Genomic DNA, 72,089 nt, shown 5'->3' with positions numbered 1-72,089 from the left:
CCTCCCGGTAGTCATGGGCTGATTCTTCTTTAGGACAGCTTCAGAAACAAGAATAAAGGCAAGAGTAACATGAATAATAAAAACCCAGAGACAGATATTGGAGTTCAAGCTCCAAGCTTAAGATCAGAAAAGCAAAGCATCCAAGCCAGTAGATTTTACCTCTACCCAGCTGAAATGGCAATGCTGTCTCCACAAATCCTCAGAGGCAAAAGGCTCTAATTCCTGTCTCCTCTTCCTTATAGTCCTTTCTCTGGCCATCCATATCACTCCTGTTTCCACCTCCCTAATGCTGGAATTAAAGGCATGTATGTGATCCTGACGGCTGGGATCGAAGGCATGAGCTCTGTTACTCTTCATTCTTCAAGGCCAGGGTGACCTTGAACTCAGAGACATCCATCTGCCTGTCTCCCTGAGTCCTGGGATTAAAGATGTGTGCCACCTCTGCCTGGCTAGCTAGTATGGCTGCTGGGATTAAAGATGTGTATCACTACTGCCTGACCTCTACAGCTTGTGACTGGCTTGCTTTCTGAATCCTCAGGCAATCTTTAATAAATCATAAATAATATATCGCTGTAGGCAAGCTATCTATGCCCAGAGGGTTTGTGGTTAGACCATAATCCTTGGACCAGAGGCCATTTCAGAGCCCTCTTCATCACCCCTAGCAAGTAGCAATGGGACTAGATGGGTTGACTGGAGATACCCAGCCAGATGGACCTTCTGAGGGCCTTTTATTATTCCTTTGAACCCTATAATAGTAACAGAAAGTAAATGTTATGAATTTTGCTAATGTGTTAAGAAAAAGTTCCCATTAATTCGAATGGGAGCAAAGCTGAGAACTGAATAGCTACTCACCTCCCATGAAAAGCAGCACAAGACCCAAGGACACCTTACTGGTAAGTGACATGCAAAATATGAAGTTGAAACATTATCATTAGTAGTAGTAGTAGTCTCATCGTCATCATAGTAGTATCTTAATATTATTATAAATTTAAAACTTAAACATTTTAAGACAGCAACAGCTAAGTGTTCAAACAACTGTGGAGTTTTCTAAAAGCACAGCTCTGTGACCACAGAGGTCTCACAACCACAGAGCCGCTCCCAGGGACAAAGCAAGAATAAAAATCTAGAAGCTTCCATGCATACTTTGAGTCCTTGAGAGCAAAGCAATCTTGTCTTTGTCAGGCTTGTTCCAAGGCACCCGTTCTGCTGACAGTGCTTTTCTGCCCTCTGGTGGCCAGTTTACAGACAGCGGCACTTGTTTCCTGGGAAGGACTCTAGCCTACAGCCTGGAGCCAGGGCTCCTTGCAACTTCTGCACCATGGGATTTTGCCTATGTTGACATAAATACTTTCTCACCTCGTTCAGATTCTACAGTCATAACCGTGAACTCCGCGAACTACCAACTGCGCAGTCTCAAGACAGGCTGAATTCACTTCTGGGTACCTCGGAAGTGTTTTCTGGAAACGCCGAAGTGCTCGGGAAACTCTAATCAGAATTTCTCTATAAAGGTGCTCTCCTTTGCCTAGTTAATCCAGAATGAGGAAAAGTCAAGTGATTTTCCTCTCTGCCACACCAGCTGTGTGGCATTCCCCACACAGCAATTCTCCAACAATGTTGAGGATCCTACAATTCAGTTCAGTCCTGACAAGATCAGCCAGGAGATGACATCAGATCCCACATGTTTGGAGAGCAGTAGTGTTTGTTTGTTTGTTTGATTGGTTGGTTGATTGGTTGATCGGTTGGTTTCTCTATGTAGCCCTGTCTGTCCTGGAACTAACTCGTAGGCCAGGCTGGCCTCAAATTCAGAGACCTGCTTCTGCCCCTGAGTGTTGGGATTAAAGGTGTGTGCCACCACCACCCAGATAGAGAACAGTCTTAGAAGGCTACCTCTATGCCAGATGCCAGTCTCAAGCTCAGGGTGTGACCGAAGCGGCTTCATGCTGCACTGATGGCACTGGAGTGGTACAAAAGGCTCATGGAATAAGTTCCATGCAGCAGGTTTGTTACTGATAAATGCACAGACAACAGAAGCCCAGAATTTGTTGTTTACAGGCTTCATAGGGCCCCTGTCTGGGAAGTCTTAGCTATGTGTACCCCTACTGGTGTCACATCTGAGAGACCTCAGAAAATAGCCTTAATTTAGTTTTATGTACAGAGACATCAGAAAATGGTGAGCTAAGCTGTGGAGAGACATCCTGTTCTGGGAGGGACTGAGCTACAGCCCAGGCTGCTCAGGCCTGCACTCCCTCACTCCCATTTTAAGCATGGCTTTCTATCACATTATACTGTCAATACTGAGACCTCTGAGCAAGGAAGGAGAACTGGGATGGTCCCAGGGAGCTTGAGAATTGTGATTAGCACAGGGAAATGAAACGAGATGAGATAGAAAACTTTGGACCTCCTTAAAGGCAATGAGAAACACTAAAGGGATATAAATGAGTATACAGTAGGTACTCAGCAGTGTTTTCTTACCATCTTTCCATCTATTGCCCTCTCAGGCTGAAGATCTCAAGGCTAGGTTTATATATACTTTATATTCACTAGTCCAGTTGGTCTCTACCTTCCAAATCTGCGACCCGTAATACACTTCCTCATGTTGTGGTGAGCCCAGTCCGTCAACCATAAAGTTATTTTGATGCTCCTTCATAACCGTAATTTTGCTATTGATATGAATTGTAATGTAAAAATCTTGCTTTCTGATGATCTTAGGCACCCTCTGTAAAAAGGTTGTTCAACCACCCCCCAGAGAGGTCATGACCCACAGATTGAGAATCACTATACTAGTCTGTGCCTATAGAGACTGGCATTCTCATCAGTGAATAAATCAATGATTTTCCCCAAGACACAGTAGTATGAAATCAACTGATCTTTTGTGTCTGGATAAGACACCAGCTGATTTTCTACACTCGGATAAGCTCTGAGAAGAATCAAGGGAAAAAAAAAAAAAAAAAAAAAAACCCAGACTCCAGTCAACTCTAGACTTCCTTCAGCTGTGGCTTAGCGTGGGAGTGTGTTTGGTGCCACCTAGTGACTGAATAATATTTTAACCATTTCTTTTTATTGCCAGGGAAGGAAGGAGGGAACTAGAGAGTACAGAAATGCTTTGCTTAGCTAATATATCCACTCAACAGGTCATCAGGGCCCTCTGTAGGTGCACCCAGGTATGTCTGTAAGTCCTGACATGACCTGCAAGATGTGAGCCCTAAGTCCCCTCACTAGAGCCCAGGAGTGATTGATCCCAAAAGAAAAAGTAAATAGAAGTGTCTTTGTCTGTGGTTCTTCAGTCCCTGGTTCATTACCCATCTATGCAAAGCTGAGACTAAGAACAAAGAACTGAGACTAAGGGACTGCTGCATTCTCAGCCCTGGGTGGAATCATTTCACCCACCCTGAGGCCCAGGGAATATCATAGAGGAAGGAGGGGAAGACAATAGAAGCTGGGGGACAGGAAAGAGCACCAGAGAATGCTGTCTACACAGGACACAGTTGCTGTCATCAGGAACACACTGTAGCTGTGACCACCCATGCACAAGGGTAGAGGGGGAACAGAATGTGCCTATATAGATTGGCATTCTTATCAGTGAATAAATGAATGATTTTCCCCAAGACACAGTAGTATGAAATCAACTGATCTTTTGTGTCTAGATAAGACAACATCTGATAGGACATTGGCAGGTATGGGAGAGGGATAAGAGAAAATCAAGAGGGAGGGAAATGTCATCACAATGCATTGTATGCAAATAGGAAACTGTCAAATTAAACCTGATCTATTGAAAAATGAGAGTCCAGAATGGAAGGCCCACCCTGAGTCCGGACTCACCTCACCCTTGTACCCCCTCCACCCTCTGCCCTCTGCCTGCTGCTTGAGGACAGACCCCACCTGCACACACTGGAAGAAGGGATAGGAAGACAACAGAATAAGAACACACTCAACAACAGAAAGACCAATATGACACCACCAGAATCTAGGGACTCCATCCCAGCAAGAACTGAAAAGCCCAACGCAGAGGATGAAGAAGAGATGGACCTTAAAAATTATCTTATGAAGATGATAGAGACCATTAAAGAGGAAACAAGAAAATCCCTTAAGTAGAAGAAAAAAAACAAGCAAAAAATTGCATGAAATGGAGGAAAAGACAAACCAAAAAATTCAAGAAATAAATAAATCTCTTAAAGAATCTAAAGAAAGCCAAGAAAAAACAACCAAACAAGTGAAGGAAACAATTCAAACAGTTCAGGGTTTGAAAGCAGAATTAGAAACAATAAGGAAAACACAGAATGAGGGATATAAAGCTGAAAATGCTGATACACATGCTGAAAATAGAAAAGCTGGGAACCTCTGAGGTAAGCATAACCAATAGAATACAAGAGATAAAAGAGAGAATCTCAAGTGTTAAAGACTCAATAGAAGATATACAGTCATCTACCAAAGAGAATCTCAAGTCCAACAAATCCCTAACACAAAATATCCAGGAAATATGGAACACCATGAAAAGACCAAACCTAAGAATAATAGGTATAGAAGAAGGTGAAGAAATTCAGCTCAAAAGTACAGAAAACATATTGAACAAAATCATAGAAGAAAACTTCCCCAACCTAAAGAAGGATATGCCTATGAAAGTATAAGAAGCTTACAGGACACCAAATAGACTGGACCACAAAAAGAAGTCCCCTCGCCACATAATAATCAAAACACCAAACTTACAGAATAAAGAAAAATATTAAGAGCAGCAAAAGAAAAAAGACAAGTAACATACAAAGGCAGACCTATCCGAATTATACCCGACTTCTCAATGGAAACTTTGAAAGCCAGAAGATCCTGGATAGATGTTCTACAAACTCTAAGGGAACATGGATGTCAGCCCAGACTACTGTATCCACCAAAGCTTTCAATCACTAGAGATGGAGAAAACAACATATTCCATGACAAAACCAGATTTAAGCAATACATATCCATAAATCCAGCCCTACAGAAATTAATGGAAGGAAAACTCCAATGTACTGAAGATAACTATGCTCAGGCAATAGATAATCCCACCTTACCAAACACCAAAAAAAAAAGTGGGGAAATCCACACACAATAACACCAACAACAATAAATCCAAAACAAACAAGAATCAACAATCAATGGTCATTAATATCCCTCAATGTCAATGGTCTTAAGTTGCCTATAAAAAGATACAGGCTAACAGAATGGATACAAAGACAGAATCCATCCTTCTGCTGCATAGAAGAAATGCATCTCAACTTCAAAGATAGACAGTACCTCAAAGTAAAGGGTTGGGAAAAGATTTTCCAATCAAATGGACCCAAGAAACAAGATGGTGTAGCAATCCTAATATCTAGCAAATTGGATTTCAAACTAAAATCAATCAGAAGAGATGAAGAAGGGCATTTCGTACTTTACAGGCAAAGTTCATCAAGATGAAGTCTCAATCCTGAACATCTATGCCCTAAATGCAAAGATACCCACATTCATAAAAGAAACATTTCTGAAGTTCAAATCACACATAAAACCTCACTCAGTTATAGTAGGAGACTTCAACACCCCGCTCTCAACACTAAATAGTACCACCAGACAGAAACTTAACAAAGAAACAAAAGAACTAACAGATGTTATGACCCAATAGGGTTTAAGAGATATTTATAGAACATTCCATCCGAACACAAAAGAATATACCTTCTTCTCAGTGCCACATGGAACCATCTCTAAAATTGACCTCATACTCAGCAACATAGCAAACCTACACAGATACAAAAAAATTGGAATAACCCCCTGTATCTTATCAGACCACCACGCTTTAAAGTTAGAATTCAACAACAACACAAATTGCAGAAACCCTAAAAACTCATGGAAATTGAATAATGCACAATTGCATCACTCTTGGGTCAAGGAAGAAATAAAATATAAATTAAAGACTTCCTAGATTTTAATGAGAATGAAGAACACAACATACCCAAACCTATGGAACACTTTGAAAGCAGTGCTAAGAGGAAAGTTCATAGAACTAAGTGCCCACATGAAGAAACTGGAAAATAATCACACTAGAGAATTAACAGCACAACTAAAAGCTCTAGAGCAAAAGGAAGCAAACTTTCGCCAGAGGAGTAAATGCCAGGAAATAATCAAACCGAGGGCTGAAATCAATAAAGTAGAAACTAGGAAAACACTAAAAAGACTCAAAGAAACAGAGTTGGTTCTTCGAGAAAGTCAACAAGATGGACAAACTTTTATCCAAACTAACCAAAAGGCAGAGAGAGAGAGCAAGCTAATTAACAAAATCAGAAATGAAAAGGGGGATATAACTAATGGACACTGAGGAAATCCAGAGACTCATCAGGACATACTTTGAAAACCTGTACTCCACAAAATTCAAAAATCTAAAGGAAATGGACAATTTTCTGGATAGATATCACTTACCAAAATTAAATCAAGAACAGATAAGCAATTTAAACAGACCTATAACCCCTAAGGAAATAAAAGCAGTCATAAAAAATCTACCAAACAAAAAAAGCGCAGGGCCAGAAGGTTTCAGTCCAGAATTCTACCAGAAATTCAAAGAAGAGCTAATATCAGTACTCCTCAAATTGTTCCACACAATAGCAGCAGAAGGGGCATTGCCAAGATCTTCCTATGAGGCTACAATTACCTTGGTACCCAAGCTACACAAAGACACAACTAAAAAAGAGAATTACAGACCAATATCCCTCGTGAACATCGATGTAAAAATATTCAACAAAATACTGGCAAATCGAATCCAAAAACACATCAGAGAAATCATCCACCATGATCAAGTAGGCTTCATTCCAGGGATGCAAGGATGGTTCAACATATGAAACTCCATCAATGTAATCCACCATATAAACAAAAAGAAAAAACCACATGATCATCTCACTAGATGCTGAAAAGCCTTTGACAAAATCCAACATTCCTTCATGATAAAGATCTTGGAGAGATCAGGAATAACAAGAACATACCTAAACGTAATAAACGCAATATACAGCAAATCAACAGCCAACATCAAACTAAATGGAGAGAAATTCAAGGTGATCCCTCTAAAATTAGGAACAAGACAATGATGTCCACTTTCTCCATATCTCTTCAATATTGTACTTGAAATTCTAGCTAGAGCAATAAGACAACAAAAGGAGATCAAGGGGATACAAATAGGAAAGGAAGAAGTCAAACTTTCACTATTTGCAGATGATATGATAGTTTACATAAGTGACCCAAAAAACTCTACCAGGGAACTACTACAGCTAATGAACACCTTCAGCAAAATGGCAGGATACAAAATTAACTCAAAAAAATCAGTAGCCCTACTATATACAGATGATAAATGCACTGAGAAAGAAGTCAGAGAAACATCAGCCTTTACAATAGCAACTAACAACATAAAATATCTTAGGGTAACACTAACCAAAAAAAAATCGAGAAAGACCTATATAGTAAGAACTTTGAGTCTTTAAAGAAAGAAATTAAAGAATATACCAGAAAATGGAAAAATCTCCCATGCTCTTGGATAGGTAAGATCAACATAGTAAAAAATGGCAATCTTGCCAAAAGCAATCTACAGATTCAATGCAATTCCCATCAAAATCCCAACACAATTCTTCACAGACCTTGACCAAACAGTACTCCACTTCATATGGAAAAACAAAAAATCCGGGATAACCAAATAAACCCTGTACAATAAAGGAACATCTGGAGGCATCACATCCCTCACTTCAAGCTCTATTATAGAGCCATAGTCCTGAAAACAACTTGGTTTGGGCACAAAAAATAGACAGATTGACCAATGGAATCGAGTTGAAAACCCTGATATTAACCTACAAACGCCTGATTTTTTACAAAGAAGCTAAAGTTATACAATGGGGGGAAAAAGCATCTTCAACAAATGGTGTTGGCATAACTGGATTCGGACATGTAGAAGATTGCAGATAGATCCTTATCTATCGCCATGCACAAAACTTAAATCCCAATGGATCAAGGACCTCAACATAAATTCAGTCACACTGAACCTCCTAGAAGAGAAGGTAGGTGGTACCCTGGAACAAATTGGTACAGGAGACTGCTTTCTGAACATAATACTGGTAGCATAAACATTGAGATCGACAATTAATAAATGGGACCTCCTGAAACTGAGAAGCTTCTGTAAGGCAAAGGACACAGTCAGCAAGACAAAACGCCAGCTCACAGAATGGCAAAAGATCTTCACCAACCCCACATCTGACAGAGGGATGATCACCATAATATACAATGAACTCAAGAAGCTAGCCACCAAAACACCAAAAAATGCAATTAAAAAGTGGAGTACAGAACCAAATACAGAATTCTCAACAGAGGAATCTAAAATGGCTGAAAGAAACTTGAGAAAGTGTTCAACATTCTTAACCATCAGAGAAATGCTGCTCAAAACCACTTTGAGATACCATCTTACTCCTGTCAGAATGGCTAAAATCAATAACACCAATGACAGTCTAAGCTGGAGAGGATGTGGAGAAAGAGGAACACTCCTCTATTGCTGGTGGGAGTGCAAACTTGTACAACCACTTTGGAAATCAGTATGGCGGTTTCTCAGGAAAATAAAAATCAGCCTACCTCAAGATCCAGCAATTCCTCTCTTGGGCATATACCCAAAGAATGCACATTCATACAATAAGGACATATGTTCAACTATGTTCATAGCAGCATTGTTTGTAATAGCCAGAACCTGGAATCAACCTAGATGCCCCTCAACTGATGAATGGGTAGAGAAAACGTGGTACATTTACACAATGGAGTATTACTCAGCAGAAAAAAACAATGTAATCTTGAAATTCTCAGGCAAATGGATGGAACTAGAAGAAACCATCCTGAGTGAGATAACCCAGTCACAAAAAGATAAACATGGTATGGACTCACTCATTTTTGATTTCTAGACATAGAGCAAAGAATTACCATTCTACAATCCACATTGCCATAGGAGCTAGCTAACAAGGAGGACCCCAAGAGAAGATTGAATAGTGCCTTGAAGAAAGGGAGTGAGATGAGAACCCCTGAACAAAGTGGAATCCCAGGGCGTGGGTGGAGAGGAAGGAGGTGGGAAGGGAAGAAGGGGAGGGGGGAGGAGAACAAGAGGCCTGAGAGAGGGGAGGAATAGAGGAGGGCAAGAAAGGAGATGCCTTGATACAGGGAGACAATACAGGTATGGAGAGAGGTCTGGCACAGAAGAAATGTCAGGGGATCCACAGGGATGGCCCCAACTAAGAATCCAAACAGTGCTAGAGAAAATCCCATTGATGTCCTTCCCTTATAATGAGATTGGTGTCTACCTTGGTTACCATTCCTAGAGCCTTCATCCAGTAGCTGTTCAAAGCAGAAACAGACACCCTCAGCTGAGCACTGACCCATACCCCTGGAATCCAATTGTGGTGAGGGAGGAGGGATGAGCAAAGAAGCCAAGACAGTGATGCAGAAACCTGCAGAAACAGTTGACCTGACCTAGTGAGAGCATGGAGACCCTAGTCATAAAGCTGCAGAAACAGCATTGGACTGAACCAAGGCCCCTGAATGTGGGTGCCAGTTAGGAGGCCAAGACAGTCTATGGGACCTCTAACAGTGGAGCCAGTCTTTAACCCTAGAGCACAAATGGACTTTGGGAGCCCATTCCCTATGGAAGGATACTATTGCAGCCCAGATACAGCAAGGAGGGCCTAGGCCCTCCCCCAAATGATATGACAGACTTTGAAGGTCCCTGGTGGAGGGCCTCACTATCCCTGGGGAGGAGTTTAGTGATGGGTTGGTGGGGGGAAAATGGGAGGATGGGGCGTTGAGGGAATGAGGAGATGGATATGTAAATATGAGTAGTAATTAAAGAATTTAAATTAAAATAAAGTAAAAAGAAAAAAGAAAAATGATAGTCTTCATAATCCCTCACAGATGTGCCTAAAGGCTTGTATCCTAAGGTTTCCAGTATCCTGTCAAGTTGACACGATCATCACACTGATCCACTGCCTGTCACAAGACATTGCTACAAGAGCTTGTGTTAAGAGACTTCATTACAAGATTGAGGGAATCCTTTTTGTTGAGAGATATAACTATATTTCTATTATAAGTCGCTTTCTGCCCTAATATGTATGTGTGCATATTATATTCAGCTATGTACATCTGTGTGTGTGAGAGAGAGACAGAAAGAAAGAGAGAGACAGAGAGATCTTCTTGCTTTGTACTAATGAACCCAGACAGAATATCCATCTGAATAAAGACTCACCAAACATGTAATTGGGGTAGATTAGAGAAAACTAGTATAATCATTTTCCCTATGAAGTTGGAGACCTTGTTTCAAGCTGATCTCTCTAGCCTTGTGATTTTACATAAATTATTTGCTTTCTAATACACTGTAGACACTTAAAATACATATGTTTCATGTTCTATTAAACATGCATGCATATACACACAACATAAGCTTCCAAATTGTATATAAGCTGTATACAACTTATATATATTTGTGCAAATAAATAACCCTATTTGCATATGTATACCTGATGTATTTGTAACTGAAGACAGTGTTAGAACTAGATGAGAACTCATGTTCACACTGTGGCTGGTGCCAGAACACATAGAACATCAAAAAGCTTTTAAAGGCACACAATGGGGCCATGCCTCCTGGGCTCAAACCCCAGAAACAACAACTTGTAAGTTATTTTCTCCATTTGCACAATGAAAACATGATAGAGACCACTGCCGCCCCCACTCCCCTTACCCTGTCCTGAAGCTCTGAGGCAGATTCAATGAGTTGATATTTGTAAGACAGAATAATAACCAGTACACATAAGCCAAAGTTTGTCATGCCTGTCCCTTTGTCTTGTCCAAGGTGCTGATGCTCCTGCACTGTCTGTCCTCCTGGAGCCAGTGGCTTTTGTCACTGGACCAAAGTTCCTCCTCTTAACTGAGGCTTAAAATGAACTTAGGCATCCTTGTGCCTTGTTCCTTCCAGTGCCAACACCTAAGAAACAGGGCTCCTTAATTGTAGTAGTGAAGCTCTTGGTCTCTTCTCGGGTCCCCAACATGCCTTGATCTAACTGTGCAGGTCACTTGATATAGCCAAAACTATACACTCTGAGTGGGCATGCCTGAAGTGTTCTCCCCAGGGACAAGGGACTATTGAATAGCTGACGAGATGGGCTGAGATTCAATGGCAATTACAAGTAAAATTGGGTGTGGTGCAATATGAAAAATTCAGTGGGATCCTAGGAACAAACTCAGAGTGGGCAGCAAGCAGGTAAATTGATGCTGAGTTGACTATGGCCAGTATGCTAGTTAATTTTCTATTGCTGTGATAAAATACCATGACCAAAAGAGACTTGGGATGAAAAAGATTTTACAGATTACAGCTTGTAGTCCATCATCCAGGGAAGTCAGAGCAGGAACTTGTGCAGCTTGCTCAGTCTGGAGCTGCAGGCATGCAAAGAATGTTCTTTATCCAGTAGGTAGCTGGCCCCTGCTGAAGAATCCATATGTCTGTGCTCCTAGTATCTCCAGGTCTCAGCATCACTGGGACCTTTTCTGGGCACAGAGGTGGCCTTACTGAGTTTCCTGAAGCCCAACATTTACTGACCTTCATGTCCTGATCCTCTAGCCCAGCTCACCCTCTCCCAGGCCTGAAGCTGACAAATCTGGTGGTTGATCATAGCACTCTAGACCCCAGCTAGCTGCTTAAGTTGTCTCTAGATACAGGCTTCTTTCTCCTTCACTTTTGGTCACAGTGGATATCATCACTGGCACAGGTACCAGTAGTGGAAAACTTGTGAGACAGCATGGTCCTAGAGAAAGGCAAGGCCCAGGTATACCTTGAACGCTACTTCATGTCCAGGCAACCAAATGCCTTTGGGTCCAGGAAGACTAGGATTTGGATAGCCAAGCCAAAGGCACCATCCAAAAGAGAATTGAAAGGACATGAGAACAGACCATGTTCTAGCCAGATGAAACCCAACAATCCAGCTGGTATGCCTTTGAAATGCGCTGTGGAATCAGATCAAGGTATACCAGAGATCAGACAAGAGACCCACAGCTCCATGACTACAAGGTTACCTGCTGTGGCATGACAGAACAAGAGTGTAGATCCAGGGACTGGCTTGGGTATGAAATGTCCCCAGAAAAGGCTGGCTTGTTGAAGACTTGGTCCCCAGGTTATGGTCCTATTGAGTGGTGATTAGATCATAGAGTGCTAACCTCACTAATGCATTATTCCATTGATAAGATCATAGCTGAATGGTCTAGAAGACTGAGGCCAGATGAAGGAAGTGATTCATTGGAAGCATGCACTCCTGATATATTTTGTTCTTACATCCTTCCCACTGGTCCATGCTTTGTAGCTGCCATGAGACAAGCAGGTTTTCTCCATCATTCCTTTCCACTACAATGATACATCAGCATTCTCACTGGCCGAAAAACAGAGGCCATTCTCTGAAACTATGAGGCAAAATTAACAGAGACTGGAGTTTCAGTTAGAAATGAGATTCTATTAGGAACTGAACTAGACTCCACTCATGCTGCATTCTCACAATGGCATTGCCTACATTTGTTCCATGCCCAGAGAATTTGTGAATTTAAAGGTGACAATCTAATTAATTATCAGACAACACAGCTATCATGTGAATTACTGGCTGCTTTTAGCCAGATTTGCAGTGTGAATATGGAACAGAAAGCAAAGCTGTAGGATTAGAAAAGCTTACAGTGTTCCCAGAGAAGAGACTTGTTTAAACATAGGCCAAGGGAAGTATAGTTCCTAAAGATACTAGTGCCCATAAAGAGAGACCACTGTTAAGTGTGGTAGTTATTTCCCGAAATCCTAGAACTTCAGAGTTTGATCCCAGTGTCTTGCAAGTTCTAAGCCATCCTGAGCTACATGCCAGAACCTTTGAAAAATCCATAAGAAGGAAAAGGGAAAATAAAGAGGGGGAGAATGAGGGAAAGTTTTGGAGAAGGGGAGGAAAAATAACACAGACCGTGAAAGCCAGCTCCCAAAATCCCAAAAGAGAGCCTCATTGTAGTGGGTTCAGGAAAAAAAAATTCTTATCTACCTAAAAAGCTTTTAGAAAAAAACAGGCTCACAAGATCTGAAAGTAACTTTCTTTATTACTGCTTCTTCAATAAAATTCTTTCTTAAAAGATCCTCTCTTTGCTCTCTGCATCACTGCTGCTGCCCGCTGCCTCTGTTCCTCGTCTTATCACCTCTGTCTCTGCTCTCTGCCCTCTACACCACTGCCCTCTGCTTCTCATTCTTTCTGCCTCATCCCCCCCTCAGCCCAACTCTGGACAACTAAATTTTACATTTTTAGGGCCCAACCACTTCTTAAAACCCAAGATATGTCATGTAGTTTCTCTCAGGCCAGAATGTCACAATGACCAGTTAGGAACCATGGCCTTGCATGTAGCTCTAAGTTGGTGAGGGTTCCCAGACAGTAAATGACATGGGAAATCAAGATTTAATAATAGCAATTATTAAATTGAGGTTGGGGAGTATGTGCAAGCTGAAGTTTCTTCAAACTTTGGCCTTGAATCAGCAAAACAAAACCTGGGAAAATGACCTCATATATTTGTCTCTAGGAGCAACCAGATATTGTCCCCAGGGGCAACCAACCTGCTTTGAATTTGGTCTGAAGTCTGTAGTTAGCTGTCTGTGCAAAAGACTGTCTTTGTGACTGGGAATCTTATGTCCACCTTCCTGGTCATCTATGGTCATCTTCCTGACCATCCACAGCTATATGTGTGCCCAACAAGTATAAAATGCAACACCAAAGGGCTGTGGGAAGAACCCCACAGCTGTTCTTATTAGGGAGGTATAGCAATGTTACCTGAGAAAGTTAGAGGAACAATCAGCCATTCATTGTCAATAGCCCTACAGGCTTTGCAAAGTGGCTCCCCAACAACATTTAGTGGGACAACTTGTTAAATACTAGTTGTTGCTGTTGTGTATTCTTTTGGTGGCCTCCAGCAGAGAAAGATGTCTTAGGGGAATCTCAAGAAATGGATTGGTACTACCCATTGTGGGTCCAAGTGTATAAAGGTAAAATTTCATTTGAAAGACTTTGTTTCTGGGAGGGGCAGCACATATCTGTAATCCCAGCATTTGTAGGACTGGGATAGGAAGCATGTGAGTCTATGAGTTCAAAGTCAGCCTAGAACTAGACTATCTCAAAACAAAGAAGAGAGAAAAAGAGAGAAGAGAAGAAGAAGAAGGGAAGGAGGAGAGAGAGAAGAAGAAACAAAGCCAAAGTCAGCCTGGGTTGCATAGTGAGACCATATCCCAGAATGAGAGTCAGGAAAGACTGACTTTGCTTATTTTGTTAAAAAAGAGTTTTGGGGTGCCACGCTTAAACAATTTCCTGCATTGATCCATGCAGACACTTGGAGGGAGTCTCAATTAAGTGCAAGGAGAGCTGCTCCTGCTTGAACTATTAGCACACCTTGGCATTGTCCATATGAGAATGGTCCTACAAGCTTTTCTTTCTTTAACAGTCATGGCATCCTGGAAGATGACCCTAAAATTTCAACAAAAGGACTAGGAAGCCAGGCATTGTGTACCAGCCTCAGAATCCCTCTGACAGGGCTAGAGGTGAAGCTGTGGGAATGATGCCAACAATGAAGTGGAGACCCCAGGAGGTACAGTTACCAGCAATGTGAAGCAACTGCCTGAGAAACCCATATGCATCCAGCACAGCCAGCTCAAGAGAGAGGCTATGTGAGCACCAGCTAACTGGGTCATGAAGGTGCTAACCTTGCAAGCAATCTTCTTCTTTTCCTCCTATTCAACTCCACTCAGCTCCAGGGCCTAGTGCTCACTCCCTGCCAGCCTTCACAGAATGAGGAAGACTGACCAAATCCTCATTTGATGCCAAATCCTCTAGATCAGCTACTGGATGGTTTGCATTAAAAACTAATACATTGCCTGATAGAAAAGACAATGGGAAGTAGCCTTGAACTCATTGATACAGGAAAAGACTTTCTGAAAAGAACAGCGTTAGTACAGGCCCTAACTTCAACAATTAATAAATGGGACCTCATGAAACTGAGAAGCTTCTGTATGGCAAATGGCACTGTCATTTGGACAAAATGTCAGTCTACAGAATGGGAGATTTTTGCCAACTATATATCTAACAGAGGGCTAGTTTCCAATTATATAAATAACTCAAAAAACTACATACCAAGAAACAAATCATCCAATTAAAAAATAAGTCACAGTACTTATCCTGTAGTAGTTCAGTACTTATCCCTAGCCTAAGTGTTGACTTTGGGTGCCCATTCCACATAGAGGGATACTCCCTGAGCCAAGACACACTGGGGTGGGCCTAGGCCCTATCCCAAAGGATACAATAGACTCTGATGACACCCTAGGAAGGCCTCCCCATCCAGGGGGAGAAGAAAGGATATGTGATAGGTAGGGTTTTAGTTGGAGAGGGATGGTAGGAGAGGAGGGGAGGGAGAGGGAACTGGGATTGACATGTAAAACAATCTTGTTTCTACTTCAAATAAAAAAATCTGCAAAAGAAAAAAATAAGGTACAGACCTAATCAGACTTCTAAAAAAGAGGAAACTCAATGGCTGAGAAACAAATAAGTCTTCACATCCTTAGTCATCAGGGAAGTTCAAATCAAAACTCTTTGGTGAGCAATTAATTTACGCTCACCAAAATGGCTAGGATCAATAATACAAGCAACAGCTCATGTTGGTGAGGATGTGGAATAAGGGGAAGACTCATCCGTTGCTGGTAGGAGTGCAAACTTTAATAACCACTATGGAAATCAATATGGCAGTTCCTCAAGAAGATGGGAATCGATATACCTCAAGATCCAGCTATGCCACTCCTGGGTATGTACACAAAGAACACTTGTTTCTACCACAAAGACACTTGCTCAACCATGTTCACCACTGCTCTATTCCTGATAGCCAGATACTGAAAAGAACTAGATTTCCTTTAACAGATGAATGGGTAGAGGAAATGTGGTACATTGACATAATGAATTATTACTCAGCCATAAGAGAAAAAAATGAAATCAAGAAATTCACAGGCCATTGGATAGAACTAGAAAAACATAATCCTTAGTGAGGTGACTCAGAACCAGAATGGGGGATACAGAGTCCCAACTGGCCATCTCTTGTCATAAAATGAAGCTTCCAGCACCAGGACTAGGTTACACTTAATTGAAATGTTGGCCAAAGGTGTCCCAAGGGAACCCCAAAATAATCCAGGATGTTGCTGAGACTATAGGTTGTTCTCTACACACTGATGGCAAGGCCCCATTGCTGAAGACAACACCTACACTACTCATTGAACATAGAAACATCAAACTGATCTCTACATAGATCCTTCACCCCTACTAGCTATGTTATTTGGTACAAGAAGGTACCCTGCATACTACCAAAGGAGAAACATAAACACCAAGTGTTGATCTACAGTGGTGTCCAGCCTACAAGATATACTAGTGCAATGGTAGCACTCCACCATTGGGGGAGTAACTAACCAATATATAATTTGACTGAAGGCAAATCATTAAGGCACTCCATGAGATGGATTCCATATCTGACACTGCTTGGGTAACCAAGAACCTGAGACTAGATAGCTGGGGGCCTAAGGTAAAACTAAATACTAGATAGATAGACAGACAGATATATAAATACATAGATAGATACAGAAATATAGATATAAAATGTAGCAATAAAATATCTCCTAATGACATTCTGCAGCACTCATAGTCAATGCCTTGCTTAGCTATCATCAGAGTAGCTTCCTCTGTAGCAGATGAGAACAAATAGAGACCCACAGTCAGACATTATGCAGAGAGAGAGAGATATTGGGACACTTTACCCTGAAGGGGATGTCTCTGGCAAATTCCTCTTCTCAGGGGTCAGGGAACCCCACTAAAGAGAAGGCAGTAAAAGTATATGAGCCAGAGGACACCAAGAAAACAAGGCCTTCTAAATCAACATCATCAAAGTATATGAAATCACAGAGACTGAGGCAGCATGCACAGGGCCTGCATGGGTCTGCACCAGTGGGGGTCCTACAGCAGAAAGGAGAAATGGACACAGGCCCCAATAACCATTTGCAAGTGAAAATTTAGTTTCTTTCAAGGATGTTTCATTGAGGGTACTCTTAAGGATAGGCTGCATGCCTAGCAATAAGTGGCCAACAGAAAATAGAATTCAACAGCAGCATCATTGGGAGCTCCTTGTCTCATATGTCATGTCAGGGTTTTTCTTTTTTATCATATATATATATATATATATATATATATATATATATATATTCTCTTTTTACCCTATGGGTCCTTTGGATATATATTATTATATATTATGATTTCCAGGTTAGTGATTTCATGGGATTCTTGAGTGTGCAAATGAGTGCATCTCTGCCTCTCTATCTGTTTCTTGTGCCTTCTCTTGGTCTCTTTCCTTTATGTTTGATTGTTTTGTCCTGTTCCTATGTGTTAGTCTTTGTTCTATATTATTGTATTTCATTTTATTACTATTCTGTAGAGGCAGAACGGGAGTGGATCTGGATGGGAGGGGAGATGGGAAGGACCTGGAAGAGTAGAGGGAGGGGAAATCATAATCAGGATATATTATGTGACAGAAACAATCCATTTTCAATAAAAGGTGAGAACAAACATACTGAGCTCACAACTTCCCCCACACAAAGCCAACATGAACTCCAAGAGCCTGAGTGTGAACAGTACCCTCTGCCGAGAAAAGTCTATATCTGCACTAAATTGTGCATCCAGTTCAGTCCACCGAGGTTCTAATTCCTTTGAAACCCAGGCCTAAGAATAACAAACAAAACAAAATTAGACACCAGGCATGTTGTCTCATGGCATCCACTTTGTATTTAAACAAAAATGTGCATTGGGCCAGGGGTGTAGTTCAGCAGGGGAGAACACTGCTCAGTGTGCTCTAGGACTTGGGTTTGATCCCAAGTTCCAGAGAAGAACAGAGCTCAAAACAAAAGGAAAGGAACAAAACATGGAAGAGAGGAGGGGCAGGGAGGGTAGGGAGAGGAGGGGAGGGGAGGGGAGAGAGTGGAGAGAAGAGGAGAGGGGAAAGAGTGGAAGGGGAAGGGAAAGGAAAGGAGGGCAGAGGAAGAGAGGGAGAGGAAAAGAGAGAAAAGGAAAGGAGAGGAGAGGAGAGGGGATGGGAAGAGACGGGCGAGGGGAGGGGAAGGGAGGGGAAGGGAGGGGAGAGGAGGGGAGGGGAGGGGAGGAGAAGGGAGGGGAAGGGAGGGGGGGAGGGGAGGAGAGGGGAGGGGAGGGGGAGGAGAGGGGAGGGGAGGGAGGCAATCTTTAAGTTAACATCATACACTCAACCCCCTCTGCCTCCATCTCTTCCATAGGTTCTCAGAGCAAACATCCAGATGAAAGGTGCGCTACTGTGTCCAGAATCTCTTCTTTACTAGTTGACTGTTCATCAGAGACAATGTCACTTGCCTTTTGTAATTCATAGCTTTTCCAAAGCACTCAGAACTCCACAACCAAATAGACAGCACAGGCAATGTCTTTTATTATACTGTACACTTATTTTTTCCCATGAAAAGAACAACTTTCAAAATACATCCAAAGCAGACAGAGATTTGCATGATACTTGGACAGTCCATGACATAGAGAAGACAGAAACAATCCTATTGACAAAGAAGTAGAGACAGTGGGGCGAGGACAGGCACCCACGACTTCACATTCACCAGCCAGGGCCAAGCACATTGCCTCTGGGCAGAGCTGTGGGTACCCAGACTTGCAAACACAGGGCAGAGAAATGTCCTTCACCTTCTCAGCACCACCCAAGATCAAGAGGGCTGGACTCAACGTCTTCTAGGATACCAAGTCTTTCTGGCATCAGCTGAAAAACTGTCTGAGATAGGGGAGCTACTAGACAAAAAGAAATATCAAAGCTATGCAGGTCAGAATCTCTATTTCTAAGCCCAATAGTTGGTCAGTTATGAGGGTCACTTTTGGAAGCTTCTGCTGCAAGTGACATGCTTTCTTCATTGTAACTTTAGCACAAGGATGTCGTTGTGCTTCATTGTTGTTTGTTTTTAAGTGCATGTGTCCTCCGATTGATTATCCAATCGAGTTCCTGATTTTATAGATAAAACCCTCTGAAACCCAAAGATGTAAAGCTCCTCTCTCAAGCCACAGCTAATCCGCTGCAGACCCTCCACTAATCAGTTCTAAATGCTGTGTTGCTTCCACCACACTGAACATCACTCTGATCACTCCCCCCTCTGTAGAAACAAAAGAAAGAAACAAATGTATGGGGTAGAAATGGTTTCTTTGGTAAGAACATGTCAGTCTTATATGACCAGATCTAGAAAATCCAGACTGGTTGATTGATTGTACGGCAGGGGACTGGCTCCTGTCTGGGCAGGAGCACCCTCTGAGAATAAAGGAAGGCAGTTTAAGGACCTTGGCTGAGCAGGATTTCTGGGGTGAGTTGGTATCCCTTTTCTCCTCCGTCTCACTGGAATCTAGAATGAAGACTGACAGGCATGGTCTAAATGACACCAATGTTCTTAAACAAATGGCTCACAGCTCATAGAAAATAATTCTCCAAAAATATGATAAAATATCAAAAGTATTAAGTGTCATATACAGTACTCAGGAGCACACTGGTCCTGGGTGGACCCCTCTAAAAAAAATAAAGTCACAATAGGGAAGTCAAGCATTACTTGTGATAAAGCATAACCCCCATCTGCTGAGTGTAAGTGGAAAGGTGGGTGCAGTGGCCTCCTAGCACCTTCATGAGAACCTCCAGGGCCTTTCTGGGTGCCCTACCCTACCTCCCCCATCAGAGCACCTGGGCTTGGAGCCAAGAACCCCTTGTCCCAGTCTCAAGACCCAACTTTTCAACAGAATGGCACCTTTGCTTTAATTTGGGGTTCATTCAGCCAGCACCCCATCTCAACTTCATCCTGGGGACAATGTCTACAGGCAGAGAGACCACATAGACGGCAATGAGAAAATGGTGGGCCAGTGCTGATCCAGGGCACCCCAACATTATGAGTGTGTGCACTCATGACAGGTAGGTGGACTTGCTTCTCAGGGACTACTTTTCAAAGTGTGACAACTGTCATCAAAGGAAAGAACAGTACCTCTCAGGGAGCCTGTGGGACCAGATGAGTAACATTCTTCTACCCTTCTCCCAACACACTGTCCTTCTGCTAAGAAACACTCCTTTCCCCTTAAGTGGAACTCTGTGTACTCTGCTTTTGGTGACAGCCCTGGGTGGGGTGAACAGGGAGTTGCCTGGTGCTCTGGAAGGTGAAGACAGGATGGGAATGGAGGGAGGGTCCACCATGGTCCCTCGGGAGCTGAGACCTTGAGCAGAGAAACTCTGTCTTCTCACCAGTGAGATGGAAGATAAGAAGCAGCCTTTCTTATGGGGTGGGGGGAGGAAATGTGAGCAAAAGTGTTTTGCTTAAATAATGATAAACTCTCTTTAAAGGTAACAAGTGTGCTATTCTTCAGAGGTGTTGAGGTTGCCCAATAAAAGGGCTCTGACTTGGCACCTATAATTCAGTGGTGTGGGAGAGGCTCCCCTTGCCCAGTGCTCCAAGACATTTGCCACTGGGGGATACCTTGAGCTGAGCCAGCCTTCTTATATGGAAGAATCAAAAGTCCCTGGATTTCCTCTAGGGAATGACTCAAGGACCCTGATTCAGCAGGGAAATCTTGGGGTCTTCAGAGTAAATCATCTCCCTATCCAGCTGGCCTCACCTGACCTCTTCTTGCACCCTCCATGGAGACATCCTAGTTTCTCCATGTGCCTCCTACAAGACCCCAATGAGCTCAGTGGCTTATTTTTTTCTTTTTCACAATAACAAGCAAAAAAAAAAAAACCCTGCAGCACGGAATTCCACTATTACAATGACAAACTATGATTTCTAGATTTCAAATAAGGACATATGAGACTCAAACCATAAACATAAATCCCAAGGAGATGCCATACATTTACCAAGCCATCCTTTCCCTCAATGAATCAAAACTAACCACCAGAGGGCACTAAGTGAACCTAGAAATTTCCTGACGCCACCAATCTGTCCTCTCCAGTCAGAATATCCTCCCTAGACATGAGGGGCTGTGCTCTGATGTGGTAGATCCCATTATGCCCTCCAAGGTGCCAACTCTAGCCAAGGAAGAAACAGACCATTTTCAGAGTCAATAAATCCCATTGCTCAAGACCCCTTCCTGTCTGCCAGGTTTCCAGAAGGAGGCTTAGTACGTGTCTGTAGACTATGAAGAACCATGGAAAACTATCACGATGCCCTCAGGCACCCACCTGGCTCCACAGGACAGAGATATGTGCTATGCCTCAATACCCAGGAAGGTCTCTGGAGCCATTCATGTGTCAGACAGAACTTGACCAGTGTGTGGCTTTGGCAAGGGTGATTCATCTAGCTGTCTCCACCACCTTTCTGGAGTATCTGACTTTGTGGACCTTCTTTACTGGTAGTCCAGCTACATTCTTCCCCTAACAGCATGGTTTGGGACTATCCAAACACCAGAAGCTACAGTAATAGTTTAGAACATTCCAAAAACCAATCTTAGATTAACCAGAAAACTTAAATCAGAGGATTTTTACTTAAAACCCCTAAAACATTACCAGTCATATTTTAGGTGCAAATAAACCCCAACTCCCACACAGAGGCTCAGGTATCTAAATGTTGACTAGGTGGAAAAGGGGTAACCTTGGCTCCCACACAGACCCCATCAAGCTTTGGTTGAGCTTTTGATATCTAGCCAAAAGCCAATCTTCTCTTGGCCTTGATTAACTGAAGGTTTCTTCTACAATCTGAAGTACAAGCAAATTCAGGAAGAGGTTCTGCCTGAGCCATGGACCTCAGCTCATGTGTGCACTGAGATTGCCTTCTAGCCAGAGTTCCAGAGGCCATGCTCCATTCCCTCCTCTCATCCTCTTCCTTGAGACTCACTAGTTCTCCACACTCACTGCCTCCATGCCTGATTAACAGAAGGCAAACAAAACCAGAGTCATAGAATCATTAGTAACCAGGAAAACAAGAGGGATGAAAAAGGTTCTTCCAGGACAGGAATCCCAAGGCGGTATCCACATGGGGGTGAAGAGGATGCCCTTGGATGGCCGATGGGTTCCTCCTCCTCGGAGCCAGGTTCAAATAGCCAGCCAGTGCCGCAACTGCAATGAAAGACAGTGGGACCAACATAATTGAAGATAGAGCCAGTGGGGTCTTGAAGAACCATGGGCCAGCTGGTTGGGACATCAAGAAGCAAAGGGGAGGCGAAACAAACATCCTCTTTCCCAGCACAGACCTCAGAACACAGTCCTTAACTGGTGCTGAGGCTGGATGCAAAGAAGCCACCCCAAAGAGGAAGCTCAGCAGGCGCCACCCTCACCCCTCAGGACCACCCTCACCTCTGGGGCCAGCAGCTGTTACTAATGCCCTGAAACTGTGCCTTCAAGATTATAAAATGCCCAACTTAGTTTGGTGACACTAACTTAGTCACCTCTGTCCCTAACGTGTCAGAGGTAGAATGCAAGCAGGAATATTCCAGCACTCAGGATCGGCACAAGGAAACAGCAGCAGCAGCAGGAGGAGGAGGCTGACTGGACACCCATCACCTTAGCCCCTAAGCTAAAGCTGGCCATCACCCAGTTTTTCCAACTGTGATCCTGCTTGGGCACCCCACAGAGAATAACCAAAACTCACCCTATCCTGTCCCACACCACCCCCAAGGTCAGCTCTGCAGCTACCTGGAACTGTCTCACGTCTCTCTGGGCCACCAGGTGGTGCTCATTCTCTGGCGTGATGCCATAGGCCACTCTCTGTGAAGAAGGAAGAAGGGAGAGAAGGGGGAATCTCAGTGGCCCAGATCTCAGATGTGGCCAAAGCAGCTGAGATGTGAAGTCTTTGCCTTACAAAATAAGGACACTTGGAAAGACTACCACCACTAGTTTGTACAGCAATAAGTCTTGATGTAGCTTCAGGATAAAGGGCACCTCTGTTGAGGGGTGTGTGTGTGTGTGTGTGTGTGTGTGTGTGTGTGTGTGTGTGTGTATGTGTGTGTGTATGTGTGTGTGTACACGATGAACATATGTAAAGGAAAAGGAATCATTTCAGAAACCCCTGGTTTAAGTTGATCATATTATTATGATTATAAAAATGGTAGTGGACTCAGTCAAGGAGAGATGGGGTATCTGGGGACATAACACACACTAAAAGGGGACAGGCATGGCTGAGCTTTGCCTTCTCCTGTGAGCAGCAGAAACAGCCCCAGTACTGATGGGCAGCATGCAGGCATGCAAGAAGCACCTCCCATGGGCCAGGTTCTATACTTAGCCCCCAAGTGCTTTTCTCTTCCAAGGCACAAGATATTATTCCCAGGTTACAGATGTGGAAACTGGGGCTCAGGAAGGGTCATCACTTGATAAATGAGGTGGGTATGCTGACCCCAAGTATCCTCTTATTACTCTCTCACCCCAACAAGAATGCCACCTCCCCTTATCCCACAATAGCCATGCCAGAGCTCACCTCCCAAAGGGAGCCCCGAATGCTGAAGAACTTGTAGATGACATAGGCAGGTACCAGGATCATGGATGAGAGGGCAATGCCCCACCCGACCCAGTTGGCCCAGGGAGGATACACGTAGTCATCGTAGGTGAGCGGCTTGAAGTTGATGATACTGACCACCACCACAAACTGGGGGAAAGGGTGGGGGCACGAAGGAGAAACAGAGAAAAGAGAGTGGAGGGAAGAGAGAAGAGAATGTCAGAGATAGAAACAAAATGAGATGATCGAAGGAGGAAATGAGAAAGAAAAGAAGGGTGTTCAAGAGGCAAGTGATAGTGAAGATTCAAGATAGCGAAGACAACCGGGGAGGAAGGAACAAAAGTGACTTTGTAGCCAGCCCAACAGCATGGGCGGTGGTTAGGAGACCTGGCTGGAGACACACTAAGGTACAATATCCCCGGCCCCTTCTAAGAGTCCTGCCTGCATGACCAGGCTTCTAGATCCCAGCACCTCCTCCCCCAGGGAATAAATATGATCAGCCCACCCCCAACCTGTACTCAACCACCCTTCTACAGGTACCCAAACCACACCATACCAGAAGGAAGGCAGGGCTGACAAACTTCCAACACAGTCTCCAGTACAGGCCTGGCTTAAACCCCATCATCTGTTGGATGTCATTGCTGAACCTGTCAACACCTGGGAGCACATAGGGGAAACATGTCACAGAGAGCCCACAGATGCAGGCCCTGAAGCCATTGCATGAGGTTCTGGCAGAGTGCAGGGCAGGTGGCAAGAGACTGACACCTTGAAATGCAGGAGGCTCGACAGGCACTTTGCTAATGGCAAACAAGAGAGAGGACAAACTCTGGGACAGTCACCTTTCCTGTGCCACTCTGATTATCTAACAAGAGGGAAGCCAGAGCTCAGAGAAGGGAGGACATAACCCAGACTGAGGATCCAGGTGCCTTGACCCCAGCCTGGTTCTTTCCCCTTGCATAGTCTTTCTGTAAAAACAGTCCATCTAACCACGTATGTGTTCACATGGATACCCCTCCAACCATAATCTGAAAGAGACCATGACATGCTGCAATCCCTTCCAGAAAGAATAAAAACAAGATCAACCTACTACTGTCACATAGAGGGGAAATGAGCAGTTATGACACATTTGACATTTGATTTCTCAGTCCAGCTCCAGAGTGAGTTTAGTGAATAAAATACAGGATACCTGTTCAGGTTTGAATTTTAGACCCATGATGGAAAAAAATCAGCATCAGGAAAGTCTATGAAGTATTTGGGTCATTCTGATCTAAAAACATGTGTTCATCGTTCATCTGAAGTTTAGCTGTTTTGTTTGTTCAATCTGATACCTGCACTGTCAGGTGGCTGGGGGTCTGCAGCTCATTACTGGTTCTCTTTCAGATACTGGCACTGAGTCTCTCCTGGGTCTTTTCAGCCCAGTAAACTAAGAGTTGGAGAGTCTTACACCTATTAAATGAGGTGTTCACTTCTGGAGAACCAGGTGGTTGTCTTGGACATGAAAAGCCCCCTTCCCTCTCCAGGTAAAACAGATCCCAGGAGCTCTGAGGACCAAGACTTGTGACATTCTCACTTACCATAAAACCAGGAAACTCCAATAGCTTCCATAAGGACCGCAAACAGAATGGAGGTGCCTGCTGCAAAAGTGTCCAGCAGAGTCAGGACATAAATTCCTCCCTGGACACAGAGAGAAAGGGCTTGAGCCAACCTAGGTATAAATTGTCACTGGCTATCCTATCCATCCTTCAAATCCTTCTTATCCCCGTTCCCACATGATCAGAGCCCTGTTTACAAACATGGGTGACAGGGCTGTACAGCTAAATGTGTCTACATTCTAACCAAGGGCTGGGTAGGGTTCAGGATAGCAGAACCCCTGTGCTCAACCCCACTCAGCCCATCCCAGTACCAAGGCTGAGAATGTCTGGATTTTTGAAACAGTCTTAGAAAATCCAAGACTGCCCCATGCCCAAACTTACCTTGGTTATGCAAAACATGGCCAGAAGGAAAGTACTTATGGTGACACCAAATGTGAAGAGTTTCCGGTGCCGCTTCAGGACCTGGAAGTCGTCAGCCAATCCTGTGATGACTGCTTCCATGCCTCCCATCTGTAGAGAACCAGGAGGGTGGGGCAGGAATGAAGGGCTTCCTTCCTGTAGTTCACTATCAGCTTCAGTTACATCAGGTTCTTCTGAAACTGGCAGGCCCTGCCTTCCTCCTAAGCATCTTTTCCTCTTTTTCTGATCCAGTCTCAATCACACTCAAATAATATGGGATGCAGAAGAGTTAACTTTTGCCTGCCTCCTCAACAGGTCCCTGACCGCTGATTCACTCAGCCTGAGTGAGTACTGAAGAGAAATAGAGAGGAAAAGGATATAGTGCCCAGATGACACATCTATATGCAAATAGAACCTTCTGGAAACATCAACCAAAGAACTTCTCCAGAGTGGGAACTCCATTACATAGTATATGACAAGGGTCCCTTACTGCCTTTCCAAGCAAAGTGGTCACTTTAAGTACAAACTGTGAGTCTATTCCTTATGAGCCACTGCTGTGACAGACAATAATCACATATGTCCCTTGTTCCTCTCCACTGCCCTTGGCAGACATTGTTAATCAAACTCAATACTCTTCCCTGAGGTCTGGAATCAGCCTCTCAATCCTTTCCAGCACACTGATCTGGCAGATCCACCAAGTGAAAAGCAAAGACAGTGAGATCCGCTGGCCAGCCCCTCCCTAAGGCATTTAAGACTGAAGGGTAGAAACAGACATTAAAAAGATGTCAGGAACTGAGTTTGCACATAACTAAATTTAAAAAAAGGATCTAGTAACCTAGCAGGGTCCAAAATGTTTGGGTTGGTTGTTAGTAATAAAATATAATGAGTGGGAAAATTCTGGGTCAAGAACATTCTATTCATGTCCTTTCTGAAGTCTGCCTCCCCATCCACAAAAGCAAAGTGTTGGGCTGACTCGTCTGAGGCCCAGTACAATTTGGAGTTCCTGTAGGTTTCTGGCTTTGACCTAGGCTATCATTTTGAAGGAAGACTCACTTCATTATTTGTATTAAAATAGGGCCCTTGGAAACAGACACCAGACAGCAATAGCCCTGCAGGCTGAGTACAGGTATGGATTACAGTAGTGGAGAAGGGTGTTCTGAGAGGAATCACTCACTGAGCTGTCCAGACCCAGAGCCAGGAGCATCAAGAAGAACAGAACAGCCCAGAACGTGGATCCCGACAGAGTGGAGATGGCTTCTGGATACAGGACAAACACAAGGCCAGCTCCTGTAAGAAATATTAAGGCCTGATCAATGGCTGGAATGTTCAATTGGGGCAGCACAGGGCAGGGAAGCTCCAACCCAACCTTAAGACTCTTAATCAGTCGTGCGTGGGCAGCACAGACTCAGGATCTGGGCATGAGAGAAGGAGCCATAGTTTAGTGGTGCTATCTTTGAGATCTGCAATGTCCCCCAAGCGGCCCTGTGTCAAAGTCTTGATCCCCAGCTAGAGCCGTTTCGAAGTGGTAGGAAGTTCAAGATATGAGGCCCAGTGTAGTCTTCCATTTATTGAGGATGTGCCCTTGTATTGGGACCCAAGCTCTTCTTCCCTCTCTCTCCCTTTTGCACTTCAGCCATTACATTAACAGGTTGTACCACCATGTGGCCCCAACATAGGCCTCAAAACAAGAGTGCCAAGTAGTCATCAACTCAATCTCTAAAACTGTGAGTCAACTAACCATGTCCTCATCATAAGTCAATTGTCTCGGGGATTTTGTTAATAGTAATACAAAGCAGATGCACACAACCTGTGCATCAAACAGCCAGGCAGAGAGAGCAGCAGCTTGCCTGAACAGCTACAAGCCACATGTGGTAAACCCACTTTCTGCTCTGCGGGATTCTACCCTGATTCTCAGAAACTCATGACCCTCAGAGTCCACTGAAGAATGCCTCTCTCTGGGTCTCAACCTCCTTGTAGCCTTAAGAACACAGAAGGCCACAGAGAAGGACAGAGGATCCAAAGGCAGGATGATTGGGGCCAAAGCTAACATCATTGCTCACCAGCTCACAAGTAGCTTAAGTCCAAAAGACTCATCTTTAAAGAGGCTCTGCTGACCCTTGCCTTGCAGCTTTGTGAGAACTAAGTGGAGCTACGCTGCTGGGTTTGGTATGCAGTTTGTCCCCACTGAAATTCATGCTCAGGCTTGCTCCCCAATATAGTAATGTGAAGAGGCTGAGGAGCTTAAAGATATAATTAGATGTTAAGTATTAAGCGGGCTTTCGTGGAGAGTGTTGTTATAGATCGACTTTCCTACAAGCATGACTCTTTTGACACATGGGTATCTGTACTTCTACTTCTCTATAATAAGATAAACAACATATGATCTGCACCAGAAGCCTACTGGACAACCAGTCTCCTTGCTCTGGGCTTGCAGAGGGGTAAGTTAACTAAACATCTTTTGTGTATAAATAACCCACTATGAGCACCTAATGCTACCACCTGCAGACCTGGCACTATGAGGACTTCAGATCTGGAAGAGATTTGGTACTAATTATTAGATAATTATCACAAAGGCTGTTGCAGAATGTGCAGGACAAACTGTGTTCCTCTTAGGCTGCTAGCAGAAAGTCTTGTTATATACTGAGGGCCCAGGATTGCCAGGGATGTTCACTGATGGCCTCAAGAGAAAGCCCAGCAGATGGAAGCCCGACCCTCACCATCCTCCAACCATAAAGGCACTATGAAGCCAGGTCAATCTTTCTTCCTTTAGCTGGAGACAAAGTGGTCTGGCACCTACCTTCAGTGGCAACATCTTCAATCTTGACCTTATGTTCATGGGCCATGTAACCAAGGATGGAGAAGATGGCAAACCCAGAAATAAAGCTGGTAACACAGTTGATGGTGCTGGTCAGCAGGGCATCCCTGGTAGAGAGAGGGAGGGCTGCTATTGACAATGCAAGTCCACCTGACTACTCCCACTCTGCTCATGAACCACTGGCCATCTGTGGAATCTTTAGTCTCATCCAGTCTCAAAGATCATCCCTCTTTTCTATTGTCATGCTGTCACATGGACCCCAGTACCTCATCACCACTGGGTTAGTACCTGCTGGGGAAATGTGTAAGCAAAGAGCTCACCAAAGGTATTGATGAACTCTTAGGGAATCAGAGTTCCTCTCTCCTTAAGTAAACTCTCCATGGCTTAGTATGTCTCCTAGCTCTTTGTGTTGATCCACCCTTCCTTCTTGGCCTATTTCTCATGACATCTAGTGTATACTCTTGGAACAAATAAAACAAAGCAACACTGATCCACTGACACACCACCTCCCTGTCTTTGTCCATGTCATCTGTTCCACACCTGCCTACCATAACCTCAAATGTCCTCCTAAGCTTGCCTCAAGTTCACCTCCAGGCTCTTATTGCAGCACACAACTAAGGGAATGATCATTCCATTTTCTAACCTTCCTAAAACCTCTCCTGGTGGCACATCCATCCTGTTCTTTCTGTGATTCTGCCTTGATTGTTAAATAAAGCGAGAGAGGTAGACCCAAGTCTGCCCCAGCTCTGAATTCCTCACAGCACAGGGTCTGCAGGAAATGGCATTCAGTGCTCACTGATCCAAACTGGAGATGGTCCCTTCAGCATCCCACCTGCCCTGAAGTCTTACTTCTGAACCAGCCAGCCCTCTCCAGCCCGTTTATTCTGCCCCTGCCTCATGGAGTATCTGATGAACAGTGACAGGTAGTTCCATCTTCTCTGGAAGCCATGCCACGTTCCTCTTTCCCAATAATCCTTCCCCATAGGCTCCTGTAGCTGGTGACCTCAACTTTCCCAAGAGATGTCTTCTAGTGAAATATGATCCTTGGACCCCATAAACCACATTGGGGTTCCCAGAATGACCAGAATGGTCCACAAAGGACAGATAAAGCCTCTCTAGATAAAGCCCTCTCTAAATTCCTATAAGGAACAACCCCAGGATTCAAGCATTGGTGATCTCTAAAGGGGTGCTTACCTGTAGCAGTTGTTATCAAATTTATTATAACTGGCAAACGCAATCAAGACTCCAAATCCAGCCCCCAGGGAAAAAAATATCTGAGTTGCGGCATCAATCCATACCTGAAACCAGTGAACAAAAGTCATCACCATCTCTACTTCCTACAGAACTGGATTGCCTCCCTGAGAGTGTCATAGACCAGAAAATGTGGTCTGAAGCAGAGACATAGGCAGTATATGGCTAGTGGACTAAAGATTTGAGCCCTTCTCCAACCCTTGTGTCATGGTTTAGCCCTAGTCAGTCTCACTTCTCCAGCATCCAAGATTGCCCCATATATATATATGATAAATATATCCAGTACACCTAAACTAAGGCATTTGAGTGTGATGATGCCTGCCACATCTCTACTTGTATTATTCTGGATTTTCCCAACCTTCCATTATAATGGGGGAAGACAGATCTACTCACCAAGACTACACTAAGGACTTAGGACTTAGTGTCTACATATTTGAGTGAAAGAAGGTAGCTGAGCAGGTGCAGAACCAATGGAAACCTGCTGTGCTTCACAAGTTTCTAGGTGACCCATGGCCTATGGTCTTCCATCTTTCTAAGTTACACAAGAAAGAGGTTGCTTCTTGGTCCTTGTTCTATAGCATAGTGGTAGGCTGGACACTCAACTAAGAAAGAAGCATTTTGAAATTTACCCTTCTTAATCCTGTTGCTGCACCCATCACCACCTACCCCCTAAGAAGCATCCCTCCACCTGGTCCAATAACAGGTGGCCACCGGGTACTCACCGTGGCCTCTTTGAGGCGGTAGAAGTCAATGTGCAGGTAGGCGTTGATGCCATTGGAGGCACCAGGCAGTGTAACACCATGGACCAGGAGCACAAATAGCACAAAGTAAGGCAGGGTGGCTGTGATCCACACGACCTGAGCAATAGACAAACTGGCTGTGAGAGTCTCTCTCTGCCTGAGACCTGGGGAGGTACTAGGGCAAGGACATAGGATCTTTTCCCACAGAGTCAAACATGCCCTCCCCCAGCTTCCTTCTCCTAGTGTTTGAGGCACCATCTTCATTTTGGGGCCATGCCCTTGGCCAGATTTCAGGAACAGAACAATGAACAGACACAGAGCTCCCTGAAGAAGCTCAGAACTGAGAGTCAGTCAGTGACTTAGAGAATAGGGCTCAGACAGCAATGGTGGCCAGCAAGGGCAAAAACAAGGTTGTCAAAGTCCCTGATGCCTCAACAAAGCTCCCTCTCCTGACCCCTCTAAGCTACTCTATATGGAACTGAGCATACTCACTCTTCCCCTGGCAGGCTTGCCTCCATCACTCTACAGGCCTCGGTTGCTGCACTCAACTGATAGGCAAACTGTTTAAAATTCCCAGTCTCCCTCCCTTTTTTCTCTTTCCATTTTCCTTCTCCTCCTTTGCCATCTGTCCTTCTCCTCTAATACTTTCCCTTTTTGTGTAAATGTGCTTTGATTTCCTTCATTGTAGAGGACAGAACCCAGCGCCGTCCACATGTCAAGCATTCAACCTCTGAGATACATATTTTATTTTATGAGACATTGGCTCACTTGTAGCCCAGGATCCCTCAAATTCATGATCCTCCTGTCTCAGTCTCCCTGGTGCTGTGATTACAGATATGTGCAAAACACTTAGCTTCTCTCTTTTTCTTTATCCACATTTACGTGCATTCTCTCACGTCTGTGATGTATGTAACTGGACAGAAAATAGAAAAAAATTCCCCATCTCAGTAGGAGCAGATCGAGACCAAGACAAACTATCTTTGCAGAAATAGAAAAGGGAAGAAAGAATGAAAATAAGAGCAAATGAATGGGTGAGGAAACAAAGTGAGTAGACCCAGCAGTGGTGGGCACATCTGGTTTAGAGGGAACCAGAGAAGGCTCCCTATTTAATGTCATTCAGTTAGTCACTCCCCAATTCTAGGAATGTCTTTGGGAATATATACTTTGGCTTCTGTTCTTTGAAGGATTGTTGGTGCAGAAACACAGAGGACAAACTTGATAAGAAATGGGGAGAAAAACATGCCCTTGACGCTGAAGCTGTTGCATCTGGGTGGCCTCACATTGGTCTTGGATGACTCAATCTCTCTAAATGGGACAAACGCATCTCCATGCTTGGCAATTGGAACAAAGAAGAGTCATCATCCTTCCTTCTCCTAACAGTTACAGTCTCCTACAATTCATGTCAACAGCTGTGGCCCAGCTGCACTGTCCTACCCAGCAGGCTGGGTGTGACCACACTCCTCCCACAGAAACAGCACCCAGTGTTCTGACTCTAAGAAATCTCCCATGGAGCCTGGAGGTGGTCTTGCATTGGCCATGGCTGAGGCTTCAACACAGATTTGGTTTCCTAAAGAATGCATCAGGGTATGATGGAGCCAGCTGTTGAGTGCTTCAAGCATCAAGGAAGAGCAGATATTTTCTCCCATGACCATACATTCAAAGTTAAAGCTTTAGGTGGCATCTAGGACCTTTTGTCAAAAGCTGAAGGACAGCACCCTCACATGCATGTGTGTTCCTATGAATGCAGCAAAGGAAGATCCCTCTGAGCTCTGTCATCTCCATCCCAAGCCTAATTTTAAACATGAGTTAAAGAACAAATGAGCAACTCCTTTTTCTTTGTTCTGTCACTTTAAACATAGTTTGGTTTGGGGTTTTTGTTGTATTGTTTTTGGGGTTTTTTGTTTTGTTTGTTTGTTTTTATTTTAAGAGAGTCTCACTAGGTAGTCCTGCCTAACCTGCTCTAATAGATCAGACTGACCTCAAACTCTGTTTCCAAAATGCTGGGATTGAGGGCATGTTCCACCTTGTCCATACTTAAAGATAAATTGTTAATCACTTGGATGAATCTGTGGATAATTTCTAAAGTTGCACAGTAACAAACTCAAAGCAATGGCCGATCCTAAAAATGAAGATAACTGTGGCTCATAAAAGGAAGAACCTGAGATGGCAGAGGATCCTCCCAGTGCTTTGGGTATTGGTATTCTCGGTGTTGGAGCATAGCACCCACCAGAGCTTCTCCAACTGCAGGTTTAAGAGGACCCTGAGGGACACCCCCAGAAAGCTCAGCTCCCTACTCCTTCCTGGAGAGATCTAATTTTGTGTGGGTGGGGGAGGAGCTCACCTTTTTGATGAGCTTCTGGGTGACATCAATTCTAGTAGTCCATGAGTGACATCAGTGCTAGTAGCCCATGGATCTCACCTTGACCAAGACCATTCTTGGCCTGGTGCCTGGATGCATACCAATGTTTGCATAATTTCACTAACTGAACTCAGCATCTCCCTGGACCCATGCCGTTGGGTAGAAGCTCCATACAGTTTGTGGCCAGCTAGCCTAGTTTACTTGCCAAGGGCCAGATCAGGGAGAAACTCCTGAACAAGCAAACAAACAATAACAGCAACAACAACAAAAACAGTGCACAGGAATGACAGTCCATAGTCTTCCCTCTGGACTTTACATGTACACACACACACAAATATTTATGTGCACTCCACACACATACAAACATACACTTGTTCACATAAATGAGAATTAAAATAAATTATAAAGTAAATATCCACACTGTTATCTCTGTGAAACTTGATTAATTTTTCCAGACTTAGGATTTGTGGTCTTTGAACTGAATCCCAGGACCATTTTCACCAAGGAAGATAATCGTTTACACAGAAGAATGAATAGGGTATGGCATAACACTAACGTTGCTTAAGAGAACAGCATGCTATACATAGTTTAGTGCAAGCATGGATCATATGCAAATGACTCTTCTGTGTAACTAAGACCATAACTTAGTCAAATCATGAAGGTAAACCAGGATCAGCCTGGATTGACACAGTAATGGTAAGATGGCTAGAATTATGACGACTATAAATGAAAATGCAAACAAAAAAGTTTTATCTATTAAATATTCTAAAACTTAATCTCTGAATTTGTATGGCTTTCTCTCTCTCTCTCTCTCTCTCTCTCTCTCTCTCTCTCTCTCTCTCTCTCTCTCTCTCTCTCTCTCTTCCCAATTCCACCACCTCTTGCTAGAATTCAGGACATGGTCTACATGTTCCCAGCTTCCAAAAAGCCCAAAGGCTGGCAATGAAATGGGTAACGAATGGCTGGCCCAAAGGCTGGCAGTGAAGTGGGTAACTAAAGGCTGGTGCTGGCCAGCTCTGCCAGCTCATCTCATGTCCCTGGAAGAGGGGCCTCGGAAGTTTCTCACACTCAGTGCAGTGTGTAAACAGATTAGGTGGGAACTCAGGAGATGGGGAGGCAAGCACCACTTCTGATCCCCTCTGACCTTTTCAGAGGTGCTCACTGGGCCAACACAGCTGTCCCTGAGTGTGTGGTCTGGGGTGTCCCCTTCCTCTGGTTCAGACTATGCTCCCACCTTCCTGAGAGCCGAGGAGTTAGTATCTTTCCAAGCCATCTTCCCTTGCACATGTTTGACTAATTCCAGGCCCCCTCTGTGACTCTGGAGGCGGACTAAGAAAAGCTGGTGTGCTGTGCTGGGAAGAAATAAGCAATACTTTTGGACTCCTCATCAGCCAGTTTATAAAAACAATTAAAGACAGCCCTGGAATGTCCCAAGTGAAGCCAATTCTAGAAATGCCCTTCCCAGTGGTCTACCTGGGCCTCAAACTTCAGGACTCTGGGGGGAGTTATGCAAATGAGGGCCCTGGTTTCAGAGCCACTCACATCCCTCATCACATTTCCACACATGGAGGGTGCTTTCCTGGGGAAACACTCCATCTCACCTCAGAAAGTACATTTGGAAAGAGGGACTGAGCACACTCAGCCACTCCTCCTCCTGCTGCTCTCTTGGTAACACCAGTCTCCCTGCTGGCAGCTTATGGTTTGCTCATGCTGTGAGGAATAAGCTTGGGTTGCCATATTTGAATACTGATAGCCCCACATCCATCGTCTACAGCTCTCTGGATGGGCTGTGAGGCCTGCTTCTGGCACCAGGAGCACACCAGCAGGCTTGTCTAAGGCTGCCACACCTTGGTAGCTTTGTTCTTCCAGTGAGAAACTTTCCCTTTCTCCTCCCTTCTACCCATGCCTATCCTACCAGGTAAAGCACAAATATCACCTTCTCCATGCCCTTTGTGGACCTTCTCAGCTGACAAAGCATCCATTGTCCTTAAATGTGGCATCTGGGACTTTTTGACCATGCCAAATGATAGGAAGTATTACCTGTTTCATCAAAGTATGGGTAAACATACAAATAGCTACCTCCATCTGTCTAGATGTAGCTATCTGCAACATTGGCTTAATAACAGTTTAAAAATCTACAGTTTGTATTTTTGTTAAGATATAATTGGACTACCTAATAAGAAATTATGCTAAGGTAAAATTAAGTTTAAAACAAAAAAGCAAACTATATAATTACAAATGTAGTTTGTGACCATTGGTTTTAATTTGAATGTGGCTGAACATAGATGCATTTGGATAATGACTCAAAATACTGGACACCTCTGCTGACCTCAAGCCCATCAGGAACACAAACAGATGAAAGCAACTGAAGAAATAATCTGTCTTCTTGTGTACTGCTAGTCCTAGCATTGAGGATAGCACATAATAGGTGCCCATGAAAGTTTAAGAAGTTGAGCTAAGCACTTAATAAAGTTCCCTAAATTTGCTCACTGTTCTTCAACCCATTACTAAGCATTTACTGGAGGCCTACTATGTGCAGAACATCAGCAGGATAGTAATCCTAGATTGGTTTTGACACTGGGACAAAAAGCAAGCATGGTGCAATCATAGACTGGGAGAGCCACTGCATGTGGAGTCTCTTCTGTTTGGAGTGTGATCTGGAAGTCAGTTGCCATGATGCGAGATGCCCAGGAAATATAGAAAAACTACATGGAAGCAATCCAAAGTCCTTTGACCCTAAGCCCTCCAGCTCAGCTCCCAGCCAGTCCCAAACACCTGGGGTGTCCCAGTCAGGTCTCTAGACACAGAGAATAACCATCTACCCGAGCCCAGTCAATTGCCAGACTGTGAGACATGATAAAAATATTTGCCATTTTAACTCACTATGTTATGGTGAGGCTTATCCCAAAGCACTATCTAAGTAAAACATTAGAAAGGACACTTCCTAGCTCTATCATCTTTAGTTACAGTTGAGTTCTAGGCTACATAAAGTCCCAGTAGGGTTGTTATCTCTATATCATTCCCCACGCTGAGAGTCAACTGGAGACATTCCCTAAGCACACTCCATCCCTTAGAGCTTACCACACGGCGGAGCATCATACAAGCAGAATGCCACCCTCACTGTCTAGCTAACCTTGTGTTCTCCTTAGTATCTAGACACTTGGGGGTGCCCAACATTGTATTAAAACCAAAACACACATCTAATTATCTTTCAAAACATCTTTCTCCCATAAATTCAGCATGGATTTATTGGTTTTATAGCAAAACAAATTGTTGATTTCCAGAGTAGGTGCAATGTTTACATGCAGTTTTAGATGCAATTTCAAAGTCAATGATCTGTAGCCTTGGTCTCAGATTTTAGGGGATGCCCCAAGCCTTGGTGTCTGCTATTGTAGAAGCTTTCAAGAGAAAATATGAGGAGATCTGATCTACTTGTGCCCCTTTACCCTGCTGTTGGGCAGAGTCCAGTTTAGGCTAACAGATTTGTTGACATAGTGTCAGAGCTGAGGATATGACCCCAACTTGTGGTCCTAGACCCACCTGTTTGCACCATGTACATGATTGTAACTAGGAGAACACAAAACAAGATGTGTATTTCCAAGCCCAACTCCCCAGATGAAGAAGCACAGAGACATCACCTTTCCAGACGTCTTCACTCCCTTCCAGAGGCTGAAGTACAAGACAATGATGACAACCATCAGGCAGAGCAGTAGCTGCCACTGGGGCAGGCCGATGTCATGGATCCCACTGCTCTCATGTAAGTGAAGGACCCCGCGCCTGTGAGCAAGAAAGAGGACAGCATCAAGGAGGGTGATCAAGTGCCTAGTGATGGTGACAGGACCCAACACTCTCCCTAACTCCCGGGCTATTGTATGTGCCAGTTCTGGCCAGCTTTGGCCTGCTGAAGCGCCACTTACTGGCCCTGGGAACATGACAATAAGACAGGGAAGACCCCTGTTCTCCAGAGTTCACTTTCTAAACTAGCAGTTCTCAGTAGGAGAAAGAACGGTGTTCACACACACAACAAACCTGAAATGGTAAAATCCACCATTAGTGGAATTATTATTCACACACACAAATCTACCATTAGTAGAATAGACAGATTGTGGAGTGTTATGCAGCATCTAGGCCCTTGGAGATGAAACTTTCACATCTTATGGCTATGGCAGACAATCAAAAGAGCATTTTCTATCTGATTCCATTCATATGAAGTTCTGTGAAACATGGAAAATTAATTTAGATGGTTAAAAGTCACTCTGGGATTGAAGTGAGCATTGCCAACTAGGGAGGGACCCATGGGCACTTCTAGGCACCCTGATTCCTGGGCTGGGTGCTGGTCACATGGCTCTGTTCAGTTTGTGAGAGTCACTGAGCTGGCCCTTTGTGACATGCATTTCTTTGTGCCGTGTCATCCTTCAATAAAAGTCATTTTAATCAGTGAAAACAAACAGAATAAGCATTCTGAGGTTATTGAGATGTCACATACATGTATAGTGAGGGAATGAAAAACATAACAGTAAGCAAAATGATCACTTGCTAATTAGAACCCAAAATTACTTGGCCACATGGTCAACTAAGACAAATAGATAAAATAGTAGATTAGGTCCTAGGAACTAGGTGCCCTACAGGTTACAGATGTCCACCAACAATTCCACATCCTAAGAAGTCAAGCAAGAAGAAATCTCTAGAGAGTACCTTAGTGGGGCCTTTGACTACACCTGTGTCATGCATTCTTCTCAAAAGGTTAGCTGTAGGCTGGCCCATCTGGACCATAGAGACACTTGAGAAGCCCCTGGCATTGTAGTTCCTACCTTGACAGGGTTATATCCAACATTGGCAGGAGCAGTAAGTGTAAAATCACAACATAGAGTGCCATATGTTATGAATAGTTAGGGAGCTACAGGAGGCCCCCAGGATGGTCTCCACCTACCTGCCTCTGAATGCCACACTCAAAGGCCCTAGTTGGCTGATAATTGCTGCCTCAAATGTCTTTTCTTCTAGAAGGGTTTAACAATAACCCTTGTCATATATCTTTAACTCTTTCAGTTCCCATGGCTCTTGACTCTTCTTCCAGAAGAGCTTCTACTTAGGACACCAAGGCTAATGCACAGTGTCCTTTAGTATCCCTGGGGAATTGGTTCCATGACCTTCCATGGCTACTGAAGTCTGTGGATGCTAAAGTGCCTTAGATAAAATGTCATTGTGTTTGGTATTTCTTACACAGTTCCTTTTGTACATTCTATATCTATCATCTCTAGATTACTTTAACTACCTAGTATCAGTACAAGTGCTGCTCCGTATCACTGCAGAGATAATGGCAAGACACAAACTTTTGTCTGTACCCATTCAGAAGAGACACATTTTCACAGTGTGATATACAGGTTCACTGCACAAAGGCCTTCCAGAAAAGAGAGGTAGATAAATCACTCCCGGGTTGCTAGGGCTCAACCCAGGTCTGGTAGCTACATGCTGTATTCAAAACAGACAAGTGTCCTCAACTCTTCTAGCTAAACCTAACAGTCCATCTTCTACTCTAAAAAAAAAATGAGAATGCAGAACCACTCCAGGAAAAGAGCTAGAGAGGAAAAGGTGAGTCCCCAACATGCTTTTGCTTCTTTCAAGTCATCCTTCTACTTGTGGTAAAGTCCCAGCTCTCTAGGTCCTTTGTATTTTCCATAGGTAGCCTCCCATTTCCCCACGTAGGGGTCTCATTTCCCTAAGTGTCCTTCTGCAAATGTCCATGCTCAGCTTCAAAGAGAACCTAGCTATAAATCATACTGAAGTGTTAAAAGCAGGCAGCAGGTTCACACACTATCGTTCCTTCGAATAAAACACTAATCCAAAAGGACACAGTGGTGGGAAAAAAATTACACATCTTTGATGGAAAGTTGTCTAATATGTATCTATATGTTATCTAATATCTATGTTTAATGGGTTACCTGCCCCCTTCCTCTACATTCCCCCAATCCTTTCTCAATCTCCTTTCCTCCTCCACCCCAGTTTTCTATCTCTTCTGCCACCTCTGCCTAAAGAGAATTATGAGTAAGGGTTTGAATTTGAATATAATTCAGAACCTACCAGGGGCATCAGTTATGGACCCAGCTCATCTCTGAGCATTTCTTCCCTTCAGTAACAGGATTCTCAACTCACATATTAGTATTAATTGCCTAATGTCTAAGTAAATATTTCTCTCTGTTGTTGCTGTTGGATGCTCTGTTTCACTATGTAGCCCAGGCTGGCCTGGAACCCATGGCAATCTTCCTGCTTCAGTCTCCCATGGGCCACCAGAACAGACAAAAACCAATCTTTTAAAAGAAGTTTTATATCATAAAAGATCTGCTGCTGTCTACTCTCTCTTAACCAATTAAGTCAGAACCTCTGGGGAGTTGGTACTTGGGCAGAAATGTCTTTGATTGGCAGCCAAAGACTGAACCTACTAAGTCAAAGGCCTACCCAAATGACAGGCTTCTTCTAGACCAACTTGGGCCTTCCAAAACTGTCTACTTTACTGGCAAAATACAATTGGCTTTCTGTACTTAGGGAAGGCTTAGGGAGGCTCCTAAGAAGTGGGTCTGTAACTCTTCCAGAAGCCTGGGTTCTTGGAGGAGCACACGGATAATGGTAATGGGGAGTGGAACCACCTTTACTGGACCAGCTCAAAGAATCAGATTCAGTGCCGATGAGTCTATTCCCAGGCTGGAGATTCGCCAACTTGCCCCTGAGGAGTTAGCATTTGTGAGAGGCCTGTGAAAGTGTGAAAACATCACTGGTTCCCCTAGTCCTGGTCTCTTTGCCTAACCCTAGCTCTCTTAAGTCCACTCTCTACTACTGGGAGGTGACAAGTGCACATCCATCTAACCTTGTCACTCTTTTGTATCCAAATTCTCAGAGGCTGCTTATCACCTAAAACAGAACTTCTCACTGACACACTACTCCCTGTGTCTGGATCTTACATATTCTATACAGAGGGAAAGGGCTGGTTCTGGTATCTACTGTGTAGAGACCAAGAACACTGCCAAACATACATGACAGTGGCTACCCCACCCCCACTTCCTAGATAGATTCCTCCTACCCTAAATTATGCATGTCAAGTTGTGAAGTCTAGCTCTAGGTGAAAGAAGCCTTTCAGTGTCAGTGAGCTTTCAGAGCCCACCACTGCCAAGCTCATGTCTCCCTCGCCACACCTGCATTTTGGTCCTGTCAACAGCAAGATTCTTGTCTATAATCTTCAGATACTCCCCTGACCCTCAGGGAGTGTCTTGGAACCTTCTGTTCCTGAATCCTAGAATACATATCCCAACCCGATTTGTCAGCCTGGCCAACGTTTGAGTCCTGCTACCCTCAAATCAAAAGTGGATCCCAGACTTATAACCTTTATTTCCAGAGAGAGAGATGATAGAAGGTGGGAAGGGAAAGAGAAGAGATGGGAAGAGAAGAAAGGAGAAAAGGGGGCAGGGAGGATCGAGAGGAATGAATGGCTGAATATGACCAAAAATAGAGAATAAACAGTCTAGCCTCACTTGATTCTTAGTTCTCCTTCATCTCATAGTTCTATGGATCAGATGTGTCAATTGCCATCTGGTTAATTTGACTGTTAAAAATCACACACACACACACACACACACACACACACACACACACACACACACACACACACACGCACGCACTGCAGGGAATCACCCCAGCTTGTTGAAGCTTGGGGAAATGCCCTAATGTCCAATCACACAACTGAGGTGCCCCTCATGAAGCATGCTTCCCCACAGGCATCTGAAGAACCAGACTCTGGAGCTGGTCATGCCTAAGAGCATTGAGGGCCAACCTCCCTGGCTGTGGGGTTGGCACGGGTACTCGGGTTTGTTCCTTTTCTGGCAACTTACTGGGTGTGAATCACCAGTGGGGGCACCATCCAGGTTTTCCAAAGCCTGTGGGCCAAAATGGCTCCATTTCTTACTTGACATTTAAGCATTTAGTATTGGGGAGGAGGGATAATTCCCTTCCTCGCCAGAGGTATCATAGGGAGTAATTTTCTATCCTGACACATTCACTGAAGGTGTCTTTTACAGATAAAGCAAGAGCTTCAGTGGCTTTCAGCTGTGGCTCTGTGTGGCTTCAGGCACAGAGCCTGAGCAGAGCAGCAGTTTTGTTCCCTTGAATGATATGTTGAGTCTGTCAGGATAAATGAGTACAAGATGGCAACACACTTGGCCAAGGTGCCTGGGGAAAGAGAAGGAATTACCCAACCTCCACATGGCTGGCACTGGGAATCACATTTGCTGGCTCTCAGACAGAGTTGAGTTGTCTTAAAAGCCTAAGTATTTCAATAAAAGGGGCATGTACTACACAAAATCCAAAGGCAGTCATGACAATGTTGTGTTCTGGGAAGCATATAGGCAGGACTGAGGAAAGAGGCACTGAAAGGGCTCCTGTCTACCAGAAGAGGCCCCTGCACTTCTGAGCCAGACATATGAGGAGAGAGCCCTGGGACAGAGAGAAGAGACCCAGCTCTGCCTCAGACCTAGAGCTGGGCCTCTATTTTGCTGTCTGACAATGCAACTCCTTTCCACTTCCACAAATGTAGAGAACAAGGTAGGAGCCAGATGTGAAGGCATGCTCAGAACCCAGTTCAGGGTAGCTATGAAGGCTTGTGGGAGCAGGGGACAGATAGGAGGAGGAGGAGAAATCTGTAGAGCAGAAAGTTTCTGACATCCCCCCACCTCTGCTCCCTCCCCTGGGCCCCCAAGCCCCTGTGTGCAACCTTAGACAAGAATGTTCGCCTTCCACCATGTGGCTGGGCCTGGAAGAAGCTCAGCTCTGCAACAAAAGCACTCAAGGTCTCCTCTCCCTCCCGCTGTGAATCTATCTCTGTGGGAGTAGATGTGCTGGCCACTCAGGGGAGGAATCAAATACTAACCAGACCAAGATGAGGGGCTTTCATTTACCACTTTAATTTATAAGAACAACCATTGCCAGGAGCTAAAGAAAAACAATGCTGTTTGCGCTGTGAAAGGAGCATGCCGGGAAGTATGGATCAGCAGTCCCCCACCATCCCCCATCTTGCACTGCTCCCAGTCCAAACCACACGCATAAAATATGAAGAAACTCCTAGAACTTTCACCCACAAACTCTTACAGTTCTGGGGTCTGAGGCCATGCTCCTCTGGAAAAGAATGAAGCCCTGAAATTTCTATGACATGAGATCCCCACAGGGACAGGGAACTGTGTGTAGCTGTAGAGACTAATCCAGGGACTTTCAACGAAGGCTGGATGTAGGATTCTGGGGAGATACTGATCACAAAAGTCCATGTACCCTGACTGTACCCAGGCTGGTAAGATCCTGGCAGCAGTAACTTTTTAAATCCCCAGGTGAGGCCCCTGGCTGTAAGTCCAGGATCTATCCCTGGTACATGAGCTATCTTGTTGGAGCCCATTCCCTATGGTGGGATGCCATGCTCAGCCTTAATGCATTGGAGATGGGCTTGGTCCTGCCCCAACCTATTGTGACAGACTTTGTTGACTCCTCATGGGAGTCCTTACCCATGAGGAGTGGATGGGGAGAGGGGGGTCTAGGAAGGAGGAGAGGGCGGTGGGAGGAAGAACTGAGGTTGTAATGTAAGATGAAATTTAAAAAGAATAAATTATTAAAGAAAAAAACTCCCTGGGTGATTGCAATGTGTAGTAAAGATTCAGCTTCTCCATACTAAGAGCTTGGTCCTTGGACGGTGCTTGGGACAAACTCCCTTCCAATTCTACTTCAAAACTGGGGGCCTGGAATGAGGCACTTGTTGATTTGTTCTGTTTCCTCATTCATAGAGCAAGCAGCATTTTAGATCACCGTGGCCATAATGAAAAGATAGCATTAACCAGGTTCCATCTTAATGGGAATGATCCTTAAGCAGAAAGGCAAACAACTCAAAATAGTTGTCCGAAGTCCTTGAAACTGACCAGTTTAACTAGGCCACTCAATGCCAGAGTACACAATAAATGCTAGGAGCTCTCTGGGACTAGCAGAACAGAGCTGCCAGGAAGACTCTCGGAGGAGAAAAGTTGCAAAGGCTGAGACCAGCTCAGCTGTCTGAAAGAAGCTGAATGCAGCTGATAAGCCTGGGAAAGCTTTAGACCAATCACTTGAAAAAGACACTGTCCAACCTGTTGAGCAGCCTGCTGGCTGTGCAGTGTGCTCCAGGCTCTAGCTTTTGTGAGTTGTCACCCATGCTGGGGTGGGCAGGCTTGGTGCTACAACTGTCTTTGGGTCATATCTGCTCCAGTTAGTAACCCCCTCACCCACTTCCCTGTAAATAACCCCGGTAAAACTCATGGTCCACCAAGCTGGGCTTTGTGGTGTCTGTGCTTTCATCGGTTGGGGTTTTTATATGACCTGGGAGATAAATCTACACAAGTGATCCAAAAGCCTCAGAATATATATTCTGTGTTTCTGTTTGGCAAAGTGTGGGACTTTTGCAATGGATCACATAAGCCTGGAGGGTGGAGTGCTGTGGGATTTACCTGTCCTGTTCCTGCTTGTGGTCTGGACTTTGTGTTCAACCACTAACAAGTATATAGGGCATCGCTCAAATGAGGCTCACCTGTGTTGAAGGGATCAACTGAGGCTGTCTTCTGAGGACAGAAGCATGCAAACATTTTAAGTTAGGTGACTGAAGCCACTCCCTTCACCAAGACTTGGGAAAACAGAGCAAGACCAAGACCAAGAGGCCAAGAGAATGAATAGTGATGGCTTGGGAGTCAACCACAGATAAAATATATATTCAGGATTCCATTCTGATTCGAGTAAGTAAATTGGATTAAATACATGAGGGGGAAAGCTGGCTTTTACAGGAGAACTCTACTCAGTCATTGTAGAAGGAATGATGGAAATAGCAAAGGACAATTAAACGCTATGGCAGAAATCCTCACCTGAAAAAATTAGTAATAGGCACTATATTTAAAGTATGAGAAACAAGACACTTGCATAACCTTAAAGCACCTCTCTGAAAGGCAAAGATCACCAAAGTAAAAATATCCCTGTCCAGGAAGAAACTGCCAGCTTCCACCTTTGCCACATTCAAGGTTAACATCACAGGTAACATGACAGATTGGCATGATGTCCTCCAGACAAGGCTTACTGAGAAAAGAACCACAGTGCCTCTATGGTGCCCTTGATGAAAGTGCACACCCTCAATCAAAAGTGAGAAAACAACAACTAAATCTATCTTGACATATATTTCATAGACTCCCTGGCCAGTGCTCTCTAGAAGTGTCAAGGTCATGAAATCCAAGGAAAGCTCAAAGAACTCACCCATATTGGAGGGGACTAAGCAGATGTGACAACTAAATATCATAACATGGTATCAGTGGGGAAGCATGAAATTCACTTGAAGTCTTCAGTAGACTAGCTAATAACATGTGAACATTAATTTTCTGATTTCCATAGTACAAAATGGCTCCCCAAGATGTCAACTTTAGAAGCTTGGGAGAAGCTGGGCGGTGGTGGCATATGCCTTTAATCCATACTTGGGAGGCAGAGGCAAGAGGATCTCTGTGAGTTCAAAATCAGCCTGGTCTACAAGTGCTAGTTCCAGGACAGCCTCCAGAGCTACACAGGGAAACCTGTCTCGAAAAACCAAGAAGAAGAAGAGGAGGGGGTGGAGGGTTCCATGTACTATTATTACAGCTTTTCTACTTCTGAAATTACTCCAACTGAAATGTTGTATATAGTTTTTGTTTGTTTGTTTTTGGTTTTTAGAGACAGGGTTTCTCTGTATTGTTTTGGAGCCTGTCCTGGAACTAGCTCTGTAGACCAGGCTGGACTTGAACTCACAGAGATCTGCCTGCCTCTGCCTCCCGAGTGCTATACATCTGGTTTGCTTCCCCCAAATGGAAGCCCCCAGCACAGGATATATGGAAGGACAGCTTTATGACCAAACAGATGTGGATTCCAGCTATGAAGCCGCCATCTGCCAGTTAGCTTCTGGATGTTCTCTTGGCTGACATCATCGGTTTCTACAGTCACCTCCTCCAGGCAGCTGTTCTTCCCACATAAGTTTTAGTTCTTTTTTTTTTTTTTTTTTTTTTTGTTTTTCGAGACAGGGTTTCTCTGTGTAGCTTTTGGAGGCTCTCCTGGCACTCGCTCTGGAGACCAAGCTGGCCTTGAACTCACAGAGATCTGCCTGCCTCTGCCTCCCGAGTGCTGGGATTAAAGGCGTGCGCCACCAATGCCCGGCAAGTTTTAGTTCTTAAAGGTGATTATTCTCTCCAGATTGCCTTTTATGTCCTACAGGGCTCACACCATCAACACCATCTTGCTTCCTGCCTGGATGCTGGCATACTGGCCCCCAACCTCCACTCTCCCGTCCTATAACAGAGGTTCCACTGGTTGCCCTATAAGGCCTGTATCTTCTGCTCTTAAGTAGGCCTCAAGCCTGCACCTTTCTAATGCTGACTGCCGTGCCCCTAGCTGGTCTGTAGTTTTCCTGAATGCCTGGGTCAGCCCCTGCCCAGGCCTGAGTATGCAGGTGACACACCCATGACTTACTCGTAAAACTCTGCAGCCGGTGTGAACTTGTATTTGGAGTATTTGGTATGGTCTCCCAGCACCGAGGCATTGAGGAGTTTCGGGTCAGTGCAGTTGGGGCTGTTCCAGGCATGGCCACAGTTGGTCCAGGGCAGGTTCAAGGTGAAGGATGCAAAGAGGTAGTAGAGCGACCAGGCAATGATGACATTGTAGTAAAAGCCAACATAGAGGGCAATGAGGATCACAGCATAGCCCACTCCTGTGTGGAGACATAGAGGTCAGGCCTTTGTCCCAGTCGCATAACTATCCCCTCACCCCTACAAGTGGACTTCAGCCACTGCACACTCTTGTACCTTCCTTTTTCTGGATCAGATTGCCAGAGCCTCACCCATAATCCTTTGCCACTGTAGCTTTCTCAGTCACTCATCAGGTAAATAGAAGTGCCAGGGCCTTAATGTTGTATCAGGTGTTGGAATATAAATACAGCATCTCCCTACTCACTCAATCAGGATAACACAGGGTGTGTTTCACAGCTCTCCCTGCCTACAGTGGAAACTGTCAGTTATGGGCTCCTTAGCTAGAGACAAGCTTCCAGTCTCCAACTGATGTTCCTAAGACCATCTCACCTTCCCTGGTAACTCCTTATACTTGAATTATTTAAATCCTTCTCCAGGACCTGCTTCTGTTTTGGGGAAAGCGCCAACCAAGCACTCCCTGACCAGTTCTCAGCACAGTGTGCTTGCTCACAGGGTCCTACCAGCAACCAATTGTGTCCTATGCTAACACACTGACTGAATAATTAGAAAGCTCCTGGGAGGCTGTAGCTGTGGCTCTTTTTTTTTTTTTTTTTTTTTTAAGAGTAGAAAATTTTCCTTACACACTCATTGCTTTAAGGGATTATCCTTGGCATTTTCTTTTTCTTCTTCTTTTTTTTTTCCCTCGGGATAAGGTTTCCCTCTGGTGTAACAGCCCTAGCTATCTTGGAACTCACTTTGTAGACCAGGCTGGCCTGGAACTCACAGAGATCCACCTGCCTCTACCTTCTGAGTACTGGAATTAAAGGTGTGTACCACATGCAATGTAATTCTTAGTGGTGAGATTTGAAAGAGAGTAATCCCAGTTTTCTTGATGTAGCCAGGCCTGGCCAATCAGTGTTGCTTCCCTGTAGTTACACTGATTAACAGACAGTCGTTTGACTAAAATCAAACCAATGAAATCTTTCTCTGGGTCCTTTAGTAAAGTCTTGAGTACTTAAGAGGTTTTTGTTGTTGTTGTTTGTTCATATGTTTGTTGTTTTCAACAGTTAAACTTGGCAGAATTTAACCTTGTAGCTGCTAATGGCCATCTTTGTTAGCATTTGATAAGAATGCACCCGGGAATGCTGCTAATATAGGAGAAAACAAAGCTGAGAGAGATTCCAGACAGCACTGTTTGAGCACCTGGGTCAAGATGCACAGGACCAGACCCCTAGGCTTTAACGTAAACCAATAAATCAAAGTCTGATCGAATATATATTGAATATTGACTCAACTAGTAAGGCGCAGTCTGGAGTTCAAGTTTTAGGCTAGATTTCATGTAACCTAGTTTCTTTGTATAAATTTGAATGGTGGACAATTTTGACCTTGTCAATCCCTTTGAACCCCATGTGAGAGTTAGTCTAACTTAAATCAGACCTTGGGAGCAGATTCTTCAGAAGACACCAAGTAAGGCTTTGGACAAAATATTTGACTTCCCTTAGATCACTCCTACCTTTAAAGAAAGGACAGATCTTCCACACCGTGGCTGCACCTTCCCGGTTGTACTGCCCCAGAGCCAGCTCCATGTAAAACAGTGGCATCCCAGCGATGATGAGGAACAACGTGTATGGGATCAGGAAGGCACCTGTAAAACATAGACAGCCACATCAGATCTGCAGGATAGATGCCCCCCTTGAAGGGCTGCAGTGAAGCATCTGCAATAGCCATGAGGACCCTGTCCATCTGCTTCAGATGGAGGTTTCCAAAGTCGGGGGGGGGGAGTGGGGGGAGTCTTGTGTCAACAGAGTTACGAAGAACACTTGATATACATATATCAGCTAGCATGGCAGTCATAGTGTTCCTAATCATAATAATGCCATTTGCAGTCAGATGAATAAAGTCTGAGCAAAGCTAAGCTAAAGAGCCATGTTTCCACAGCTTCAAGGAGCCTTTGGTGCATGGTGTAGGCTATGAAGCACCACAAGATATAGCCCCTACTAAAGTCGGCTAAATGAAGAGCCTTTCCTTTTGTGAAGCCTAACTCTGGAACCTCCCTGGCAGTCCCAGGCTTTCTGTCCACAGGCAAGATGAGTAAGACCAGAGATGGTGCAACTGATGTCATTGGGGGTCTCACATGGCTTCCCCAAACCTGATTTTACTGCATTCCCCTTAGAGTGCCACAGCAACACACGAGAAAATGATTCAAGCAGGGTCAATGTGTCCCCCAAGGGATATTGCTAGGCACAGGGAGAAGTCTACACTTCCTGATGGAACTGTTGATAAGTGACAGAGGGATTCTCCTTCAGGCTTCCTTCCTGTCCATGGGGCTCATCCTGCTGTAGGCTGCTGAAGGAAAAATCTGGTACAAGAAGAAGCTCATCCACTGACGTAGAACCTGAAGAGGTTCCTAGGTCACAAGAGACAATCCTGGTGGAATGAGACAAGTCTCAGCACCAGGGTCAAGCCTCTGTGTGCCCTGACACCTTCTCAGTAAGCTACGTGGGCTAAGAGATCTGGTGCCATGACTCAGGGATGTCTGTTTGCCGGGTCAGAAGGATCAAAGCAAAACAGCAGCTCCTTTCAGGGTAGAGCCAGCACAAAACCAAACTCCCCCTGGTCATCTGACCACAATGCTCTAACCATGGCAATCTCTGACCCATCCACTCCAGGAAAATGAGCCAAGTTGAGAGTGTGTAAAGGTGACAACACTGGTGATTTTAACACATAGCTTACTAGCTTGCTCTGGCTAAGCCCCTGCTGTGATACAGGCACTTTCCACGCCACCTCATTATATCTTCACAGCACATTTCTTCAGAGCAAAGATCTTTGCTAAAACTCCATTTTGTGTGTGGAAACTGACGTTCTTTGCTACAAAAGAACTGGAGCAGAGGTACATGGTATCCAAGGTCAAGCTCACTCATTGACTCAGTGTCTGCCTTCTGCGTGGAAAGCCTGGGGCTTGGAAGGATAGAGCATGATATGCTGGTCCAGGTAATTCCCAGCTAGACACAGGCCCAGCTTCAAGAGTGGTGAAAACTCCTGCTAATTCATACCATGCATATCTGTCTGAGTTCAGCTGTACAACCCAGAACCCCTCTGACAGCAAACAAGTGCTGAGATCACTCTCCAGAGGAGAAGACTGACAGTGTCAAATCAAGTGAACTGACCAGGCTTATATAGCTGGTAACTTATAGAGTTTAGGCTCAGGTATGCCTGGCTTCTGAGTTCTAGGTCTGTTCCCAACATACCCTGCAGATTCTAGAACGTTCTAGTGCAGATAAAAGATATGAGTCTGAATAAGATGTAGGAAGAGGAGTGTTTGTGGATCTGAGACAAGCCAAGATATCTGGTCTGTTTGTCATAGGCTAAGCCAGCCCTCCAAGGTCTGCTCCAAGCAGGGATTCTTTGAAATACCACATGTCAAGGTCTCCTTTCTTCCATTTAACTTCTGCCTCGCCCACTCTCGAACAGGAAGGGCCCTTCTGGTATCTGCTCACATAGCTGTCAGGAGTAGTGTTGATAAGGACAGTGCTGATGCAGGGAGGTCATGGGTTTAAAAAAAAAAAATGGGACCCAGTCTGTGCCAGGCCACACAGGTTGTACACAGTATTCATTTAGAACTACCCCTAAGAGATAATCACCACTATTCCCATTTTACAGGCAAGGAAACTGAGGCTCAGAAAATGCTTGTGCACACTGGTAAACATTTACAACTTAGATGCAAAGCTTGATTCGCCTGGGTCCACTCTTCTATCACCTGCTATGTCCCATGGGGGTCTAGAGCTTGGATTCAAATAAGAAGTTAGGTCCTAAACAGTTGAGTAGACCTGAAGACTGAAGTCAGTACCCCAAAGGGGAAGGGGGAAGGGAAGAGCCAGAAAGCAGTGCTTGGATGTAGGTTCTAAGATTTGCCAACAGAGAGTCCACGTTCTTTTCTACCTGGCCGACTCATCACTGTTATAGCCAATGCTCTTAACTCTAAACTTCCAGGTGGCACCTCCAACCCAATAACTCACTCAGTTTGAAGCCCATGTCCCCTGCTGCTGACTGCAAGTCACAACAAAATAAGGAAGCACAGACATGTAAGGGTCTGCATGAGCCACAACTCTCCACAATGAATGACTCTGATGTGACCAATAGAAGTTTCACAGAATGCAAATCCCAGAAGAATCAAGAATGGTGACACAGGAGACATGGGAGATTGGAGGGAGGAAATGGAAGGAGTATGTGATATAATTATATTTTAATTTAAAACCTTTTAATGGCTTTAATGGTTCAATGTTTCTGCTAAAAACTGACATTAAGTAACACACTGGTGTGAGCTCTCTTACAAAACAAAAACAAAAATGGGGGTGTGGCTGAAGAGTTAGGAAAGGTCAGGTAGCTGTAGTGGGCTGAGGACATCTTTTCACAGCCAGGTCTGCAGCAGCATCTTGGAGTTAAAAACTGCTTGTAAATACACTGGTCTGCAAGGGCCATCACTGTTACGTCCTTGTCTGAGTGTGTCTCCTGTGGCCATGCATTGCCACAAGCCTCACACAGGCCTTGAAAGTCCAGATCCTGCCACAGCTCTGGAGTGCCCTTGTTGTGTAAGTGCAGGGCTTACTCAACAGACATGGGAAAAACGTACCTCCCTGAGGGCTCAGCTTCTAGGAAGTCCCCCAAAATATGACTTCACACAACACACACCCATATGTACTCATGCAATGCTAGGACTAGACCTTTTGCCCAAACACACACACACACACACACACACACACACACACACACACACACACGTTCATACCACCTTACAAGGAAGAGAAGTATCCATTGAGAAAGAGACTCTGGCTAAAAGCCTTTGGATAGATTTAGTGAAAGTGAGCAAGCATTTGTCTCTTGGGGCCACTTACACAGCCAGATATCTCACCATTATAGAAGAGCTCCACTGGCACAGGAGGTTCTAGAATTTTCCTTGTAAATGCTGGGTCATCAGGAAGAGAAGCCAGCAGCCTCTAAGATCACTAGATAGTTACTTGGGAAGGCGAGGGGGATCTGAGGGAAGGTGGTTGGGGGTAAGGTAGGAAGGGAAACCAAGAGGAATGTGATGGCCCAAGTCTGAGGGACTAGAATGAGGTGGAAGGAGTCTGGTCACTGGAAGCTACATCAGGAGAGGAAGGTCATCTAGACCAATCTTCTAAGGACAGACTTCCTTCAGTAGTCTAGATAAACTCTGGTGTGTTCAAGGAGTGAAAATGCACAGAGCAGCTTCCTGGATGCCTGAAGCCCAGCTGAGGGCTGTTACCGCCTGAAGCTCCCCTCAGGCCCAACAATGCCTAGGCCAATAAAATAACCAGATTTGGCCCCCCTGTAGAATCTCAGGGGCCAATATCTGAGCTCAGGGAGCTACCCAAACTCTTGCAGGGCTCGGGCACAGTCTTCTTGTAGACATAGCTCAAAATAACAACTCCAGCCACAACTGTTAATAAAAGCATATCTCCTTCCTTCTTTGACAATAGGCCTTTGTAATAGTTCTGTTAAAAACTCCAAGTATGGAATTCCCAGTTCTTAGAGCTCTAGACTGAACTCTGCTAGCCAAGACCTTGAGCTCCTTTTCATCCTCAGTTCCATCGGCCATATAAGAGACCTCTGGCATATGCTGGTGGGCTCTTCTGCCCTGTGCCTGAGTTCTGTTCCCAGGCCCCTACAGGCAACAGGCCTTGCACATTGTTCAACAGGTCCTTGGGGATCATTTGCCCAGGAAAACCCAGAGTCAGATTTCTGGGACATAGTTAGGTGGAAGGACACTCACTCTCTCACTTTCATGTTGGCTCAAGATGACCTCTTGCCTGAGCCCTGACACCCAGGCACAACTCCTGACAAGATGCACACCACCCTGCTGTGAGTGAGTCAGAAGTCAGTGGGGGTGGGATTTAGGGAAATGAGTTTGGAGGCTACTTCTCTTTATGCAACACCTCTCCTTTCACTACCCCTCCCAAACTTGACTCCTCCTTTAGTATTCTGGTTACCATCATCTCCATTCCAGTCTCTTTAAGAGGAATAAAGCTGAAAGTGTTTGGGATGCTCATTGGGAACTATATTACTACAGGAAATGTGACCCACAAAGAACTGAATAGGACCTCAGTGCCCCCATTTAGAACATACTTCGAATATGGTATAATACCTCATGAACTTTTAGAATATCTACAGTGACTACAGCTCCCTAGAGGCAGGGGTTGTCTTCCACACATCTTTGTACTTGGGGCTGGCATGAGCCAATGAGTTTCTGTTGAATAAACAGGTCTCTGCAGGGACTCACAAGGAGGGTGCCACTAGTGGAAGCCCTGAACCTTCTCCACTGGTCCTAGAATTTATCCTCACTTAGGCAATGGGTTTGAGACTAGTACAAGATACAACATTTTTCTCCATTAGACCCCACTTGGTTGGGAACAGCCCTTCAGCTCATTTTGGTCAGCTCAGAGTAGTGGGCCACTAGATGATAATAAGCCCAGATCAGTCAGTACCTTACTCTTTAGAAAGGGGTGGGGGCAGACCCCACAGTTCAAGTACCATGCTGATTGGTTCCTTGTGCATCTGAGCTAAATAATAAGTGTCACCCCAACAAGATTCATATATGGGTGGCCCTATATCCAAGCTAGATGTGAAGGTATCAAGTTGGGAAACTCCGTACATGTCAAGTTGGGTATTGAGGATGCCAGGCATTTGGGTCGTGAGGGAAGTATACTGGGAACTCAGAATCATAGCATCTTATAGAATCCCATGCTGGAGTGTAAAGCCCACTGTCCAGGCGCGCAGTCTGCAGCACACTGTAGATGATCTGACATGGACAAAGCCCAACTTTATCCTCCTAAAGTTGCCACAGCATGGCCCCAGATTTAAGGAGTTCTTTTTTACCTTATCTCCTCCATCAATTTCTTTTCAGAATGAATTCTACATGTTTCAGAATTAAGACTTTATCCTACACCTGTGTTCACCATGTCACCAGTATCATCAAAAATATAGAAATGGTAGCATTCCATTGAGCCCCTATTATATGACATTATCCCAAGTACTTTACCTATATTGTCTGATGTTATCTAGCCCCGTAGAAAAGGTTAAATTTACCTCCTCTCTTTTCTGCACAAGGAAACCAAGGCTTCAAGACACCATATGGCTTGTCCAAGGACACTTCTCCAGAAAATATCTGACTCTGATTCAAAATGGGTGTGCCCAAACCCCAAATCCACAGTTGCCACAAGATCCAGTGCAGAGCACCATGCACAGAGGACAACCCACAGAGGCCACCTCCAGAAATGAGAACTCAAACAGGTACATGTTTGTTCCTTCCCAGAGACCAGCACAGACCCAATCTCAGGTTCACAGGGAACAATCCGGAACTCACAGCCTGTCATCCCAGCAGCTGGTCTTCAGGAAGATGTTCAGACAGGCTGATCCTTGACAGTAATTCATTCATAAAACATTAGCCAGGGGCATAAACTATTGGCACCTTCTTCAGTTCAAAACATTCTCCAGTCTGGGCCAGTATAAACACTCAGACTTGGAGAGTTCTATGTTAACACTGGCACCAAAGAACCAGGCTGCTAAAGGACAGGATGATGAAGCTGGCTTGTGTCCAGCAGTAGTCAGGGTATTGGGGAGCAATGAATTGTAGGGACCATCTAAGACTGTGTCCCTTTATAACAGAAATTTTGATGTCTGAGGCCACGGTGAGTGGCAGGGTTGGGATTCAAACTCAAGTCTTTGGCTTCTTCTGAGACTGAAGAAATACCTGCCTGCTCACCCATCTCTGGAACTGAATTCAGAATTACTGGAGGAGAATGGGCCCACAAGAACAGTGTGAGATCTCAGGGGAGATCAAGGCCTGCAGGGGTAACTGAGCCTCCTCTGGAGCAGGAAATGGAGTACTGCTCTGTTCTCCCAGGTGAAGGGCTGGCTATACTACCTGTCCCCAGACCAATTGCAAAGCTCCTCATCAGCAATGGAAATTCACTGATGAAGCAGCCCTTCCCCCTCAGCTTAGCACCCAAGGCTTCTGCAGCCCAGCCCCAACTTGCCTCTCACCCTTATCTCTCCTGGCTTGCCCTCTGGCCAGCCTAAGTTCCTCTTCTGAGGATCCTGTCCAAGGTGGAAGCTAAAATGCTGTTTTCCAAGCCCTCCCTGCCCAAAACAGCTGCATTCCAGGTTCTCAGCAGCCCCTTCTTAAACCTCTATAGCGCCAGTCACTCTCCCATCCCTTTCCTATGGCATCCTGATGATACTGATAAAAACAGGGACCACTCTCTCTAACTCTGGGCTCTGCACATGCACTGAGCATTTTGTCCTTGGCCGTCCTCTTAGCTTAACAACATTATTGGACAGATGAGGAAACAAAGGCCTGGAGAGTTGCCCAAAGCCGTACATGTCATGTTAGAAACCAGAGCCTGTAACTTCCTAGTCAAGACTCCTGATGTCTAGACTGCACTCCCCCATACACATCCGCCCATCATCATCATCTCCAACACATCACTGCGTTAGTTTCTATCATGTTTCTCTCATGGTTTCTAAAATTGGCAATGACTCTCTGAGAGCTTGGGTTATTTTATTAATATATTTGTTCAATACAAGTGCCTAGGAACCTTCTACCACACTTCTAGGATTTGAGTCTTATTGGAGATTAAAATCTTATAGTCTGTACCTCAGATTTTCCTAGGCTGCTTGGGAAACAGGTCCACAAAAGACAAATTATGGAACAACTCAGAATGGCCACTCCAGGACCAGGATGCTCAGGAAAGGGAACTTCAGTCAATTTCAATGAAAACTTTACATCTGTGACAAATTTGCTGTACTTTGTCCCTAGCAACCCAATCTATCATCCAGCACACAGCAGCTGTTCTCTCTGCAACATGGCAGTGGCCATGTGGACATAGTATCAATGAGGACCCTGAAATATCTATTTAGCACATGTGTCAAGTTGGACATTTGTGTTACTTTAGTGTCAGTGGGCACATAACAATAGAAAGAACATATCACAGAATGACAATAAGGACTTTCTGGGAATCAATGCTCCCAGCAGGCAGAATGGTGGCTTATACATCTAGGTAACTCCTGCAGAGCCCAGCATTATGCCTTACACTGAGCTAACCCAAAGAAATAGGGTTGATTAATGACAGAGTGTCTGGAGTCTAGGGACAGGCAGTCTCAGACGGTCACTAAGGACATGCAACTTGTCCTAAGGGCTCCCAATTTGTCATTTATCCATCATCTCCCTGCTTGCTAAAAATATAGAAAATCTACCTTTTTGTTGTTGCTACTACTGGCCTCCAAGGGCCAGAATGCTCAGATTTTCCCAGAGTCCCTGGCAGATCTTCAGCCACAACATGTAGAAAAGCTTCACCTTAGGGTTGTGTGCCTTTTCCTTAGCTTTCTCTTTCTGCCCAACATCTGTGGATCAGAGTACTGAGCCAGAAGAGTAGAAAGGGCCATCAGAGGCCAGGAAGCACCTCCTGACCCTTGGGACTTTTGTCCCAGCTGCCTTATCTGGAGTGTCTAATGGTGACAGACCGAGGCCATGTTAGGAAGGGAACACATGGCTGCTCATCACTTGACTCTGGCTTTGATTCCCTTTCCCAGGGAGAGCTAATGCTTCTATATGCAACAGGATCAACTCAGAGCCACCTGCTCTCTTTGGTGACCACACCCTCTTTACAAATATTGGGTATTGCTTATCCCAAAGCAAGTGTCCAGAGAGCACACAGAAACAAAGAGCCTTGCATCTTGGACTCTGAGGCACAAAGTCACAAGCTCCTTCCAACCCCCTGTAAATTTTCGCCCTGCCTCCAATTGACTTCCCTTAAATTCCAAGTCAGAGTTACAAGGTGTGGCCTTGTCTAGGGATGGCCCAATGCCTTCCTCTAGAAGCTCACATCCCTGGGTTCTGTGCATGGTACTCCTGAGCTTACATCTCAGTAAAGGTGGTGGGACTGGAGTGGCTTGGGCATCTTAGGTTCCAAGCCCTTCAGGAAGGAGCTCAAGGCTGCTTCCATGGGGCTGTATATGACCTCTGTGCTCTCATTCCAGGGTAGATGGGTAAAATGACAGCTCATCAAGAAGAGGGAAAAAGAGGTTGGCTCACCAGCACGCCACTCCACAATGTAGCCAGAGCCTGTAAAACTGAAGAGGACACTCCAGTCTCCCAGAGCTCCTGCCTCAAGGTCCAGCTCAGCTCTTGGCATCTAGTGGTGTAATCTCACAAAAGCTATGTGCACTTACCCCTGTAGCCCTCTGATGATCCCAGGGCTCCAGTTTTACCTGACCTAGTGTTGGAGCCCCAAGGCTAAGAGTGCTAGAGTTATTGTCATCTCGTGTCTGGCTGGAATATCCTAAACTCTTAGAGAACCTTTCAAGATCTACACCCCTTTCCTGAGGGAGCAGCATTGACTCGGAGTTCCTAACCCAACCAGGTGCCCCCCATTCTGTCCTTGAACCCCTATGCCTACCACTGTCCAAGGGCCTACCTCGATTTCCCTAATGGAGATCACTCTGATCCTATTTCCCGGCGCCCTAAAGTGTTCTTTGCTGAACATTAAATTTCTTAATGTGTGTCTTCTTCTCCATGGATGATATCCCTGCTCCCTTCCCAGCCGACACTACAAGAGCAAGCAGCCTCCCAAGTCCAAAACCTCAGCCAACCCTGTGCTCACCACCACCATTTTTGTAGCAGAGATAGGGGAAGCGCCACACGTTGGCCAGGTCCACTGCGAAGCCGACCACAGACAGCAGGAAATCGATCTTCTTGCCCCAAGTCTCCCGGGGCTGCGCGTCGCCGTTCTGGGACGCCAGGAGGCACTGGACGCCGTTGCGCTCCTTCACCACCAGCAGATCCGCGGTTTTACAGGGCCCTAGGGGCTGCTCAGGCAGCGGGTCCGCCCCGCCGAGCTCTGGCTGCACCTGCGGGTTCATTCGCGCCAGAAGCATGGGTGCGGCTGGAAAGAGGGACTGCGGAGGCACTGGGGACACACCGAAGCTCTGCTTGTATAAAAAGGAAAAAAAATTGGTCACCAGGGCTTGCAGTTTGTTTGCACCAACTGAGACCACCCAGGGAAACCCAGACCGTCGGGATCCGTGAGCTGAGCGGACTCCGACTTCCTAGAAAAGGGAGCACATGTGTTGGAAAAATTTGGAGACAGAGGTTGTGACGCGCGTCCGACTGGGACAGTACTCATAGGTGGGGACCTCCTTGGGCCGCCCTGTGGGTCGGGCTAAAGACCCTGGTCTCTCTACCTGGGTCATTTTCTGCCTCCCGCACCATCACACATACCCCTAAATGGCAAGTTTCTTGTGGGCCGGAGTCAACTCGCGGCCCCTGTCCTGCTCCAGAGCGGGGTGGGGGAGCTGTCCCCAATAATCCTGGAAACCTTCGGGATACTTTACTGGGTTCAGCTGCTCACTATGTGCTTGGGGCCGGCCGCACACTTACCGGTCCCGCGCGCAGGGTGCACTCACGTGGGTGGGCGGCTCGGGGATCCCAGACGCCAGTCCGGGCTGAGCTCCGCCGCGTGGCACTCAGGCGGGGCCCCGGGAGCGCTGCGGGCGCGGGGCAGCCGGCAGGACGCGGGCTGGCTGGCTCTGGCCGCGCCCGGAGGAGGCCGACCTGGTAATGTAGCCTGTGCTCCAGGTATCGCGCCTATTGCATTAGCCCCGCGCCCAGCCCGCTCGGTCTGGAGCCTGTTAGCGCTAATGCAGACTGACAGCGTGGCCGGGACTGGCAGAGGCGGGGGCGCAGCTCCCACGGGCTCCGGGGTGGCGGGAGCCAGACTCCAAGGGACTCGTGGGGACTTAGCTTCACACTTTCTCCGTGTCTCTCTTCAGCAGGAGTAGCGCATGCAGCTCCCAAAGACACCTGGCTCTGACCTGTGAGCAAAGGAAGACTGCAACAGACTCCCAGAACTGGGATCTAGTCTGTGAAACGGGGGTTGGAAAGAATATGGGGAGCAGCCACTACCCCAGAGACACCAGCGCTGTCATACGCCAGACCACTTAATCTACTTGGTGAGAGTTTTCTCCACCAGCAAAATTGGAACTTGGTGCTCCAAGATGAGCACTGCAACTGGTGGCTCACTGGTTGTGCAGGGCTGGGCCCTTGGGCAGTTTTCTTTGGCCAGCTCAGTTTGTTGAAAGGTTATGGCCCAGGATTTTACTCCTGGCTCTGTTTGTGACTAGCAGGCTAGCAGGCTTTGGAGGCTGTGACCCTGTTCCGTAAGGCTGAATATTGATACACACTCGTTCTTATAAATGCCTCCCCAACTGCCAGCGTCAGCCTGTTTAGTTTCCCACAAGTGGGAACACCATCAAAGAGCTGGTTGTTCAGTCCCGGAAGCAAGAGGAAAACAGGAAACACAATAAATAAACACATATGAAGGGTGAGAAGACCGGTGTAGTATGGGCTGGTGTGGGTAAAGCAAAGTGGAAACATGGATGGAAAGAGCAGGGCTACAGTTGGAGCAGTATCTTCTGTGGTGTTTAAGGGTGAGCTACTTGGAACTGGGAGTTTATTTATCCAACTTCTGCTTGTGTCTGAATCAGCCCAGCTAGGAGAGCCATGAAGACAATCCCTGATACCCAGGAGTTCCCAGCCCAATGTGTAAAGAGCCTGCTGCCATCAGGACGGGTTGTGATTACCAGAAAACAGAAATTTGGTGAAGTCAAATCAGTAAGGGCAGCAGGCAGGAACGGAGGGACAATACTTACATAGCACAGGAAGTAGTTTCCGTAAAGCTTAGTCACACTGATCTTTCCATACTTTCAATATTCCAAGCTCAAAGCTACCCCAGGGCCTTCCCATTTGCTCTGAGTGCAGAGATTCCCTTTTGGGCTCTTGCATCTAAAAATTCGCCCCCATTCTCTAGCAGATCACTGACTTGGTTAATTAATTAATTAATTTCATCTTTCCTGGAATGGCAGTTGAGCTCTAGAAGAGCAGAAGCGTTGTCTACCCTATCTACTTTTGTGTCTCTGGCACCTGCAACTCAGTAAATATCCACTGGCACATACAACGAGTTAAAGATTGAGTAAATGTATAGCTGCTACATGGGCTTTTTAGAGAATTTTCACACACAGGGCCAGCAGCACAGGTATCCTGTGGAGAGGATACAGAGGAGAGGATGAGACGCCCAGAGGGTTATAGGTTCAACTTGATCTCTTGGGGACTGATGGCAGGAAACAGGAGATTAGGCAAAGGGTAGACCTGAGGTTTCAGGATGAGAACTGGAGACTATAAGTTCCCTGTCATCAAGGGTGATCATCTCTTGTCCTCTGTAACAAGTCTATGAGGAAGGAACATGCATAATACAAGGCTCAAGAAACCTGTCTGATGTCCCACATGTGGGAAGTGTCAAAGCTGAAAGGGGAACCCAGGTCTCCTGGTCCCCATTTTCTGGTCTCTCCACCTATGATGGATAAAGACACCTAAATCCCTCTAGCTGACCTGGCATGTTCTCCTCTGCTCCATGCCTGTCCAGCTGGTCTTCAAGTCCCGATATTCTCATCCCTGAATGCCTATGAAGCCCTGCCAATCCTCCTGCAGCCCCAGAGGATTGCCAGCACCCCTTCCTGCTCACTCTATTTCTCCTGCCTTTCTAGCCATACAATCATGGCCAGCTGCCAGAGAAATTCTTGAAACGCAAGTCCAGCACCTCAGCTGAAATCCCAATGAGACATACCAGTATGAATGAATGAACCATAGATTTAGAATAATCTAATTGTCTCCTTTCCACCACTTGGAACCTATCTGCCCACTTTTCTACAATGAGCATTTGATACTTGGGCAATCAGAAAAAGATAACTCACAGTTTCAGAAGATCCTCCTGGCTCTCCAAGATTAACAGCATAAGCAGCATCAGCAATGCAAACAAAATTCTGCTTGTCCATTTAATCATACTTTTGGCCATTAATTCTGTCCTTGATTTCCTTAAGCCGTTCCCCTGCCTCCTTCGAAATATGCTTTCTAGGCCTGGAGAGATTGCTCAGTGGTTACAAGTACTTGCTGCTCTTAGAGGCGACCAGGATTCGGTTCCCAACCCCCACATGGCAGCTCACACTATCTGCAACTGCCATTCCCTCTTCCAGACTCCCCACATACCAGGTGTGTATATATGATGTTTAAACATACATGCAGGCAAAATACTCATACACAGAAAGTAAAAATGAATCTTCAAAATATATTTTCTTCTCTAGCAACATAGGTGATACTCAACTAATATTATGGTTTTATGCCCCGTTGAATGTTTAATATGCTCTTTACATCCCTTTGTCTATTGGGGGAATGCCTGTTCACCCTCCAAAACCTCCAAGACCACCTCCAATGTGAAACCTTCCCTGACAAGTGGTGCTCACAAGAGTTAGATCTCCATTTTATTGGGGTTTGTGCATTTGTCAGTACGGTTATTTGTGTAGCTTCCTCATCCAGGATGAGGATGCTGTCTGACATAACCTGCAACATAACTAGCACTGCAGAAAATTCATACCAACAGAAGTAGAAGAGAGGAGAGCTTGTTCCTTGGTTGGGATTAGTTTATGTTGGAGTCATCCAGAAGCCAAATTTGAAACAAAGGTCAAATATGTGATAGGGGGACTCCTGGGAACACTTTAGAGAGTTGAACAAGCAAGACAGGAAAGGATATGAGACCAAGAGAAGGTGGATTAATGAGTAGCTCATGGCATGGGCTACTGATGTCATCCTGCTGGGACCTCAGAGGCACAGGAAATGCTTTGGAGTTGTCCCCGCCAAGGAGAAAGCTAGGTTTACCCATGAAAACTGTTCTAAGTATTGACTTATGCAGTGCTTCCAGTCTGACCTGAGATTAGCATGTGTCTGCTGTCAGAGAAGGGTCTCAGTAGAGCCCTAGGTCCTGGCAACAGGGAGTATCAGGGCGGGGTCTGCACTGAGAACATAGTGAGTGACAAGGAGGATGGGCAGGACCCTGGAGGTGTCTGTGCAGAGGTGGAGAGAAGTATTTCCCTAACTATATAGACATTATCAGAAGGCTGATTAGCAAGTCCTCAGGGTTCCCCCTGTGGCTTCCAAGACATCTGGGGGACACAGCTGGCCTGAAGGAGAAGGCGTCTCCTTCATCTCCAGCCCAGTCTCCTTGCTCATAGTTCTAAGGGCCATTGGGGCCATGTGGCTTCTCAGTGCTCTATATCCTGCCCCACCAGTTGGCCTGAGGGCAAGTGGTGGGAAGGAGGCTGGAGTATTATCAGAGCTAACATGGTCTCTGGGGAGGCGTCACTTCCACTTACCATGGCATTTGGTGACACAGGCCATGGGATGCAAAGCCATAGCTGGTGCTGTTAGTCCATCTTTGGTCATCTCCCTGCAGACACCAGGCCTTGACAAACAGAGTTTGGGCTGGAGTGCATCTAAAATCCAAGAAGCTGAGGCCTGAGGGCTCTTTCACAGTCCCTTTACTTCCATAGGAACAATTAAGGCAAAAGAGAAAGAGATGTCTACTGTACATCATCTCTCTCTCTCTCTCTCTCTCTCTCTCTCTCTCTCTCTCTCTCTCTCTCTCTCTCTCTCTCCCTTCCTTCCTCCCTCTCTTCCTCCCTCCTACCCTTCCTCCCTTCATCCTCTGCCTTTACCCCTTTCTCTTCCCACTCCTTTCCCTCTTTCTCCCTCCCCCATTTCTCCTCCCCTCTCTCTAGTAGGATATTAAATCTCTTTCATTGAAGCTGGTCTGTCCAGGGTTATTGGTCATTGGCCTAAGTTGTGTTGTAAATACAAATAGCATAACAAGTCCCCTCAATACAAAACACATAAGTTCAGATTTGTCTCCACCAGTGTACTTCTCACTAAACCCCTTGAGTTCAGTTCAGCTTCTATCTAGAAAGTTATGTCTCAGTTCTTGGTGTCTTCTCTGCCAGGTTATAAGCCCAGATGACCCCCACAGTCACTGGCATCTGAGAGTCACTGTCCCTTGTTGACCTCCACATTTACACCCTCTCCTGGACCTCTATTTTGGATACTAGCACTGTACTCTGGATTCAACTATAGTCTAGGTAGCTCTACCTGGAAAACCAGAGGCATGGAACTGCCATGAGCAAATCAGAGCCCCCTGGTGCCCCCTCCATAACTTACACATAAACTGCCCCTCCACAATTTTCCTCAGCCTAAGTTACAATGCCTCCCTCTTTCTGGCTCTTCAATCCACTGAGCACAGAGTCAGTCTTAACTCTTCTTGCTCCTGTATCGAACCCTAAACAGCTTCTGTGGACTCTAAATCATGTCACATCTCTGCAGCTCGGAGGTGACTTCCCTACTCCAAGCCATGTTACCTCTTGCCAGGATGGCTGTGACATTCTCCAAGTGGCCTCCCCTGCTTGTCCCAGTTCTCTGTGACTTGAATACTCTAAAACTGTAGGAAGATGTTTGGGCAATATGTTCATGCCCTGTTACCCTCACTCTTTTCCTCCAATGGCTCCTGTCTTATTTGGGATAAAATCTGAAACCCTCCCCTAACCAATGGAACTTGCTTGTACTCATCTTGGGAAGGCCTACTACTCTTACATCAACAAGGGACACAGGTTCCAGAGGTGAGGAGAACAGAATGGCAGGTAGCACAGAAGAAAGATATCTGAGGCTTGCTTGGGCTCTGCAGTTGTGACCAAGGCCATCATTGAAATGAGGTAGGCCATTAGAAAAAGAAAAATAGAGCATACGGCAATAGAAAACCCAGGAGGGATAACTGAAAAGGTGTATCCAGAACAGGCGATGCATTCTCCTGAAGGAACAGATTTCCTTCCTTCTATGCCTACCGAGACACATCCTTAGATGGACTTACCATGGTCATGAGGTTTAGAAGCTAAGAGGGCTCATGCCTGGCTCCTGACTGTCTCCAAGGCAGAGGGGTTATGATCAACTTGGCACTAGACCTTTATCCATCTGGGAATACCAAAGCAGATGGAAGCTCAGAAACAATCATGCAAAGTTGTAACAGACAGTACTCCATAACTATCTGAGAAGTGAGCTGTTTCTGAGAAGTGAGCATAGAAACAGAACACACACACTGTTCTTGATTGAGTGTGAAACTCATCCAGCATGCAAACATTGTGTACACTTCATGATTTATAATAGCTATTATATGAATATGCAAGACTCCATGCACTCCTCCCAAGCCCATGTCCTCCCAGAATGAATTCCTGCACACACAGTAACCACTGTCTTGAACTTAAAAATCATTGTCCCTACTTTTTCTTCATCGTATTCCCACCTATGAATTCATTCCCAAATAATGCTTTGTTTGGTTTTATTATAATTCATAATAATACTTCCTTAGATTTATCCAGGATGATGGCATTTGTCATAGTTTCCTAATTTCCACTGCTGTATATATTTAATTTGTTAACTAGATGATCACAATTCATTTATTTAGTGTGAAAGACGTGGAGTTTAGGGTTGTTTCCAGGGTTGATGTGTGTACACGGGGGTGTTGGGAGGAGTGTGTGCACCTGTGTGTAATTTCAAACAATCAACATAAGCATGTTAAAATATCTCTCATCCACATTTACATGAATTTCTCCAGGGAGTATTCTTGGAAGAGAACACTCTTCTAAGCAGTGTTGTTTTCTAGGTTATGCTCAGCTTTATGAAAAGCAGTGACACACTGTTTTCTAAGTGATGGAACCGCCTACAGCTCCCTCTAGCAGCCTCAGTTCTTCCCTTCTCATCTTCAGAGCCTCAGCAATCTCACCATTATCTGGGCTGCTGACTCTTGGAGATCTTCAGAGTGTGAGATGGTATTTTATTGTGGTTAGTTTGCACTTCTCCAACCACTCATTATAGTGCATGCCTTCTCCCGTGCCTGTGGGTCCTTTGTGTTTCTTTTTCTCCTGGAAATGATGGCACGTTTGCCCAATACATACATATTGGCTTGTATGTTCTTAGTTCCCAGGAACTTGTAAGCATGCTGGCTGCTCATCTTTCTATGTTAGTGCAACCATCTTTATTTGGTTGTGTTAGATTCCTGTTTTGCTCATGATTTGATAGCAATTATCTGTTTTACTATATAAATGTATCAGTCTTTCCTTTGTGTAATTTGAGAAGTTCTTCCCTCAATGGCGTTTTCCTTCATTATGTTTTAAAATTTGACATTTGGGGTCCTTCATAGTTATGTCTTTAATATACCCAGTGGGAGTTCATCTGTAGAAAGTGTGTGGTAGGAATTCCACTTCATTATTTTTGGTAAAACCATCAAGTAGTTACTTCTCTGCGTTGATTAGCAAAGAATTCTCAGTCTTAAACAGTGTCTTTCTATGACTGGGCTTCTTCCAGGCTTTCTTTTCTGGTCTACTGATCCACTTATCTGTTTGTAAGCACCAAGTACCTCACTGACTTAATAACCATGACTTTATATTCCTATCTAGAGAAAAAAATCTCCAGTCCTTCTTCATTGGAGGTGCATTTGGAGAAGGGGTGGAGGAGGTCATTGCAGGTCAACAGTGACAGCATTGAATCTGAGGTTGGTTTGGAGAGAACTGACCTTGCCAGAGTGTTTAACCATCTCATCTGAGATTAGAGGACATGTCGCCATCTTCTTCAGTACGAAGTGTAGCCTGAGTTTTAATACTATCCCACTACTGAGTGCCTGCAAACTCTTGGCTGAGTTCTTTGTTTGCCCATTATCTCAGCTTCCTCATCTTTAAAGTGTGTAAGATGCTGCTGCTGCCACCATTGATGATGGTGGTGGTGGCGATTTACCTCATGCAACTGTTTGAGAAGATTAATGAGCACTTAAAACAGCAACCATATATATCAATACTTCCCCTAAATATATTGAAGGCAAAAGTTTTCTCCCCAGAATTTTAAAGTTAGGCCTACTTAACTTCAACCTTCATGACCAGGACAAGATAGAAACCATGGGCTTTTGTTACAGCCATGAGTCCAGCTTTTGGAGTTAGAACTAAAAGCAGACTTCAGCACCTCCTATCACTGCTTGCTTGTTGGGTGATGTTCGGTTTCTGAATCTCGATTTCCCCCCCTGTAAAAAGGATATGATGGCACCTATCGTGAGAGTTTTAGGACCTGTGATACCAGTAGGATTTATGGTTTCAAGGCCCACCATGGCTGCCCATTTGCCACTTCTCAAGATCTTAGCATTCTATCAGACTCCTGGGCATAGTCCAAGACTATTGGATTGAGTGAGCCCGAAGCTGGGGCCAGGCATCCATGTTTGCGGCTTGGTTGTGATAAACACCAGAAGCTCTGGCCTCCCGCCTTCCTTGACATAACAAGCTGGCATAGGAACTCAGAACCTTCCTGTTAGGAACACAGCATTAAGCCCAGGCACCCACTTCCCAGTTGTGCCACCTGGGGCTGCTGAGTGACTCAGTTTCTCACTTCTGAAACACAATCATAACAGACTCTGTCTCACTGAGTAGGGATGAGGCTTAAATACTGAGCGAATGCTAAACACACAGTGGACACCAGTGACCCATGTGGTAGTGCTAAACTCAGGACATATGCTCTTTACCACTGTCCTATCTCAGGGGTGCAGCAACTTGCTGTTTGGGCCCTTCCTGTCCTCCTCCATGGCCTTCCCTGACCAAGTTCTCCATTCTCTGAAGCATACTGATCCTTTTTGTCTAGTAACCTTGAGTCCGATGCATTTCTGAACTCCAATAACATCTACCTGTCATCCACTGCCTTCTCTACCTCTCTTCCTTTTCAAGGTTCATAAGAATTTCCCAGGCTCTTAGTCCCATCTCTTCCACTGTCCTTAGAACCCACCCAAAATGCTATCCTCTTTCTCCCCTTCTCTTCCTCCTTGGGCAGTTCCCACCTGCCAAGACCTTGATATGTGAAGACATCCTGTCCTCCCCACATACCTCTGTGGTATCCTCTTCCTCCCAGAGATCTGAGAAAAGCACGCGCACACACACACACACTTCACCCCATCCCAGGCTGTATATCCACTGTAGATTGGCACAGGTTAGTCATGGCTCTAAGACTTCAGATTTTTGTCGCCTGACACTTGAACTGAGATCTCCATCACACCCAAATCCAGCCCACCCCTGTCCTCATGTGACACACATCAGCCATTCATTACACTGGGTAGTCTGGCTGTAAAGGGTGGAGACCCCGAAGAAAAGTTTATGGGTCCAAGTAGAGTCTTGGCATCAGCAAGTGGAGGAGGGCCCAAATTAGGCCAATTTCTCAGTGATAGTAGAAGCAGGGTGTCTCTTCACAGACCTTGTTGCCTGTACTGAAAGATCATCAAAGTTCTCACTTCCCTATGAGGAGCCTAGCAAGTCCCATTGCCTCAGAGGGGTGAGGTGGTTAGTTAACAGCAGTTCTAACACTCAATCCTATCATCATACTAGAACATGTGTTTCTATGGGAAAAGTGGAGAGAAGGAGGTCAAGGGCATGGAATCTTAAGAGATGACCCAAGGCTTGCCTTCAGAAGTGCATATATAGCCTCCAAGGACACAGTCACTGCAGGTGGGTCCTCTGTGGCATGAAACTGAAACCACTACCGGTAAATGTTCGTACAGATTTACCATATGTTGAATACATGTAATGTTTCTATATTTGTGAAACATATATCATACATGGATATACATAATATGTTTAGCATGTATTATTAGATATACATATGCATATATATTCCTAAACTATGTGGGTAGACCTAAAGTTCTATATTATATAGATGTATGTATATATGACTTTATACTCGAAGAATGCTGAACTACTTGAAAATTAACTTTTTAACTAGCAAATATACCCATTTAACTATACAAAGGATATTAAAAATAAATAAGCAGCCTTACAAAAGTTACCCTGTCATCACTTCCAATCTGCATCCCCTCCCTCTGCCCAAAGGCAACCTTACCTTGACCTCTGATGGCATGAATCCCCATTGCCTGTCTAAACAATAGAAAACATCTCTTCTTGTATGCTGTTAGTTTATGTAAATGCTATCATTCTGCATGAATCCTTCCGCAAATGTTCTTGAGATTTTTCCAAGTTGATATGTGAATTTTACTTTTTTTTAACAAATGGATTTGATTAAGGAAAGCAAATTGATTGGGAAGAAAACATCAAGAGAACTCCAGGACACACAAAACATGGAGTACCAGTATCTAGGTGCCATGGCACCTGACCTTACCACCATTCCCTTATATGAGTATGAAAACTGAGGCCAGGGAAAGCAAAATCTGTGCCGCTGGTTACCATGTGTGCTCCTGTTGCAAATGGAATGAGGCCCCAGCCAATATCTGAGGCCAAAGAACTTTCTTATTATGTTACATTGGCAAGAAGTGTTGCCCACCTGTAATCATAGACATCAACCTATTTCCTGGCCAAAGTTACTTCTCAACCTTGAACTGCAGAAAGTAAACTGTTTTGTTGAATCAATTGCTTCAGCATTAAGCCTGAAGCTAGGGTGTGACTTCCTTGGGGGGCCCGGTCCCACTAAAGCCTCTGTCCAGCGTTCAAAGTTATGACAAGTCTTCTATCAGCAGCCCACCTCAGTGACCTATATTTTAATGTGAGCTATTAGATTATTGCTAATGAGACATCTTAGGGATAAAAGAATTATGTTCGCTGCTCAGGCCATGGTAGAAGTCCAATTGAATTAAAGGCTGAAATCGTTTAGGACTCTGCTAGACAAGCTGTCCCCCAGGCTGGGCCTGAATGCAGATATTAAGCTTTGGAAATTACACAGGAAAAATAAGTATAATTGATCTAAGGTAACTTCACTCGTCTAAATTAAATAATGTGATTGTTACAGGCAGAAAGGCTCGGGATGAGGAGCGAGGCGGAAAAGGCTCCCTATCTGCAAACAAAGTTATAAGTAAGAGCCCCAGGGAATTGACTTTTCCATGATGGGCTGAACCCCCTCCTGGCAGCTTCTGAGAGTCCACTTGGTAGCAGCAGAAAGGGAAACTGGGTCTGGGTGTCATAGAACCTGAGGCTGGCCAGGCACCCCACCACCCTCCTCACTTTCCTTCCCAAAACTTGAGTCTGTAATAGGCTCCTCACAGCCTCCCCCTGGTGGCTGACAGATTACATTTCTGTAACTTGTGTTTATCCGTGGAGATGCTCTCTCAGAGATGCCTAAGGTCATTTATTGTCCCCTCACCTCCTTAGAGCAAGCTTCCTCCATCCCATGCCATCATTTGTCTTGTGATAGCTGTACAGGAGTAACAACATCTGACCAGCTCCTGCGGGTGAGACAGAAGACCTAAGATGTCTGGGAGCAGCTCTGTCTTTAAGTCTGTGACCTGAAGGTGACCCTCCTCTTGAAGCAGTTCATGCAATGTGCTGGCATCAGACATCTCCCAGGTAGGAACAGGCTGACACATCTGTGAACTGAGAGTTCTCACTTGCTGGCCATTCTCTCTCCTCTCTTGACCTCTGTATACCCTACATGTAAACAGCTCAGTGGACAGCCTACAACGGAAGATGTGGTGGTTCCTCAAGTATCTTGCTTGATGCAAAATATTGCTGCTCTGGGGGTCCTAAAGTCTACAATTAAGACTTGTAAGTACCACTCCCTTAGGGCCCAAACCATCTAGAATATCTACCTCTCAGTATGTCTGTGGGGCTGTCTACAGAGAGACTTAACATGAATATGCTGGAATTCCTGACAGAATAAGAAGAAAAGGAAAAAGCCACAGGAGTTCCTACATTTCCTGTGTTATTTCTGATCTACCTACATGTAAGAAAACTTCCACCATTCAGCCACAAGCCCCTCCTGGTACCATGCCTTCCCACACAGGACTGTGTCTTCAAGCTGTGTGCCGAAAGAGAAATCCTCCCTTAAGTTGCTTGTTGACAATATGTGGTCACAACAAAAGAAGTGTCACTAATATGCTTTCTCCTCTCTTCCTTCCTGCCACAAAAATTCTCTGATCCACAATCCTGGACAAAAACAGTTTTAGGAGTAGAAACTATAGTGGCAAATCAGACAGCTCAAGTCCTTCCTTGAACTCAAGAAGAAAGAGAAGTCAAGAGAGAAACAAGCAAAATAAATACAACACACTGATAAGAGTTCCTGAAGAAAATGCTAAAGTGATGACAAGCCATAGAAGGCCCGTGAAGGACTCTTGGCTGGTGCCCAGAGGGACCTTCTTCAAGGCCTCTGGAGCTGAGAGACAAAAAGATCAAGAGGCCTCAGGCCTGTGGAGAGCTGGGGAGGACTGACTAGACCATAGGGAGCAGCAGCATCTGCCAGTGCTAGTCGACAGAGGCCAACAGCAAGAAGGCCATTGCATGTGAGGTGTGGATAAGGAGAGATGAACGAAAAAGAGAGGTGGAAGGTGACCTAATTTTCCAGCTCCTTCTGGCAACTCTGAGGGTCGTGGCTTCCTCTTTCAAGATACTAAGGAATCTGTAAAGTGTTTTGGAGCTGAACAGCCTGAATCTGTGTTTAAAGGGTTCGGCTTGCAGCATGCTGCAGGGACAAGGACATGGGTGGAGCAGGGGCCCTGATCATCAGGCTCCATAGTACAGGAGGGGCAAAGGAAAGGAAGGAGAGAAGAGGCTTTTGTACCAGCAGGAGGAGAAAAGATGATTGCAATGATATTCTAAAGTCTGCCACCCAAAGACAATGTGTGATGTTTTCCAACTTGAAAATATATAAGGCAATACCGGCAGGCTGGGTGGTGGCTGTTTCTTGACCTTCAGAGACGCAATCCTACTGTCTTGGAATCCAGTGCTCCAGGGGAAACCTCTTTCTACCTTTCAAGCAAGGTCCATTCAGAGGCCTGTGAACATCACATATCACAGGTTCTGGCTGTTTCAAGTACATATATCCCAGCCTTGATCCTGTCAGTAGGAAGCTGACTTTTATTGTGTGGGACAAAAGAAACAGCTTCATTTGAGAAGGTTTCCATGCTAATTCCCACAGACAGTATTTTTAAGGCAGAAGTTGAAGTGCATGCTCTGCCTTTCCCAGCATCAGTTCTCCCCCTGTTAACTAAAAAGGAAAAAATAATGCAGCTCCCACATCCCTCCATTCTTCCACTATGTCTGCATTTTGGGCCTCAGCTTTTCCTGCTATGCAACTGAGCGGAGTTTTCCCAGCATCCACTTCTGCTCTTATATCCCAAGTTCTTTCTGTAGTCACGTAATGATGGACATACTGCCTATGATGTGGGGTAGCAGAGACCATTTCCCCAAATGGTGTGCCTCCAGTCCCATTGCATCCTAGAACACAGCAAGGAGGAGGAGAGCCAGGGCAAGGTAACCTTCCTGCCACAAAGAACTCACACATCAATGTAATTACATGTTTCCAGCTCCCCCTCCCCCCATTTGGGCACCTGGGGGTCTTTGTGAATCCTTCATTACTTTCTGGTTGCTTGGTTTCCGTTTATTTTTTTCCCACGTTACCTTCAGAGTGAGTTTAGTTCGATGACTCATCTATTTGACTTCTGTACTTTTTATTAATTTACTCTTGGATAATTTCAACACGGACATATTACATTGTGGTCATATTTACCTCTCCCACCCTCTCTCATTCCCCTCCAGCTCCCATCAACCTCTTCATTCCCCAAAGTCTCCCTCCCTCTGTTTCTTTTGTTTAGCTTTGTTTCTGTTTGTGAGCCCCTGAGCTTAACCAGGACTACCTGTGTGGGCCTGGGTGTGAAGCTGTCCCTAAACAGTGACTATTGAACAGGAGATTGGCTGCCTATTGTGACAGACACACAATGCTTTGGAAGGCAGCCCATCCCGCCTTTTGACATCACGATTGATAAATCAGGACTTGTTCCCCTATACCCCTGGCCTTAATGATCTTATCCAAACAAAATGATAGCAGACACCTAGATTAGCAGAATAGCATAGAGGATTGGCGTGTAAACCCAAGCAACTACAACCAACTGGGTTTTGACAAAAATGGCAGACATACACGTTGGACACATCGACAACTGGTGGTGGAGAAATTGGCTACCAACACGTAGAAGAACTGGATCAGATCCTTATTTCTTAGCCTGCACGAAATCAGCTTCCAGTAGATTAAGGACCTCAGTGTATGAGGTTGGAGCATCCTTCAATATATGAGCAGAGACACACATTCTGAGTAGAACCCAGAGGCACAGAACATGAGGAATCTTGGCCAGTGATGTATCAGATAGAGGATTCACTTCTATACTATACAAAAAAAAAAAAAAGCCCCACTTGACATTTTACAAATTTTAGACTCTCATGTCCTGTTTGCCCATTTCCCTTCCTGGTTCATGGAAACCTGCCTCAGATTTAATTATTCTGAAGTGATCACAAGTTACAACACTGCCAGTTACCTGTGTCTTCCCAACCCCATGCTCTAGAATACAATGTTTCTGGGTCTATTATTGTGCTGAGTGTCATTTCCAGAGAAGGAATTTAAAGAAATCATGGCTGTAAATAAAGTGAGTTGGAAATCACAAGCTGTGACTGTTAAGAGAAATAGGACAAGGCACAACCTTTCCAGGGCAGAGGGGATTCCAGAGCGCATCCAAATGAGTCCTTCCCTCCACTTATCACCCCACAAGGTGACTGTTTCACACACGCATGGGTTCCTATACACAGAGTAGGATGGACACTTAAATACAGACTATCCTCCCTTTAGGAATCTGTGTGAGGTTGGGCTCTGTTCCACCATACCCTTGGACTTTAGAGTCACACTGAAGAAGCTGATACCCAATCACCCCTGCAGACATTTGAGGGTGGGAATGACAGCTCTCCCTGTCCCCCTCATCACACCACCATTCACCATGTTTTCTCTTCGTTGAGCCTCTCTGTTTCTCAGCATGTCTTAAGACACTGGCTCCAGAATTGCCTTTGGAATTCAGCAGCTGTCAGGTTATCAAAGCTAATTACCGAAGAGGCGGTGGGGACACATTTCATCCCTGCTTCAGCCATTGATTTTCTCAGGTTTTCCTTTACCTAATTTGCTTTGGTCATATCCCTGTGAATCATAGGCATTTGCCCCTGCTCTACCATCCTGAGAGCTCTTTCCCATGCCCTATTACCAGGGAGAGCCATGGTTACATTCGTGACCACTCAGAAAGATGCCCAAGGGTCACTAAGTGGCTGTGGCACTTCACAGTTCAGGGTGAATCAGGGAAGGACTTATACCTCTGTCACAGAGAATCACCAGCTGGTACCTTGTCAACCAACTGGAGACCTAGTCAAGTTTTATTGTTTTACCCAGTGCTTTACAAGTTGAGAGATTCTATATAAAACATGTCAGTTTCTGGCTTCATATAAAGCTTTGGGGGCTCTGTTTGGCTACCCTGAATATGAGGGCAGCATGAGTTCTCCAGATGACCTCAGACTCCTTATTTCCCACTTGCCTTGCTTCTACATTCCACCTTTGAGATGTTTGAAAGTTTGCAACCCCTGTTATTGACACACCAGCACTGCCCCAGGATGACGGCACTCTCTGTGTGTTATCGGTGCATGTATAGGAGCATTCAGTACTGCCCTTTCCCACCTACAATCTAGTCATGACTGGCCATCCCCCTCTGTTCCTACTTACCTGAGGCAGCAAGTTGTTCCAAGTCCAGTTGGCCCTTGTCTTTGTCTATCCCACACCCTTAAGGCACCCCTCTCCACCATGCACTCTTCCTTGTCTACTAAACATGAACCCTGCTGGATCAGCTTTCAATTCCTTTTGC

General features: G+C 45.1%; 1 protein-coding gene across 1 annotated transcript; it reads right to left on the bottom strand.

Moving 5' to 3' along the window:
- Positions 1-22,158: 22,158 nt before the first annotated feature.
- On the bottom strand, positions 22,159-56,406 carry Slc6a2 (solute carrier family 6 member 2). Its single transcript, XM_027406103.1, has 14 exons — positions 56,133-56,406; positions 46,967-47,098; positions 45,239-45,476; positions 36,349-36,487; positions 30,334-30,468; positions 29,555-29,658; positions 28,343-28,467; positions 26,720-26,832; positions 25,528-25,656; positions 25,129-25,228; positions 24,111-24,211; positions 23,537-23,704; positions 22,759-22,830; positions 22,159-22,182 (listed from the first exon to the last, which is right to left on the bottom strand). The coding sequence occupies exons 1-14, from the start codon at positions 56,404-56,406 to the stop codon at positions 22,159-22,161; spliced, it is 1,854 nt and encodes a 617-aa protein (XP_027261904.1).
- Positions 56,407-72,089: the final 15,683 nt, after the last annotated feature.

This window comes from Cricetulus griseus, chromosome 3, assembly GCF_003668045.3.
Source record: "Cricetulus griseus strain 17A/GY chromosome 3, alternate assembly CriGri-PICRH-1.0, whole genome shotgun sequence".
In the NCBI taxonomy this organism is placed as follows: Eukaryota; Metazoa; Chordata; class Mammalia; order Rodentia; family Cricetidae; genus Cricetulus; species Cricetulus griseus.
Note: the sequence above shows the minus strand (reverse complement) of the source record. Positions and strands in the feature narration are given on the sequence as shown.

Excerpts from the sequence above, each read along its gene's own strand:
- Slc6a2 (XM_027406103.1), bottom strand. The coding sequence starts at position 56,406 with ATGCTTCTGGCGCGAATGAACCCGCAGGTGCAGCCAGAGCTCGGCGGG. Across the intron at positions 29,659-30,333 it reads ACCGCCTCAAAGAGGCCACG|GTATGGATTGATGCCGCAAC; the intron begins GTGAGTACCCGG and ends CACTGGTTTCAG. Across the intron at positions 26,833-28,342 it reads TGAAGATGTTGCCACTGAAG|GAGCTGGCCTTGTGTTTGTC; the intron begins GTAGGTGCCAGA and ends TATTTCTTACAG.